The following is a 72,089-nucleotide window of genomic DNA, read 5'->3' as shown; positions in this document are numbered from 1 at the left end:
CAGAGACAAACCTAAACTATGTTCTATGTAATTAAACATTACAGTGTTATTGCCTGCTCTACTCTGAATAATTATTTACTGCTTCCAGGTCTGTTTGTGAAAACTGTACCAATATCATGAAAGATAAATGGGATATTTAATCTATCTTTTTATGAGCACTCAGTATGCACTCAGTATTCATTTTATAAATAAAAGTAATGAAAAGAAGCTTGTTCAATCATTTCTGCATTGGCATTTGGTATGGTCTCTATTGTTAGTATGATACAGGGAATGAAAATTCCTAGAAACAAGCTATATCTATAGAGAGTGTTTAAAACTGCAGTAATGTGTAGAAGTTGGAATGCTGTGGGTCTAGAGGCTAATTAACCTTATTTTGGACTAGCTGTAGCCCCCTTGTCCACCACTCTGTCTGAACTAACATCCCATGATTAATAGATATTAGCCTCCTAAAATCTATTAACTTAGTCGAAAATGTACTAGACTACTAGCTTCTACAAGCCAAAACTGAGAGTGTCATCATATAGCCTCTAAGTGCTAGAGAAAAGCTTGTCCACTTTACCTTTACTGTCTCTCTGATGTACCCACCAATGTACTTTAACCTTGCCTTGATTTATGACTTTCTTTGTTCTGTAGAACTGTAAAACTACATGAAACTGGTTCCACATTGGACCATGGAATCTTGGGTAAGCTAAATATGTGTTCCCAGACTATAGTCACACAAAATGACTCCAGAATAAATTAACTCTTACTGTCTTTATGATTAGAGTTGTGTTATTTGCCCTGACAATCAATGAGCTGCCTGACATGCCCTACCTGAATCTTTGAATATACTTTCAAGGAAATGTATTAAAATATAAAATTGGAAGAAACTGATTGGAGAAAATCTGTTTTTCATAATTTTAGATTTACATAACAGGTATTAAGGACTTTGACATACACAGTTTTCCCTATCAGTGATCTGCCACAGTATAGCCAGAAAATACCATAATTACTATATTATTGAATCTATTAAATATTTAATGGCTAAAGCATTGTGAGAGATGTCTTAAGGGATAAGAAATATTTAGTTTTAAATAAGACTTTCAGATATTTTTGTGATATGTTAGGCATCACAATTTAGCAAGCTGTGTCAGGTATAACTACAGAAGACTGAGGGCGACGCTGAACCACCACATGTACATACCATAAGATCTCAGGTTTTAGGGTCAAAAATACACTAACACAAATTATTCTTTTAAGAAATATTTATTAAAAATGTTGTTAATTGCCGGGCGGTGGTGGCACATGCCGTTAATCCCAGCATTTGGGAGGCAGAGGCTGGCGGATTTCTAAGTTCTAGGCCAGCCTGGTCTTCCAAGTGAGTTCCAGGACAGCCAGGGCTACACAGAGAAACCCTGTCTCGAAAAACAAACAAACAAACAAAAATGTTGTTAATGCCACAGATAGCAGGATGCTCATGTCCATGAGACAAAGTAGAGTTTTCATATTATTGTGTTCAGAAAGAGGATATCCAACTCTATGTGATTGAATAGTTCATAGTACATGCTTGCAACAGGTTTTTTTTATATTTTTTAATATTTTTAAAATAATTTTTATAGTTTTGTATAATTTTCTGGACAATAGAAGAACAGGCAGAGATTTTGTCCCTTCAGCTAATGTCTGTTGGCTATATAGTATGCCTCATTGGCTATAGGTCAGGCTCACAGAACCTTAATGGGTGCCTGCCACTTCTTTATGGCATATGTGAGGCATGAAAAAATGGCAGCCTCAATGGGCTCCAGCCCAACCTACACCAAATATTGTTTAAGTTGCCTCTAATTTTAGCACGAATAACTAGCTGACATTTGGTTAAACGTGTATAAGAATTAAAACTGATTCATTAGTGTTTTAAGGTAGAAAAGATATCTTGGGGAACTTGGGGTAGATTCAACTAAAAGGCCATAATTAAGATGCTAACACCAGGAAGTTGCTGAGTGTCAACCTAGCTCAAAAGTCATTTGTATCTGCAGAGGAATGTAGACTTATTTTGTTCTTTCTTCTTTTTTTTTCAAATAATCACTGTTTTTTTTTCTTCTTCCTGAAATTACCTAGAAAAATTGAGTAAAAATTATCTAATGAGAAATTACTGTTTTACTGTCCTCTGTTGTCAATAAATACAGCAGTCTCTGTGTTTTGCTTAGGGTATAAGTTACCATCTAATCATGTGGATACTTCAAAAATTATAAAAAGAATAGGGAAACAAATGAAAATCTCCAAGATTTTCATTTGGTATCCCAGGTACTGCTCCCATTTCGATGAAAGTTTTTCAAGAGCTATACACTCACTAGTACTCCCTAGAGAATGGAATCCCTCTTATATATTTACATGTACATTTCAATTTACATATACTCACATAAATAAATATGAAAAGGCATTTAAAATTTTGTATTATATTTTACATTTTGCTATTTGCTTCTCCATGTCAATGACACTTTTCAAAATCCTGTGATCATGAATCCCTAAAGTATTCAGTGGAAACAATCAGACCTCTACTACAACAGCTCAGCCCTGTCTGGCTAACATTTAACTCATTTATTCTTACCTTGGAGAAATATGTCTATCTACCAGTCTCCAAACTCCTAGCTTTGACTAGGAATACCTTGGATACCTTCTTGCAACATTTGTCTGTTCTGAATTCTAATATCTGTAAATCACTTTACCCAAAAGTATTATATCTAGATAAACTCAGATGCAGTCAGCTCTAACCATGAGATATCTGATGCTGTAGAAAGGTTACTTAGAAACCAAGTAAATCAACATCTGTGATTCTTTCCTTTCTTTTCCTAGTTGCTGATAAGAACTTTTAGAACACTAATTCCTTTTTGTGTAAAAAGGGCAAAGTAAATTAAAATACCTTACAATATTTATTTAAGACTTAATATTGTTCTTGAATTCTCACAAGCAACTTATATGATCTTTGACTGTCAGTGAGTGTAGGAAGAACGTCCCATATTGTAATCAGAAGCAGTCTGATTGCAGTCTGGCACATGGAAGGGAAAAACCAACAATGAATGAAGAATGCTTCTTTGCTATGGTGAAATATTTTGAAGCCAAATAGAAGGTGAAAACACATATTTTTTCAATGTGTAGCCTCCATTGAATTTTGTCCTGAAGATGGTCAATTCTACAGTGAGTGAATGTTACAGCAGTAAAGGGAATAAATGGAATTGATCCAATTGATTCTTGGTTCCAGATTCTTTTTTTATTGGATACTTTCTTTATTTACATTTCCAATTATCCCCTTTCTGGGGTTCCCTAACCTGGAAACCCTCTATCCCATCCATCCTCCCCTGCTTTAATAAGAGTGTCCCCCCTTCCACCGACCCATCCACTCCTGCCTCCTTATCCTCAAAATCTCCTACACTGGAGCACTGAGCTTTGACAAGACTAAGGGCCTCTCCTCCCATTGATGCCCAGCAAGGCCATTTTCTGCTACATATGCAGCTGGAGCCATGGATCCCTCCATGTGTACTTCAGGTTTCGTAGTTTAGTACCTGGGAGCTCTGGGGTGTCTGGTTTGTTGACATTGTTCTTCCTATGGGATTGCAAACCCCTTCAGCTCCTTCAAACCTTTCTCTAACTCTTCTATTGGAGATCCCAAGTCCGATGATTGTCTGCAAGCATCTGCCTCTCTATTTGTCAGGCTCTGGTGGAACCTCTCAAGAGACAGCTATATCAGGCTCCTGTCAGCATGCACTTCTTGGCATCCTCAATAGCATATGGATTAGGTGACTGTATATGAGGTGAATCCCCAGGTGGGGCAGTCTCTGTGTTTTCTAACGGCTAAGAATATGGTTTCCAACAATGAATATGTTTTCCATATTCTTAGCCATTAGAAAACACAGCCTATCATTTAGTTACTGATCCTATATTTTTAAAGATTCAGCATTACTAGAGTTTTACTACAGAAGACTTACATAATTTTGTATTATGGTAAGTAATATTTCTCATGCAATATTTTCTTTTTAAAATTTTTTTCATTGAATATTTTATTTATTTACATTTCAGATATCATCTCTTTTCCCCATCCCCTTCCCCCACCGACACGCCCTATCCAATCTCCCCTTCTCCTGATTCTATGAGGATGTGTCTCCATCCACACACCCACTGCCACCTCCCTGCCCTTGAATTCCACCACACTGGGTCATCCAGTCTTCACTGGACCAAGGACGTACTCTCTCACCTATGCCTGACATGGACATCCTCCCTTACATATACAGCTGGACCCATAAGTCCCTCCCTGTGTGCTTTCAAGCTGGTGATTTAGACAGGCTGAGAGCTCTGGTTGGTTGGTATTGTTGCTCTCCCCATGGGGCCACAACCCCCTTCAGCTCCTTCAATCTTCTCTTTAACTCCTCAATTGGGAACTCTTTGATCAGTTCAATAGTTAGCAGTGAGCGTCCTCCTTTGTATATGTCAGGATCTGGAAGGGTCTCTAAGGAGACAGCTATATCAGGTACCTGTCAGTATTCAATCACTGGCATCCACAACAGCATCTGCCTTTGGTGACTGCACAAAGGATGGATACCCAAGTGGGGCACTCTCCGGAAGGCCCCTCCTTCAGTTTTTGTCCCACACTTTGTTTCCATACTTGCTCCCATGAGTATTTTGTTACTCTTTCTAAGAACGAAGAACCCACATTTTGGTCTTCCTTCTTCATGAGCTTCATGAGGTCTGTGAGTTGTATCTTGGGAATTGCAAGCTTTTGGGTTAATATCCACTCATCAGTGAGTGCATACCATATGTGTCCTTTTGTGATTAGGTTACCTCACTCAGGATGATATTTTCTAGTTTCATCTATTTGTCTTTGTTTCTAATAGCTGAGTAGTACTCCACAGTGTAAATGAACCATAATTTCTGTATCCATTCTTCTGTTGAAGGGCATCTGGGTTTTTTTTTTCAGCTTCTAGCTATTATACAAAAGGCTGCTATGAACATAGTGGAGCTTGTGTCCTTGTTATATGTTGGAACATCTTTTAGGTATATGCCCAGGAGTGGTAAAGCTGGGTCCTCAGGTAATGCTATGTCCAATTTTCTGAGGAAGCACAGACTGATTTCCAGAGTGGTTGCACCATCTTGCAATCCCACCAACAATGGAGGAGTGTTCCTCTTTCTCAACATCCTCTCCAGCATCTACTATCACCTGAGGTTTTGATCTTAGCCATTCTGACTGGTGTGAGGTGGAATCTCAGGTTCGTTTTGATTTGCATTTCCCTGATGACAAAGGATGTTGAACATTTCTTTAGGTCCTTCTCACCATTGGAGTTTCCTCAGTTGAGAATTCTTTGTTTAAGCTGGGAGGTGGTGGCGCACGCCTTTAATCCCAGCACTTGGGAGGCAGAGGCAGGCAGATCTCTGAGTTTGAGAGTTCGAGGCTAGCCTGGTCTACAGAGTGAGTTCCAGGACAGCCAGGTCTACACAGAGAAACCCTGTCTCGAAAAACCAAACCAAAAAAAAAAAAAAAAAGAGAGAGAGAATTCTTTGTTTAGCTCTATACCCCATTTTTAATAGGGTTATTTGATTGTCTAGAGTTCAATTTCTTTGTGTATATTGAATATTAACCCTCTATCAGATGTAGGATTGGTAAAGATCTTTCCCCAATCTGTTGTTTGCCATTTTGTCCTATTGACAGTGTTCTTTGCTTTTCAGGAGCTTTGCAATTTTGTAAGGTCCCATTTGTCAACTCTTGATCTTAGAGCATAAGCCATTGGTGTTCTGATCAGGAACATTTCCCTTGTGACCAAGTATTCAAGGCTCTTCCCCACCTTCTCTTCTATTAGTTTCAGTGTATCTGGTTTTATGTTAAGGCCCTTTATCCACTTGGACTTGAGCTTTGTATCAGGGGATAAGAACGGATTAATTTGCATTCTTCTACATGCTGACCTCCAGTTGAACCAGTACCATTTGTTGAAAATGCTGTTCTTTTTCCACTGGACTGGTTTAGCTCTTTTGTCAAAGATCAAGTGACCTTAGGTAAGTGAGTTCATTCCTGGGTCTTCAATTCTATTCCATTGTTCTTCCTGCCTGTCTCTGTATCAATACCATGCAGATTTTATCACTATTGCTCTGTAGTACAGCTTTAGATCATCTATGGTGATTCCCCCAGTAGTTCTTTTATTGTTGAGAATAGTTTTTGCTACTCTGGGTTTTTTGTTATTCCAAATGAATTTGTAAATTTGCTATTTCTATCTATGAAGAATTGAGTTGGAATTTTGATGGGGATTGCATTGAATATGTAGATTGCTTTCAGCAAGATGGCCATTTTTACTACATTAATCCTGCCACTCAATGAGCATAGGAGACCTTTCCATCTTCTTAGATTTTCTTTGATTTCTTTCTTCAGAGACTCAAAGTTCCTGTCATACAGATATTTTACTTGCTTGATTAGATTAACCCCAAGATATTTTATAATACTTTTGACTATTGTGAAGGGTGTCATTTCCATAATTTCTTTCTCAGCCTGTTTATCTTTTGAATAGAGGAAGGCAACTGATTTGTTTGAATTAATTTTATACCCAGCCACTTTGCTGAAGTTGTTTGTCAAGTTTAGGAGTTCTTTTGTGGAAGTTTTGGGTTCACATAAGTATACTATCACATCATCTGCAAATAGTGACATTTTGACTCCTTCATTTCCTATTTCTATCCTGTTGCCTTTCATTTGTTGTCTAATTGCTTTGGCTAGAACTTTGAGTACTATATTAAATAGGTAGGGAGGGAGTGGGCAGCCTTGTCTAGTCCCTGATTTTAGTAGGATTGTTTCAAGTTTCTCTACATTTAGTTTAATGTCGGCTACTGGCTTGCTGTATATTGCTTTTACTATATTTAGGTATGGGTCTTGAAATCATGGTTTTCCAGAACTTTTACTATGAAGGGGTGTTGAATTTTGTCAAATGCTTTCTCACATCTAGTGAGATGACCATGTGGTTTTTTTTTCTTTGAGTTTATGTATATGGATTACACTGATGGATTTCCTTATATTGAACCATCCCTGCGTTTTTTTGGGATAAAGCCTACTTGATCATGATGGGTGACTGTTTTGATGTGTTCTTGGATTCAGTTTATCATATTCCTTTGACGAGTATAAAGTATCCTCCCTCATCTTTTTGATAACTTTTTGTTAAAAGTCAATTTTATTCGATATTAGAATGGCTATTCCAGCTTGTTTCTTTGTACCATTTACTTGAAAAATTTCCAGCCTTTTACTCTGATGTAGTGTCTGTCTTTGTCACTGAGATACGCTTCCTGTATGCAGCAAAATGCTGGGTGCTGTTTACTTATCCAGTCTGTTAGTCTATGTGTTTTTACTGGGGAATTGAGTCCATTGATATTAAGTGATATTAAGGGAAAGTGATTGTTGCTTCCTGTTATTTTTGTTATTAGAAATGGAATTATGTTTGTGTGGCTGTCTTCTTTTCGGTTTGTTGAAAGATTACTTTCTTGCTTTTTCTAGGTTGTAGTTTCCCTCCTTGTGTTTGGGATTTCCATCTATTATCCTTTGCAGGGATGAATTTGTGGAAAAATATTGTGTAAATTTGGTTTTATCATGGAATATATTGATTTCTCCACTTATAGTAATTGAGAGTTTTGTTGGGTATAGTAGTCCAGGCTGGTATTTGTGTTCTCTTAGGGTCTGTATGACATGAGTCCAGGATCTTCTGGCTTTTATAAGCTCTGGTGAGAAGTCTGGGGTAATTTTTATAGGTCTGCCTGTGCATGTTACTTGACCATTTTCCCTTACTGCTATTAATATTCTTTCTTTGTTTTCTGCATTTGATTTTTTGATTATTATTTAATCAAAAATTATTATTTCTTTTCTGTTCTAGTCTATTTGGAGTTCTGTAGGTTTCTTGTATGTTCATAGGCATCTCTTTCTTTAGGTTATGGAAGCTTTCTTCTATAATTTTGTTGAAGATATTTACTGGACCTTTAATTTGGGAATCTTCACTCTCATCTATACCTACTATCCTTAGGTTTAATCTTCTTATTGTGTCCTTGATTTCCTGCATGTTTTGGTTTAGGAGCTTTTTTGCATTTTGCATTTTCTTTGACTGTTATATCAATGTTTTCCGTGGTATCTTCTGCACATGAGATTCTCTATTCTATCTCTTGTATTCTGTTAGTGATGCTTGCATCTAAGACTCCTGATCTCTTTCCTAGGTTTTCTATCTCCAGGGTAGTCTCTCTTCATGATTTCTTTATTGTTTCTATTTCCATTTTTATATCATGGATGATTTTCTTTAATTCCTTCACCTGTTATGTTGTGTTTTCTTGTAATTCTTTAAGGGATGTTTGTGTTTCCTCTTTAAGGGCTTCTATGTGTATACCTGTGTTCTCCTGCATTTCTTTAAGAGAATTATTTATGTTCTTAAATTCTCCATTGTCAACATGAGAAGTGATTTTAAATCCCAATCTTGCTTTTCCAGTGTCCTAGGGTATCCAGGACTTGCTATGGTAGGAGACCTGAGTTCTGTTGATACCAGGTAACTTTGATTTCTGTTGCTTATGTTCTTGTGTTAACCTTTCACTATCTGGTTAACTCTAGTGCTACCTGCACTCACTGTCACTGACTGGAGCCTTGCTTTTCTGTTATCTTTGTTGTATCAGAACTCCTCAGTGTCCAGCTGTCTCTGTGATTGTGTGATCCTGAAATCCTGGGTGAAAGAACTTCTAGGACTCAGGCCCCATCTGGGATACTGCAATCCTATGATCCTGTGTGTTAGAGCCCCTGGGAGTTTGGCTTCCTCAACTGCTCTGAGTGCAGCTGATTCTCTGTTGCTCTGAGTACATTAATTCCTCTGGGATGGGTCAGGATATTTTGTCATTAGAGGAGCAGACCAGCTAGGAGTCTACCCCAGCAAAGACAACCAAGTGAGGGGAATATTTTCTATGCAATCATTTAAACTGGTGTGTGACTACAAGAATAGGCTTCATAAAAGTTCTTTAAGAAACCAGCATGAAAAAGAACATTTCTTACAGAATTATTATTAGATGCTATATTCAGTGTATCAAAATTACAAAGCACCACAATAATTCAAGTCCCACAAGAAAGATGGGCTTTGTTTACTTAGATTTCTTTAATGATAATTTCCTTAGCAATTGTCCCGAAAAGAAAATAAACAAACTGACAAAGGAAACTTTCATCTTTTAATGTGTTTGTGATACAATGTGATATTTACTCTTCATTTAAATTTTGTGCAAAAAATATTTCATGCAAATGGAAATTCTGCTATACACACATTAAACTCTTTAGATTTCATTATAAAAACCAAGTGGTAAGAGAATGTACTTTTGGCATGTGCAGCTTTAACAGCAGTTTCTAGGCTTACAATAGCTACTAGAAACATGATATATATCTGAAAGAATCATAGACTTTTTAATATATATTTTATGGCTTCATATTTCACCCACTTGTTTTTCTAGTACAAAAGACAATTTTAGAAAGAGTTTAAGTAGTTGAGAATTCAGAGCATAATTTGTTATAAAATCATTACCTTCTCCTTAGTCAAATAATGGATTATTGGACAAATTTTCTTCTTCCGTATCTAAAGTTAGTGATTATAATTTCATAGAAAGAATGGGTTTGAAATCAATAACACCATTTGTCTTATATGTATTTATCCATGTGCTTTATGATTCAGTTTTCTCATTTAACTGTGGATCTCACCACTTCCATCATAATTTCCTAAAGAGTACATAAGATAAACATGTTACAACACATCCCTCCAAAACCACATTGCCCACACTGCTCACTATAACTCCAGAACTGTCTCCCTGTCCTTCCAGCCCAAGGTTGGGGCTATTATGGAGCTTCATTCCTTTTTGCACAGTCTAGAGCCTGTTTGAAACCATTTCTTGGGCATTCTTACATAAGCTCTCCAAAATCTAACTATTGTAAGTTATAATTATAAGCAACGTGCTGGGCTTATGTTTGGATAAAGCCTACTCTGGTGTGTGAGAGTGAGCCCTGCTGGGAAATGTTCCCAGTTACCCACTGAATGCATCCCTAGTGCAGTCTAATGCCTTAATCTGCAATTTTAACTGCACAGTATTTACCTAAAGAGAAAACATGGCAAAAAAGTCATTCTTCTACTTAATGTATGTTGTTCAAAGTAATGGCAATATTATTCCCATACCTACTCATCACTTTCCTATGAAAAAAGCAGACCATCAATCTTACTTCTAGTCAGGTACTTTTTGGGGAATAAGGCTTGCAATTTTAAGACACTTATCTTGCTGAAAGCAATGTAAACACGTAGCTTCTCCTATGAAGTGTGACCTGTAGTTTCTGGAGAGAGAGAGAGAGTCGTGTGTGGGATGAAATGAATAGTCAAAGTCAATCCTTAGTCACATCCATTATGCCATGCTCTTTTCATTTAGTGAGATCACTAATGGTGCTCTCCATGCAAGTTTCCCCAAACCATGGTTGTGAGAGAGGTTACCTGCAGCACACACAGGAATCAGAGACAGAACAACCTTGACAAGTACCCACTGTCCTAGGTGCATAGGCACTTGCTAATAGGAGTTAGTAGGATGTTGATGTCCCTGGACTGTGCCTTAGCAAAGCCTAGACATTTATCATTAGAACGGGAGAGAGGATTTGAGAAGGTAATCATCCCCATTCCTATTCCATAGTCACTTCTCTGTCTCACTCCCCTTCATGTACCTAGAGCAACCAGAACAGAAAACAACTTGCAACTCACAGGGGACGCTTTCTGCATTAAGCATAACCAGAACTCCTTCTAAATAAAAATACACCAGTTTAGTAATTTTAAGTGATTCTTTAATTAATTAGATAGGATTAAGGTACCAAAGATATGACCCAGGTGGAAAGGAAATGGAATTGTCAGAGTATTAGAGTATGCTGTTTCATTAAAAACAAAGTATAATTCTTATGTTAAACCTTCAATATTCAAACTATTTAACAAAAAGTTTTGATGATCTTCACAGAAAACTTAATTTTCCAATCAATACATTCCTCTGTCTGTCTGTATTTTTTGTCAGACTTGACAGTCAGGTTGCTTACTCTTTTGTCTTTGTTGTTTTATTCCTAGCTGGACTCCCTGTGGTGCTTTAATATCAGTACATAATTCAGGCTGGATTTTGGTTCATCTGAATTGATACTGGATGCAAAACAAGAGAACTTTACAGTTGATGGGCACACACTGACTGACTCAGGCTCTGCTCTTCTCAGATTTTGTAGTTTTTGGCTCTCCTCTAGGATAATCTCACAACTCAGAAATTACAGTGCTGATGGAAGAAGAAATTGGAGTCCATGCTTCCTTCAATGAACTTCAGTGCTCTTGAATTGGATAGCTATAAATTGTGAGTGTAAACTCAGTCTGTGTTTGAAGACTCAGAGAAGTTGGTATTGGCAACTGTCAATGTTTTCCTGAGTGAAGAACTGGCAGTGGGTTTCCCCTATTAAGAAATCTGTATCTCAAGTTCCATGTGCCCCAGCATTTTCTCTTCTCCAGGCCACAGTATATTTAGGTTAAGCTCTTCCTGCCAAAAAATACTTTCTGCTTTACTCAACAGCAAACATCTCCTATCCTCAGATGTCCCAGAGAGGGGCACTTTTTCTGTCTGAACTTAATTCTCTTGAAGTCTTTAAGGAAGGAACTACTACTGATGATTTTATTTATTCTAATGAGTATGCTGGGCTATTGATAAGCCATCCTGCCTCCTTTCTCTACTACATCTCTCCCTCCCTCCCTTCCTCCCTCCCTCCCTCTCTCTCTCTCTCTCTCTCTCTCTCTCTCTCTCTCTCTCACTCTCCCACCCTCTCTCTCTCTCCCTCCCTCCCTCCCTCCCTCCACCCCCTCTCTCACACACACACGCACACACACATACACACACAAAGACACACACACACACACGAACTGCTCTTCTCAGTGAAAGTAATACATCCTAATGAAACCATAGTAACACTATTTAGTATTTATGATCTATTCATGTTGCAAAATGTAACCTTAAATTCTTATAAATATTCAAAGAAACATTTGTACAGGTAACTCCCAGGGACTGAACCACCAACCAAAGAGTACACATGAAGGGACTCATAGCTCCAGCTGCATATGTAGCAGAAGATGGTCTTGTCAGGCATCAATGAGAAGAGAGGCCATTGGTCCTGTGAAGGTTTGATGCTCCAGTCTATGGGAATGCCAGGGTGGGGATGCAGGAGTGCGTGGGTGGGTGGGGTAACACCCTCAAAAGCAGGAGAAGGAGGGATGGGATTGGGTTTTCTGGGGGTGGGAACCAGAAAAGGGGATAACATTTGAAATAAAAATAAAGAAAATATCCAATAAGAATAAAGAAAATTTTAATATCCCTGGAATTGGAGGCCTTTTAATGGACAAACTGTATCTAACACACACAGTGGAACACTTAACAAACACGAATAAACAAATAAAATGCATATAACACATTCATCAAACTGGAGAAATATCCAAAAACTTACACTAAGAGAAAAAAAAAGCCAATTCCTAAAGATTTAATTTATATATAATTTTGAAATTAAAAATTAATCAACAGTCCAGCAGTGGTGTGGGGGATTCAGAATCAGGGTGAAGACAGGTAACAGAAGTGGATGAGTTTGGTGTCAGGAGGACAGCACAGAGTATGTGGGAGTGTGGGATTTGTTAAAGCTGTTACTGCGCAGCAGCATGTGACTAACTGTATACAGGTCACATGGAAAAGCTTATCAAAAACAAGGAAAATCTGAACATACTAATGTTTGACCTATCTTAGCATCTTGGTGGTGATATGATAGCAAAGATTATAGAATGTTGCCATTGAGTAAAACCAGGCAGAATATATGTGAAGTATATTTTGTATAACTGCACATTAGTGTACAATTATCTCAATAAAATTTTTTCAATTACATTAAAAAATGAAAATGATTAGTATTGCCTTCCCAAATTGGTTTCTTTATTTACCTAGTATTTTTACATAAATAGAATAGAATTCCAGTTACCTAAGATAATACTGGGACTCATTCCATAATTTGCTCTTTCTTCTGTTTCTGTCTTGCTAAACACAGGTGCATTACTCTGCATCAACGGTGGTATGAACAGTGTATCAGGACCCAGGAGTACAGTATTCACAATTTTGGTACCTGAGGGTGTCAAAGACAAAAGGTATCCACATATTTCCTAAAGCGCTACGGCAAGGGTTCCATTCCCAGTGCTGTGGGACTCCCTTTCCTCATGGCCTTTAGGACTTTCTTCATGACTTTGTGTGCAGGTGATGTGACATGATGAGACTCAGTGCCATCCTCATGAAAGACCAACATGTGTGGGGCATCACATAGCTCTATTGTCCTGTGAAGCACCAAAAATACAACAGCTGGCTTTCCTTTTGCCCCACATCTATACTTTTAATTGAAATGGGCAGAACTCCTAATTCTAAAATATCATCCAAGCTTTGAAGTGATAATCTAGCAAATTCTTGGTAACTTTTAGAAACATATTTTCTCAATTTTTTGTAAGAAAAGAATAGGACAGAACTTTCATCTTTAAGTTCTGGAATTTTTTTTCTCAAAGACCCTACTTGACCAATAGAATAAGGTCTGAGAGGGCCTCAAACTATTGAAAGCTACTATAATGTCTTGAGATGTCTGACACAACTCAATCACAAGACTCTATCACTGAAAACATCATGTACCTGGGCTGTGGGACATTGAGAACCCATGCTGCATGAGAACTAGAAGTTTCCTGCCTACCAGTTAGTTTTCATCATGCCAGAAGCTGCCTTCCATACTGCTTGGAAAGGAACGTTATCAATTGCACTAGCAAGCTGTAGACTTCAGGAGCTATAATGACTATGATAACAATATAATTGACAAGTTATTCCCATTAATCAAATAGTGGCATCACTATTATGGGAGGAACCCTGTGTGAATTAATTACGATTTCAGAAAAAAAAAGATTAAAAACAATCAAATAAAATCCCTAAAAAAAAAGAGAAAGACATTTTAATACTTAAAAAAGAAGAATAAAGAAAGAAAGTCATTCCAAAACTATCAGGAATGAGTAACAGTAGAGAGTCCCAGCAAGTAGATTGAGTCTGGATTGTCATACACAAAACTGAATTCTTTGCATGTGTTAGTTGATGTGCTCCGTTTCAAATCTCATCCTAAAGCCTCTGTATGACTGAGATTTGTGTCTGAACCCATTCATTCATTTTTATAAAAATCTCTATTAAATTATTTACTTTCCAAAAATTGTACCCCTTCTTGGTCCTCCTCCCTGAGTTCTTCACCCCATTCCTCTCCCCACACACACCCAACTACCCCCACCTCACCACCACCACACTTACCTAACCCCTGCAATCATTCTTCTTCCCTGGGGAATCAAGTTTCCACAGAATTAAGCACATCCTCTCCCACTGAGGCCAGACAAGGCAGTCCTTTGCTACACATGTGCCCAGGACCACAAACCAGCCCATGTATATTTCTTGGAGACCACCTCCTGTAGATAGACATTTCCCCCAGTTGAGGCAGGGGCTACCCACTCATCTTCAAAAATTTTAACCCAGAATTGTTCCTGTCTAAAGGAAATGCAGGGAGAAAAATGAATCAAAGTCTGAAGGAAAGGCCACCCAGTGACTGGCCCAAACTGGTATCCATCCTATGTGCAGGTAATAAATCCTGACACTATTACTGAGACCATATTGTGCACACAGACAGGAGCCTGGCCTGGCTGGCACTGGAGAAGCTCTACCAGCAACTGACGGAGGCAAATGCAGATACTTAACAACCAACCATTGGATTGAGATCAGCGACCAATATGGAAGAGTTAGGAGAAGAACTGAAGGAGCTGAAAGGGATTGCAACCCCATAAGAACAACAGTATTAACTAACCCGGACCCTCAGAGCTCCCAGAACCCATTCATTCTTAACCTGGCATTGCCCATCAACTAGATTCATTTTAGACAGTACAAATTCAGATCAGTCTCTAAAAGTGAACTAAAAATGAATCAAAGGGGTAAAGAATACTTAAAATTTTAAATCTTAAGAAACTAGTCACATGCGCATTCACAGAATTTCACATTGTTTGTAGAAGAGAAAAAAGATGAATGTAGACAACACATTTTGAGTCAAATTAAATTACAGTGATCAGTTCATAATTGTATTTTCTCAAATTCTATGTTTGCATAAAAGACCAGACAAGCATCAATCATTACTGATGATAATACATAATCCACATTTCTTCCTATCTAGGAACCAATACCCAATTTTTCTTTTAAAGTAGAATTGCTTTAATAAGAATACTGTCTCAGCAACTCCCTTCTAGGGCTGAAGAGTTGTAGTGTACTCTGACAATTTAATAAAACTAGAAAGATACTGTGACTGGACCCCAAGTCTATTTGATATTTACTTAAGTCCAGGAAAAACAAAACAAAAAAAAAATCAACACTTCTTTTTATACCTTGTCCTCAAGTTCAATTAAACCTGTCCTAGCAGGCTGTAGTTTAAGTAAGTGTTCTCTTGCTATTTTAGTTGGGGAAAAGTACTGAGCCTTGATAGCCCTTGAGTGCAATACTCAGTTTTCAGTTTTCATGCCTCCCATCACTGTTCTGAAGTGCATGCTGGTACTGTTCTTCTCACTTAGGCATTCCTCTAAACACCATTCTATGTATCTCCATCTCAGCTCAGCTTCTATATCATAGTGGTTATCACATTCGCATCACATTTCTGTTTATAATTACCTAGCCTCATGACATTGGGACACGACACTGTCATCTATGATGCTCATGCTCAAAACCAGTCAAATTATGCACACACACACACACACACACACACACACACACATACACATATACACACACAATCTCATCATATTTTAAGTTTATTATTTTGAGTTTGGCCAAATTTTTGAGGAATAAGAGTTAGACTCACTCTTCTCTTAGGAATCAGGTGCTACATTTCAACTCTACTGGGTGGGTCTGTTTGCAGTAACATGTAAAGCGGTGTTAGCATTCCGATATGGAAGGACTAATTCCAGGAACTGGCTATGCAGTGCACCTAACCACTCTTGTAGTGATTATGTATCTCTTACTGAGCAGTGAGCTTGTGAGGATTCCTGAATGTGATAGCTTTCAAACTGATAGTTATTTCTAAATAATTTGTTCATTGAAAGCCAAGACACTTGTAAGCAATAAATTAGAGTACACATATTCTATTGTAAATAGCATATTTCTAAATTCATTATAGATCCATCTTTCCTGAACCCTTGAACAGTTTCATTGTCATAGTGAGAGGACATCAATGGCAAACAGTTTGCTAGACTCTATGGGACTTTGTTAGAGTTTGTGTGGATTAAGACTTTTGGTACACAGGCAATAGTTTTATCTGACAATTAGACTTCTGATTTTCTCATGCAAACATTTTGCAAGATGAGACAGAACATCGTATAAGATTTATGATCATAATGCTATATTTCTAACTGTGTATCATTAGCATAATTATCAAAAATATGCATTTGTGGCCAGAAAATGAGAATCATACACACCTTCATCCAAGGCACTTTCTGCTGTGGTCTCAGGACAGGAACCTAATAAAAGAAAAAAAAAGGTATAGATAAGAGATTGTTCAATACCAAGACATAAAACTAAAATATGATTTAAGACTCTATCCATGATTAAAGCGTGTATTACCTATCTATTAATTTTAAAAGATATACCAATTTTTGCCTTTTAATTTAAAGTGCAATAACTCTAAAAAGATAAGCCATGACTATGCTACACCATGTCTCAATCAATTTGAACCTCTAAGAAACTCTATTCTTTTGTGTCTAAGCCTTTTCTTTTTCTTTCTTTTTTCTTCAAGGATAACTCTAGGATCAGATTCTTATTCATCATTCTGTTAATTTTGTGCCACTAATCATGCTTAACACTTTTAAAAAATGCTACATAAGTTATCTTCAGAATAGCAGGAAGAAGAAACAGGTCAAACAGATTAGATCACATTAAAAGCCTGACAACATTTTCCCATTAAATGTAGCAGTGGGGACCAATTAAAGCTAACAGTCATTATAGTGTTAATAATGCATTAAAGTTTCTCAATGAATCTGGAATGAATGCACAGATAATAGACTTGAATGTGTTTAAATGAACTTGGACACTTTAGAAATCAAAAGATGAAATAGAACCAAATATCCTCATTTCAATTATATTGTTCTATTACATTTTTAATACCTAAATATTTTCAAATACATGCTCCATAAATGCACACATATAAATCTGATGACTTGCTTGTCACATGTATTGACTGCAATTCTTAGAACTTCAGAATCATGTATAAAGAAGAAAGAAAGGCTATTATTTATGCATGTTTTGGTGAGTTATCATTATACTATCTATGATGTTTTAAAAAAGAATCCAGCACCTTCACCCTTCAGGATGTAATATTCTTTGTTTTTTTTTTTTTTTTTGTATCAATGTGTTCAAGCGAAAATTTTGCACTGAATGATAAATAACAAACACACAAACAAATAAAAACAATTTTTGCATTTCATGGTTTAAAAGCATCCCACAAGACTTTGATCTTAAAGGTACCTATGTGCATAACCATGTCAGTTGAATTTAAACTGTTACTAGGGGATTTTAGTTGCAGTATAGAAATGATGCAGGTGTTTCTAACACTAAGAAATAACCAAGACAGCGAGCATTGTAGATTGAGGGCAATGTATTAAAGATAAAGATACAAAGATACATGTGTGTCCAGAGACATGAGTAGACAGATGTGCACACACATATATATATGTGTGTGTATATGTATATACACATATATATGTGTATACATATATGTGTGTATGTATGTATATGTATATATATATATATATATATATATATGTATATGTGTGTGTGTGTGTGTGTGTATACATGCATGCACATACACATAAACTGCTGTAGGAGTTTATCACTATGGGGGTGATAAGAGACTTAAAAGTTCCACTCTACATAGAGGCATAAACAGAAAAAATAGTGTAAATCAAATTCTATACTTTATTTAAAAGTAGAATTGGATGCTTCCAGGATTTGGATTTTTGTTCCTTATATCATTAAGCACTTTTAATTTAAACAACTTATTATACAACTTATTTCTCTTTCGCTGAGACTGAGCTTTCAGGATGCATTGTTTGTAAATGTTAAATTAATTGTCAAAAATAAATTGCTTCAGAATAATTAATTTTGTTCCATTTTTGTCCCTGGATTTCCTTTAAACAAGAAAAATTCTAAGTCAAAAACTTTCAAGATGGGCAGGAAGCCCCATGCCTCAAATGATGACCATGTCTGTCTACTGGAGGTGATCTCTTCAGGTTCCATCTTCCAAAACAGGATGAGGTGGAAATTGGAATACTCTCTTAAAAACAAAGGGGTGAGCAGATGGTGTAAAGAACTTGTGGACAGGGGACAAGAAAGGGCAATTTAAATAAATAAATAAATAAATAAATAAATAAATAAATAAATAGTGGGATACAAGAAGTGGCCGAAAATTGTGCCATCTCTTAAGAAGTGTTGATGATCTAAAATAATCTCCCACGACATTTCTGTAATTTAGATTTCCTGATGTACCTAAATCCCCATGTATCTACTCTGCTATTCCTTTTCAGTGTGGACTTTCTCTATATTACTCAGTTTCGGGAATGTACAAAATACCAGTGGAGCACATGCACAGGAAGAAAACTTCTGCTTTAGAGAAAGTAAAGTCATAAAATTGCAAAGCTTCTGTAAGGCAAAGAACACTGTCATTAGGATAAAACAGCAAAGAACAGATTGGGAAAAGATCTTTACCAATCCTACATCCAATAGAGGGCTAATATCCAATATATACAAAGAGCTCAAGAAATTAAACTTCAGACAACCATACAACCCTATTAAAAATGGAGTACAGAGCTAAACAAAGAATTCTCAACTGAGGAAACTCGAATGGCCAAGAAGCACCTAAAGAAATGTACAACATCCTTAGTCATCAGGGAAATGCAAATCAAAACAACCCTGAGATTCCACCTCACACCAGTCAGAATGGCTAAGATCACAAAGTCAGGTGATAGTAGATGGTGGCAAGGATGTAGAGAAAGAGGAACACTCCTCCATTGTTGGTGGGACTGCAAGATGGTACAACCACTCTGAAAATCAGTCTGGCAGTTCCTCAGAAAATTGGACATAGCATTACCTGAGGACTCAGCTATGCCACTCCTGGACATATACCCAGAAGATGCTCTAACATATAACAAGGACATATGCTCAACTATGTTCATAGCAGTCTTATTTATAATATCCAGAAGCTGGAAAGAACCCAGATGTCCTTCAACAGAAGAACGGATACAAAAAATATGGTACATATATACAGTGGAGTATTACTCGGCTACTAAAAGCAATGAATTCGAAAAATTCTTAGGTAAATGGATGGAGCTAGAAAATATCTTCGTGTATGTGGTAATACAATCAGAAAAGAACACACATGGTATTCACTCACTGATAATTGGATATTAGCCCAGAAGCTTGAAATACCCAAGAGTCAACTCACAGGCCACATGAAGCTCATGAAGAAGGAAGACCAAGTGTGGGTGCTTTGTTCCTTCTTAGAAGGAGTAACAAAATACTCATGGGAGCAAATATGGAGACAAAGTGTGAGACAGAAAATGAAGGAGGGACCATTTGGAAACCATTCCACCTGAGTATCCATCACATGTGCAGTCACCAAAGCTAGAAGCTGATGTGGATGTCAGGAAGTGCATGATGACAGGAGTCTAATATAGCTGTCTCCTTACAGGTCTGCAAGAGTCTGACATATTCAGAGGGGAATGTTCACAGCTAACCATTGAACTGATCAAGGGGCTCCCAATGGAGGAGTTAGAGAGAAGACTGTAGGAGCTGAAAGGGTTTGCGACCTCCTGAGGAGAGCAACAATACCAACCAACCAGAGCTCCCAGATCTAAACCACCACCCTGGGACCATATAGGGAGGGACCCCATAGGGAGAGACCCATGGTTGCAGCTGTATATGTAGGGAGAGGATGGCCTTATCGGGCATTGGTGGGAGAGGAGATCCTTGATCCCATGAAGGATGGACGACGCATATGGGGGAATTTGAGGGCAGGGAGGTGGGAGTAGTAGGGTAGGTAGGGGCACATCCTCAAAGAAGCAGGAGGAGGGTGGATGGGATAGGGAGTTCCTGGGTGGGGGCTATGGGGTAAGGGTATAACATCTGAAATGTAAATTTTAAAAATAAGAATGGCAGAGCTTTCCACTTACTTTGTTAGAATAAAGCTGTAAAATGAAACTCAATGAACATAATTCTAGGTTCAGTATAAATGTGGTCTGGCATGACTAGAGGAACATGAAATCTCTTTAAATTACAGAGATACACTTAATATTCTCCAATTTCATAAAATACACAAGATTCCCAAAGTCTAATGCCCATGACTTTGGGAGTGAGATAACAAGATTTTATAAAACTTCATGGTTAGCATCACTACCGGGTCAAATGAATTATCATGGAAATGCATGGCACCACAATGTCAGAGCTGAGCTTTGGAGGGAAGTATTGAGTTGGCCTCTAAACATTCCTGTTTGGTCCTAGTAAGAATCAGCACATAAAATAATTGTACTTAAGATGGTCAGTTGCTTAGAATGATTTGAATATGTCGATATTAATTGTATCTCTGCCATTTAAAGAGATTTTCTGTTTTTCTATATGAAATTGAGAAATGAATCGCTTTTTCCAAGTCTGTGAAGAACTTTCTAGAAACTTGATGGAGGTTGTGTTAAATCTGTAGATTGCTTTTGTTAGGATGGCCAATTTTACTATGTTAATCCTATCTATTCATGATCATGGGAGATCTTTCCATCTTTTGAGGTCTTTGAATTTTTTCAGAGATTTGAAGGCATACAAATCTTTCACTTGCTTGCTATGTGTTAGACCAAGATATTTTATATTATTTGTGGCTATTGTGAAGGGTGTTGTTTCCCTAATTTCTTTCTCAGCCTGTTTATCATTTGTATAAGGGAAGGTTATTGATTTGTTTGAGTTAATTTTATATCCAGCCACTTTCTGTAGTCGTTCATCAGCTGTAGAATTTCTCTGGTAGATTTTGATAGACTTTTTTTTTGTATACCATCATATCAACTGCAAATAGCTTGAATTCTTCTTTTTGAATTTCCATCTCCTTGATTTCATTTTGTTTTCTTATAGCTCTAGCTAGAACTTTGAATATTATTTTGAATAAATATTGGGAGAGTGGTTGGTGTTTGTTTGTTTTTTTTTAAGATAATTTAAATGGAACTGAAAACAAGCTAAAATTCAGTGAATAAAGGTCTTCCAAAATAAATGAGCAAAATAATGACAAAAAAAGAGAGGAAATACTGAATAGATGCATCCTAACCTCAATAAGAATAGGTCTATATGTCAATCCTGAAATGCTGACACTAGGAAACTTAATTGTTGCCGTTCTGGGAGTGGCTTAGTAGTTCTTCCACACAGTGACTCTCTTCTAAGCCTGATTTTGATTCTCCTCTCACCTTCAACATTTACCAACTTCTGGTGATTGTTTTGCTTTTCACTTAACTGAGGATAAGGTATAACGGTATGTAGTGTGGGTAGCAGGGGACCTATAAAAATGTCTATAATAAATTTTGTGACCAGGGAAAGGTATCTATTTCAAAGTATTTTGTGTCGTAGTTAAGAGGCCCTGGATCCTAAAGCCATGTGATGGAAGCTTCCTTTTCAGCTGGGTTTTGATAAACTCTTCAAAACCATTAGAGCCCTTCAGGTGCTTATACTGTGTCTTTCCTGAATGAGTATCTGGACAGAGGAGTTTCAGCTATTAATCTACTTTAGCATGAATTGTATAACGCTTCCTTGCCAGTTACCTTCCTAGTTCCCCTCTGCCTGCCCAAAACCCTGTAGGTAATTGTGTTCCTTTATCTTTTCCAGATGTTGGTCAATATCTGAAAATATTTTTACAATATTATATGGTTTCAATTTTGTTATTTGATATATATGATTAATATATAAACTATATTATATACAATATAATATATATTTAATATATATTTCCATTTCAGAAATATAATATACCTGAAATCAAATTCTGGGATAAGTGACAGAGGTGGCTATTTTGTATATCAAAATAAACCTGGCCCCATGTTCTCCCAGCATCCCTCAGCCCCTACTTGACATACCCTGACTCTAACTCTAAAATTTCCAGCCCATGGGTTGAACTGTCCTTCTCCAAAAGGCTTTGCCCTATATAATCAAGAGGTTTTGGGCTCCTCTTGCCTTCTCTTTCATCTTCTCCTTTTCTTCTCTCTCTGCATGAAGACCATTTCTCTTACCCCTCATCCCATGCTGACTTCTCTGGCCTAGGTCCTTGGGGATAGTGAACTTGTCTGAGAACAGCTTTTCAATAAACCTGCCTATATATTTTTATCTGGCTTGAACTGGCTTATTTCAAAGGCTGTGAAATAATTCAAAGACTGCCATTGCATTAAAAATAATAAGAAGCATGCTACTTTCTTTGTCATAATTAGAACTATTTTGTCCATCTGTGCATGTGTTTGTGTTTATATTCAAGGTCATATATGTCAAAGCATGTCTATGGAGGTCAGAGGTCATTCCGGGCTGTAGGTCTTTGATCTTGAGTGAATCTATTTTTTTTGATAACTAATAGAGTACACTAGTCTGCCTAGCTTGTGAACATCTTGGGATTCTCTTATAACAGCCACATATGATCACGGAAGCTTATCACTGAAGCTCTGGGATTACAGACACATGCTTCTGTATATAGCTTTAAATGAGTTCTGTAAATCTCAATTCATATCCTCAAGCTTGTCTAAGAAACTTTCTATCCACTGAACCACTCCTCCAGTACATAATTAGAACCTTCATAACATAAATCAATGGAAAATAATAAAAAAATTAAGGAAGGTAAAATAAGCTACAAATTGTTGCTCAAAACTGTAATCCCACTATTTGAAAGGTAGAGACAGAAAAAGAGCAAGTCCAAGATCAGTGTAGGCTACAAAGACCCACTTTCTCATTTTAGTTTGTTCGCTATTGAGAAATTAATTACAATTAGTAAGACTAATCTATACTTCCACTTGTATTCTTATAAATGCATGCTACATAGAAGCATTAAACTAAACTAATCCTTAAAACACTAGAACTGTTACTATTTCATGGAAACACAAGTACAATTTTTGCTCTATTCTTGTGCTTATTTGAAAATGTCTCAGTATTATCATAGAACTCAAAGAGCTTAGCATGTGAAGTATTACTGCTTTAATATTGATTTATGAATATTTCCCACTCTTAGAAAAAGCTGAAACCAAATATAAAATAAAATAAAATAAATAAAATAAAAAAATAAAATAGCAGCCTCTCCACAATGGAAATTGCTGATTGTTTTCAAGATTCTTCTCTGCAGAGGCTGGATATCTGAGAAGCACAGGGAAGTTCCTGACAACAGTTAATTAATTATAGATAAATTTCTACAGCTAAAACAATAAATAGGGAGAAGCAGGAGGGAATGGGCATTTGGGATATTTTAAGACAGATCTTTAAAAAGACCATTAAGGTGAACATGGCAGTTAGGTTGAAACAAAGTCAGATGTAACCAGTATCCTTAAAGAGGTTAGACCACAGAAACACAAGTGTGACAGGAAGGACTTCTATTGCTATTGCTCCTGTTGTTGGAAAGGAAGATGGCAGTAATGTTGAAAAGGGCAAGTATGGATAGCAAGCCCATAGGTCCCATAAACCTCTCCTACATCTGGACTAAAATGAGGCATTATGATAAAAAGATGAGTTATCAATTTTTCACCACATTAGACTCATGAGTTCACTGCAAAGTGCAATTTTATCATAATGATCAATGGTCCTGATTCCTAGCAAATGCCCTACAGATTTAGTCAAGACTGTTACTCTTATAGCTTTACTGTTAAATTCCATATATGTCATCGTGTTACACTAACATTTAATGTTGTTATTGAAGTGTCAGGATTTTGAATCAGTTAACCATGCATCCAGAAAGCCTGTGAGGGATTATATAGCCTCTGGGCATGCTGTGAGGGATTAAGTTAATGGAGTTAGGTGGAATTATTCTTTTACTTTGGTCTTAGATTGTATGGGAAGAAGGAAATGAGCTGAAAACTAGAGTTCATGACTTTCTGCTCCTGGATGTTTCATGCAATGTGAATGGCAGGCACCTTAAGCCCTGCTGCTGAGACCTCTGCACAAGCATGGACTGTAACCTTGAACTGTGAGCTAAAATGAATCCTTTCATCCTTAAGGCGTTCTTGCCATTACATCATTATTATATCATTGTATTTTATTACAATTCTTTAAAATGCATCAAGACAACATATCTATACAATCCCCTATGTTATACGTACATGCAATATGGAATTCTATATTGTCTGCTTTATTATCTGTTTCATTTATGTATTTTTTAACACACTGGCTGAATCACTTCTACAGTATGTGTAAGTTATTTAGCAGCTTTTTTAAAAAAGGAAATGTCTATTACCATATTTATTTTAAAATCTATAGACCAAAATGAATACCTGCATTTCCAAACTGTAATAGAACTATGTCATACAGGCACTTTTTTTTTTTAGCACAAACCACTGGGCCCCTTCAGGGAACTTTTTTCTAGGTCATACAGTATTTCCCTGCTAAAACTATGAGAAGACCATAAGGGCAGGCAGGAGAGTTCTATACCACATTATTTAAAACCCAAATCTTTAAAACAAGGAAGTTTCACTGTATCTTAGAGGAAATTGTACTCGATTTAATTCCCCTGTTGAATCGTGGCCCATTTTCAAGACTGAGCAAACATTTTTACTGACAGATTATCAGTTTGAGGAGATATGCTGCCCTTCAAAGAAGATGCCATACACACTGAATGATGTGAATTTAAGAGAGCACATGCATATATCTTATATAGCTTCTTTGTAAATGCTTGTGATAAAACCAGGTTTTTCATGAGTTTCATCTTTGTTTACAACAGTAAATACCTTTTAAAATTATTTTTCATTTTTTAAGATTTTATATCATTTTTCTCTTCTCTTTCCTCCCTCTGTAGTTTCTCATATATACTTCCTTGCTCTCTTTTAATCTCATCGCCTGTATATCTTGAACTGTTGGTGTATGTGTGTGCATGTGTGTATGCTTCTATGTTTATAAATACAACCTGGTCACTCCTAAATATATAACTACAATCAACTGAGTCCTATAATGTTGTTCTCTCTCTCTCTCTCTCTCTCTCTCTCTCTCTCTCTCTCTCTCTCTCTCTCTCTCTGTGTGTGTGTGTGTGTGTGTGTGTGTGTGCTTTCTTCTTCAATCTCTATCAACTTTATTTATGTAAGCTGGGTCTTTATCTGAACCCAGAGCTCAGTGAGTTCACTAGTCTAGCTAGTCAGCTTGCCCTGGGGATCCCAACATCTGGCTTTCAGTGAGTACTGGACTTCTAAACCCCAGCCTTCAGGTTTACAGGTCAAGGACTTTATGTACTGAACAATGTCCCAGTCCCCAACCTTCTCTTTCACACGTGAGAGAGTAAAGCATCTCATTTTCTATACAGACTGTTTCTATATACAAATGTTTTTCCATTTGTCTTGTCTTAAATTTTTGTTTTTGTTTTTTTCTTTTTTAAGAAGAATCCAAAAGGAGAAAAGGTTAGCTGTAGGTTCTTTTGTTTGTTTGATTATTTTAAATACAACCTGGTAACTTCTACATTTTTGAAGTGGTTTATCTCTCTGTATTTGTCCACAGTGATGAGCACTTATAGTGGCCAAAGGGCAGTCTTTAATTCCCTCACAGAGATACAGAGTATCTCATAATACAAGATATAAAGCTATGTCCTGTGTTCTACTAGATTGCTTGTTTTATGCTTTATATACTTTTTAAAAATTAGAACACACTAAACCTTAAATACCATGACATCCAAGTAAAACATTAGCAAGTTTATAGTTTTAGAAATAAAATTGTGCACACTACATATACTCACAAATGCCAACATATGTTTCTAGGGGTAGTCTGACACTAGAATGCTTAGAACATTCTGCCAAACACCTAGTTCTTTTCACGAATTGGCAATCACAGGGAAAGATACTTTTGATATTGCCTGAAAAATGTGTCTTCTTAAAAAGAAAGTTGAAAATAAATTATTTGATTATCTCTCACTAATATTAGTATTTATTATGTATCTAATAATTTATATGTTATTACACTGTATTTACTCTAAACTGGGATCACATATTGTTCTGGAAATTAGTAGTTACTGTATGTGGAGGACCAACCAAGACTGATTAATGAATTCTACCTAATTCTGTAAGGTCTGCTTTGTCCATATTTTAATGCTTAAAATTATTATAACAGCAATGTCATGGACATCAGTATAGGGAATGCCAGGCCATCATGTACCCTAAAAACAGCAGTATTGTACTCAGGTATTACTATGTTCAATAAAACCCTGAAGGGATTTATATTTTAAAATTAACTTTCCTGAACTAAGAATCTGTAGGGGTTGTGAACATTGCTATATAATATGCATCTCAAGAGATAGGACTCTTTTATGGATCACTTTAATAACAGTAATAATGGAAGAGTGACATGCAAAGGTGTTTTGAACTCTATTATGGTGATGATTGGGCTTGGTGTCCCAGGGCTTACAGACTACTATCTGTGTTCCTAAGAAAACTGTGTCTTCACAGGGTGTGAAAAATATCCCCCATATCCCATAGTGAAAGTATTGTCAATTTTCAATGCTAAGAAAAGGCAAGCAAATGAATAAATACTATACTTGCATTATTTTCTTATAAACTACTTGGATTTAATATGTAAATAGAATGCTGTGGGGCTGAAGAGATGATTCAGCAATTAAGAGCACTGTCTGCTTTACCAGAGGGCCAGAGTTCTATTCCTAACACCTACATGTTGGTTAACAATCTGTAACTCCAGTCATAAGGAATCTGGAACATTTTTATTCTGGTTTCTGTAGGTGCTATGTGACAAGGCACACACACATGCAGAGGGGAATACTCATATACATATATGATTTTTAAAAGATAAATATTCTTTAGATTAAAGGAGGTACATGTTTATGCATACTGCAAGTATTTATCTAAAGCTGAAGAATTCCTAACTATGTACAGAGTACCACAGCCTCTATGTAGTCCTCATGTTTTTAGTTTGTGAACACAATGAGGAAACTACAGTAGAAAGACAAGCTAATCATGATATTCTCTTCCTTGTCTCATAAATGCTGGATTGTCAAAAGTCTCAAAGCCTTGACAACAGAAAACAGAAGAAGAGTTGAATTGGTGCAGTGCTGCTAGCACTGTCACTGTGATAGATACACTGCGTAGGAGGCAGAATGGAGGGCACAGGCTCTTTGTTATTTCTGACTGCTGGACTTGGGTTCCAGCTCAGAAATCTGAATGTTCCATAATCATCAATCAATACTAGGCATTAATGAATCTGTCACCTCACAAGATTATCAACTAATTACATCAATAATCAGATCCCATTTTACTTTGTCTTTTTAATTTTAACCAGAGACTTACCCATGAAGGTCACTTGCTTTATGGTGCTGCTAACACAGGCACATCATTAATGTGCTAGTTAAAATATTTCTCTGAAGCTGAAGGGCTGGATCCTAGTGGAGTTTAAGGTATTTTTTAAAGGAAGGAGATTGGGCCTCAAATTCTAGTTTTGTCACAGAAGTTTTATGACTTTGGAAAAGTCATTTTCCTTCATTGGCTTTCATTTTCTTCCCCCCAGAATGGCATAATTCGAGATAAAAAACTAAGGATTCACTAATTTCTTAATTCCATTCTCATTCTACATCTAAGTTTTCATCTAGAGGGTAGTGTGATAGGCACAGTTTCACACAGAATCCACAGGCTAGATTATTTTTTCTGATTCAAATTTTATTCTCATCTCAGCTCATCTTCCGTTCCAATACAGGGAGATGACACAAAGGTTCAATCCACTCCACATTGTCCTCCCAGTGAAGACAAGCAAAATTTTTCTACATTCTATGTTACCATGTACACTGCTTGGTCTATACAATTCAGGAGTTGGTGGGTCCTACTCAGGTACACTGAAAATTCTAGTACACCCAAAAATTCTAGGTATTCCTCTGAATGCTGTAATCCACTTCTGTATTTTTTAAATTATTTCCTGTTTCTGCACTAAAGCCTCACTCAGCCTGATTGCTGGTACATTCACCTCAAAGCATACTCTCTCTGAGCCTTTGCCAGGTTTATGCCCTCATTATGAAGAATTCTGAAATGCGTTCCACTGTGTGATTACCCGGAAATACAACTGCTGCTTAATATTCTCTCTTTTGAAATACTTGGAAGCAGGTAGGCAGAAGGATTTTTGCTTTTCTGCCATATCTAGCAGCAAGCATAATGCCTAGCATACAAAAGACACCTAGAAAATTTCAAGTGACTGGGAGCATGAAGTAATAAACAATATGTTTCATGAACATAATTATAGTCTTTACCTATGTCCTAAATCCAAAATATGTTCTCCTAGTAACTTCTACCTCACAACAGAGAACCAAAAGTGAATCAAACAACGTCACTATCTGAAGCTTGTCTGGACCAAGACAGTGTTTTTCAACAGACATTTGACTTTTTTAAAATAACTTTTTCCTTCAAAATTTAAATTGAAATCAGATAGGAGATCAATATAGCCCTGTAAGGCACCATTTATATCTCCTTTCCAGCAACTGCTCATTTCCACTTCACAGCACAGCAGACAGCGGATCTCATTCGTTAACTAGATAATAGCCAGCTAATTTTAAGCACACATTTCCAAGTAGTCGGAAACGCATATTCTCTTATTTTCTGGGTTGAAAGGCATAAAATTGGGGGTTCAACTCTAAAAATACTTGTGATATTAAACATCTGTGTGAGGACGATCTAGGTACCACAGAAGGGAGCTTCATGAACATGTAGCCTGCTTATAACTATTCACATTTTGAAATCCTTGTGTTTTTCTGACTGACCTGTACTACCACAGGAAATACATGGAAACTAAAACCACTCTTACATCTGGACCTCAGATCGTTCACTGCAAAATGTTATGATCAATATAGAGTTTGTTTATACAAGTGGCAAGTGCTTACTTTCAAACATGAAATAATTCCTAAGAAATATCTCCTACAGCTTTTATCTGAAGTACTGCCCAAATACACAAGAACATGCACATGTGTATGGACAAACACACAAAGACCAAAAATTTATGCATTTCCTTGAGGCATATACTGTTCTTTCAGGAACATGGACTAAACCACTGTGCCCAGCAGGCCTTTCAGCACACTTGGCTGCTTTTTGTCTGGTCCCAAGTTGGATCCTTTTTTGCAGAAGAAACTTCTTTTTTTTTTATTGGATGTTTTATTTACATTTCATATGTTGTCCCCTTACCCTATCCCCCACCCACCCAGGAACCCCCTATCCCCTCACCCCTCCTCCTGGTTCTCAGTGGATGTACCCCTACCTACCCCCGACTCCCACCTCCCCACCCTCAAATTCCCACCCTCTGGGGTGTCCAGCCTTCATGAGTCCAAGGATCTCTTCTCCCACCTATGACCAGCAGGGCCCTCCACTCTTACATAAACAGCTGGAGCCATGGGTCCCTCCCTAAGTGCTCCCTGGCTGGTTGTTTAGACCCTGGGAGCTGTGGTTGGTTGGTATTGTTGCTCTCCTCATGGGGCCAGAAACCCTTTCAGCTACAATGGTATTCACTCTAACTCCTCCATTGGGAACCCATGATCAGTTCAATGTCTAGTTGTGAGCATCTGTCTCTGAACATGTCAGACTCTTGAAGACCTCTGAGAAGACATCTATATCAGGTTCTTATCAGCATGTACTTCCTGACTTCCACATCAGCATCTACCTTTGGTGACTGCACATGGGATGGATACTCAGGTGGAATGGTCTTCAGATGGCCCCTCCTTCAGTTTCTGTTCCTCACTTTGTCTCCATATTTGCTCTCTTGAGTATTTTGTTGCTCCTTCTAAGAAGGACCGAATCACCCCCCACTTGGTCTTCCTTCTTCATGAGCTTCATGTGGCCTGTGAGTTGAATCTTGGGCATTTCAAGGTTCTGAGCTAATATCCAATAATCAGTGAGTGTATACCATGTGTATTCTTTTGTGATTGGCTTACCTCACTCAGGATGATAATTTCTAGTTCCATCCATTTACCTAGGAAATTCTTGAATTCATTGTTTTTAATAGCTGAATAATACTCCATTGTGTAAATGTACCACATTTTTTGAATGAATTCCTCAGTTGAAGGATATCTGGGTTCTTTCCAGCTCCTGGCTATTTTAAATAAGGCTGCTATAAACATAGTTGAGCATGTCCTTGTTATATGTTCGAGCATCTTCTGGGTATATGCCTAGGAGTGGTATAGCTGAGTCCTCAGATAATGGTATGTCCAATTTTCTGAGGAACTGCCAGACTGCTTTCCAAAGTGGTTGCACCATCTTGCAGTCCCACCAACAATGGAGGAGTGTTCCTTCTTTCTCCACATCCTCGCCAGCATCTACCATCACCTGAGTTTTTAATCTTAGCCATTCTGACTGGTGTGAGGTGGAATCTCAGGGTTGTTTTGATTTGCATTTCCCTGACGACTAAGGATACTGAACATTTCTTTAGGTGCTTCTCAGCCATTCGAGTTTCTTAAGTTGAAAATTCTTTGTTAAGCTCTATATCCCATTTTTTATTAGGGTTATTTGGTTGTCTGGAGTCTAATTTTTTTTTTTTAGATTCTTTTTTTTTTATTTTTATTTTTTTTTATTGGATGATTTATTTACATTTCCTATGTTGTCCCCTTACCCCATCCCCCACCCCCCCTCGGAACCCCCAATCCCCTCGCCCCTCCTCCTTCTTCTCTGTGGATGTAACCTCTATCTACCCCCCCCACTCCCACCTCCCCACCCTCAAAATTCCCACCCCCTGGGGCATCCAGCCTTCATGAGGTCAAGGTTCTCTTCTTCCACCTATGCCCAGCAGGGTCCTCCACTTTTACATATTCAGCTGAAGCCCTGGATCCCCCCCTAAGTGCTCCCAGGCTGGTGGTTTAGACCCTGAGAGCTGTGGTTGGTTGGTATTGTTGCTCTCCTCATGGTGCCTTAAATCCTTTCAGCTCCTTCAGTCTTCACTCTAACTCCTCTATTGAGAACCCCATGATCAGTTCAATGGCTAGTTGTGAGCATCTGCCTCTGAATATGTCTGACTCTTGAAGGCCTCTGAGGAGATATCCATATCAGGCTCTTATCAGCATGCACTTCCTGTCTTCCACATCAGCATCTACCTTTGGTGATTGCACATGGGATAGATACTCATGTGGAGTGGTCTTGAGACGGCCCCTCCTTCAGTTTCTGTCCCTCACTTTGTCTCCATATTTGCTCCCTTGAGTATTTTGTTGCTCCTTCTAATTCTTTGTATATATTGGAGATTAGAAAAGGAAATTCTCAAATTCATTTTGAATAACAAAAAACCCAGGATAGCGGAAACTATTCTCAACCATAAAAGAACTTCTGGAGGAATCACCATCCCAGACCTCATGCTGTACTACAGAGCAATAGTGATAAAAACTTCATGGTATTGGTACAGAGACAGGCAGGAAGATCAATGGAATAGAATTGAAGACCCAGAAATGAACCCACACACCTATGGTTACTTGATCTTTGACAAAGGAGCTAAAACTGTCCAGTGGAAAAAGGACAGCATTTTCAACACATGGTGCTGGTCCAACTGGAGGACAACATGTAGAAGAATGAAAATTGATCCATTCTTATCTCCTTGTACAAAGCTCAAGTCTAAGTGGATAAAGGACCTCCACATAAATCCAGATACACTGAAACTAATAGAAGAGAAATTGGGAAAGACCCTCGAATACTTGGGCACAGGGGAAAAGTTCCTGAATAGAACACCAGTGGCATATGCTCTAAGAACAAGAATTGACAAATGGGACTTCATATAACTGCAAAGTTTCTGTAAGGCAAAGGACACTGTCAATAGGACAAAACGACAACCAACAAATTGGGAAAAGATCTTTACCAATCCTACATCTGTTAGAGGGCAGAAGAGACTTCTGACTCCCAGTGACTTCTTGAGGTTTTATTCTTTCAGTAATTTGACAATACAGTAGGTAATGCAGCCTAGTAGACATTTTTTATGTCATGCAAGTAGTGTTTAACGTGTATCTTGAGACCATTATTAAAGTTATAATTGACAGATTTATAAGATGAAGGTTTTCTTAGGGTCTCTGATGGTTAATCTTGGTTGTCAGCTTAATTGGAAATGGAATCAACCAAGTGACAAACCATTGTATATAGCTATGAGAAATTTTCTTAAACAGATTATTTGAAGTGAGAAGACTTAACCTAAATAGAGCTCACATCTTCAGGGGCAGTGAAGATATAAAGAGGTTGAACAAAATGTTTGGCTTTTGCCTGATTGCCTTCATTCTCATTGGCAAATTCACCTGCTTTATTACTGCAGCTGTCATGGCTTCTTTATTCACTCACTGATATAACAGCTAAGCTTCTTTTGGCTTCCAAGGTGGAATGAAGACCAGTGACTTCTCAATTATCTTCTAAGCCCTTACCATTAGACTGAGCAACTACCAACTTCTCTTCCTCTCTCAGGCAATCTTGCTGGACTACCCAGTTGGCATTATTTAACTCAATATAATAAATCTCTGTCAGTATCCCTAACTCCTTGAGACCACTTGATTGTAATTTGAACTGTGATGATTGCTTACTTACAGTTAATGGAAGGAATATAACTTAGTAAGTTAGGGCAAGGACTGAATGAGATATAGGGGTTTGCTACACCATAAGAAGAACAACAATATTAACCAACCAGACTCTCCCAAATCCCCAGGGACTAAACCACCAACCACAGAGTACATGTTGAAGGAACCCATGACTCCAAATAGACATGTAGCAGAGGATTGCCATATCTGGACTCAAAGGGATGGCAGCCCCTTTGTCCTGTGGAGGCTTGATGACCCATCATATAGGAATGCAAGGGCAGTGAGATGGGAGCTGGTGTGCAGGTGGTGGAGAACCTTCATAGAAGTAGGGGGATGGGGGAGATAGGGGGTTTATAGAGGGGAAAGTGAGAAGGGGGATGACATTTGAAATGTAAATAAATAAATGTGAAATAAAAAGAAAAATTATACATGCCAAAAAATAAATTAATCTTTAAAAGACTATTGAGAGTCTTAAAAATTTCAAAATGAAGGTAAATTACAAATGTGTTAATCAAGGAAGCAAAATCTGTACTATCTATGATTCTATGTAGGCACACATGGAAGCCTAGATTGGGAAAATTTAGGAAGCGTCAGGACTGTACAGACAATTAGTACAAACCTAAAAGTACACTATTCATCTCAGAAATTTGAGCCCAGTAACTTTTTCCTTAACTATGCTGCTGTCTGTTGGCAAAACGTATGTAGTGACTGAAAACAGTTCTCTGGATTATACACAAGTGCCATAAAGACAAAGAAGTTTGCCTCCAGAGCTTTAGTTCTTGATCTACAGTTTCCTATTATCTGAGTTGAAGTCATAAGCACTCATTATATAAGACATGATTCAGGCTTTGAAATAAAATGTCAGATCAGATGCTTAGGGAATCCTAAGAGTATGAGGCTATTTTGTTGGGCTGGTGTCCCACATTTCTATTGCCTTAGAAGTTCTCTAGTTTAATACTATTTGCCAAGTAAATAATTCATAAATATCTGTTGACTGAATTACATTATGCATGAGTCTTAAATATGAGGACAAATAATTTAAGTGCATCAAGATAAACAACCAAATTACCACAAGACTTACTTATCCCATGTCTGTAGTCATGTTTAAATGCTTTGTTTAAATTCTTCCCAGGTTTACAGTGTTGATGTTCATTTTTAAAAAAAGAACTTTTAAAAAGGGATGATATTAAATGTATTATCCTGGCAGCAGCAGTTCTTACAAGTTCTTTGTGGAAGCCTAGCTGTTTCTTCATTTTAGAATGTGCATATGTTACATTTCCGAATGATGCTTTTCCCATTACAGGAGATGTGCACCCTGCATATTTCCTTTTATTGATTTCAATGCAAGCACATTGCACAGTGCAGTGAGAAACAATTCTAACTTCTTTCTTGCATACAATTTCAGAGCTAATAATTTAACAAGAAGAAATAGAATCTTCCTTTTTTTCATTATACTTTCCCTTCCAACAAAAGCTTTGTTAGCCCACCGAGTCATGACGAGTAATCCTTTACATGCTGGGTACACCGTTCTCCCCAAGGCCCGAAAAATTAAAATATAATGTGCACTGATGGCACTGGGAATGCTCAGAAATGGGCACCAGTGTGGGAAACAATCTATAATTAAACTAAAACGCACAGTTTAATTATAATTTCATTAAACAGATAGCATACAATAAAATGCAGTTGAAAGAAGGCAAAGAATCCCTAGTAATGAGTGCATACTGTCTCACAGCTAGTTCATGTCTCTGATTTCTGCTGCAGGCCCTCCTGCAAGATCTCAAGGTTTTGTGTCTTTCCAAGGATTTGGAGGTGCTGTAATAGTATCTTTAGCCATCTCATTCAAATCTAAGGTAATTATTTGTCTTTTGTATTAAATTTTGTTTGCTCAAGAATAAAACTGCCCACAGCACTTATCCAGTCACTGAATATACAAGGGGGTGCTGAAGGCAAATGAGCTGTCACCACTAGTAAATCCATGAGTAATTACAAATAATGGAGAAAAATTCATTCTATGTCTGTTGTACAGAAAAACTATAACCTTAGAAGTCATAAAATAAGTCAAAGTAATTTGCATTAGTTTGTCACCAAACATTCACAGCAAGTCAAAATGAGTCTATAAACTGTAAATATAATACAATTTAAGAAAGCATCTATCTAAAAGTAAAATTTCATCTTCTTTGACACAAAATGCATTCAATTTTAAGGGTGTTATTCTAGATATAACTGTCTAGAGCAGGAAGCCAATAGATTTAGAAAGTTTTCTGTTCAGCTACAAAGTACAGATAAACCAGAGAAACAATTGGAATTCACAGATTATGTTACAGACAATATGAAATGATAAGCAATGGTGACACTGTATTATATAAGCTACTTGGAGTTTTATGGTTTCTATGGTGTCTATAAACTTTCAATTGGAGGATTCACAACTAACTATATTGACAGCATCATGAAAATTTTAATTCTAACCTTCAATGTTAGACTGTAGTTTATTTTCAGACCTTCTTTTGTCTTACCTGACCCACTTCTTTATACCTTCATCGAAAGCTTTTCTAAGGAATCTTTAACATGAGACTATCAAACTATCCTGGTGAATCTTCTTTCAAGAACTTTTAATTATTAGATCAGTGACCTATATACCAGATGCCTCAGAGCAAAATACTAGTTTGTTAACAAAGCTCTGTTACCTTAAAACATAAAGAAAATTTCATGCCAAGTGCATGGTTCATGAATACTTCTAGTATTTAAAGTTGAACCATATACATGCATATACATACAGAAGCTTTTATTGCATTAATTTTATTAAGAAAATTTTCTTGGTTTGAGTAGCACTTCGCTTGGACAGAGTTGAGATGGATGGACCTGTGTTAATGATCACTATTTAATGACAAGTATGTTTGATGAAAATTACTAGAAAGCTCTAGTTTCAGTTTTTGTGAAGCATGGGAAGATGTTCCGAGATCAGTAGTTCTCAGCTTCCCAGTGATGTGGCCTTTTAGAATAGATTCTCATGTTGTAGTGATCCCAACCATAAAATTATTTCACTGCTACTTCATAAATGGAAGTATGATTATACGTATATTGCTTCCATCGAGGCAGCATTGAAATGTCTACAGGTAAGATGTCACAATAAGCAGTAAAATTACTGGGTGAACTATGAACTCAAAGTTCTCCAAATCTATTTATGAGTTACAAAGTAAAATTAGTAATCTACAATGGGAAATCTTGATACAGTCAATGTAGCAATATCACATACCCCAATATCACATCCAGTGATAAAGTAATTTCCTTCCTTCCTTCCTTCCTTCCTTCCTTCCTTCCTTCCTTCCTTCCTTCCTTCCTTCCCTCCTTTCTTCCCTCCTTTCTTTCTACTTTTTTTCTGTCTTTTTTTCTTTCTTTTTGGTGTTTGTGACAACTCGCATTTCCACTTAATGGAAAATACCTCAAACTCCAAATAAGGGATTTTTATTCTTCAAATGGAAAGAAGGACAAGCATCAAGTGTTTCCAGGAAATAAAGGTATACATTTCTATAGAGTTTGTGTCTTCCATATCAATGTCCTAAATGGTAAATCATAGCCAAAATCATATCTTTAGTACAGAGATATGAAACATTGGAACAACAATATTTAGTAATTTTCAGACATTACTGAAATTATACCTGATTTTCTATGGCTATTCTTTTCTTTTTCCAACACCCACACAGTTTTCCAGTCTTAATTTCTACATATCATTAGTTTTTGTTAATTTCAGTTAACTAAGTTTTCTATGGAGTCTTAACTATTCATACTTTAAATGTCATTATCATAAAGTCTAAATCAGGTAGTGATAATAATGAAACCAACACATTCCAAATCCTACCCTGAAGCTGCCAAGTATTTCCAGTGTCAACATTACAGGAATTTTACAATCACTCACTAGCCTATCTTTTTCCCTTCAGAAAAATTATGTTTGTCTATTTCATTATCAATTTGTCAAATTATAAACAACTATTTACTGATTGCTACTGCACACCTTGGGATTATCATTGCAGCTACCTGAGAAGACAAAGGAAATACAGAAAAATATTTGTGTAATTTATAACACACATGCTCTTTCCAAGCTAATAAAAGTTAACTATATTTTGCAATTAATATATGTGAATACATTTCATAGTTGCATTCATGGTTGAGATAAAAGACAGATAACCTGAAGAATTTCTTCAGAAAGATAGATAAAATAAATTATCACATATAAGCAAGCTTCTGCTGTTTGAAGTATGTTTTGTTGTTTTGTCTTCTTCGGCATGGTTCACTGTGTAGCATCAGGTGACTTTTAATGATATTCCCATCTTCACCTACCAAGTGAGAGGATTACCATTGTATACAGTCAGGATTAACAATCACAAGCATTTTCCAGCTATGAACTTTAAAAGAAAGGAAGACATGCCAGAAGCCCACAAACTGTTACTAAGTCAGACGCAAAGCCCAGTAGAAACCTAAGCCTTAGAGAAGCAATTAGATTGCTTGTCCTAATATCATTGTTTTGGCAGCAGACCAAGAGAGTCCAATTTTAATATTAATTTTATTAATGTTTTAGTCACAAAATGTTATGGTATTCTTGTTTATCTAAATAGATTCTTCTATAAAACATTTTATTTCAATAAGAGAATAAATGTTATTATATCTTGAACACTAATTTGAATAAAGTAGGTGGTGGTAGACAGACAGGACCTCTCACATACTTAAAACACTTCTGTCCTCATTACTAAGTGGAAGTCCACTGTGGATATGATATACAGAAGTGAAATAATGACTGTTACTTTAGTTTGTACTTAATTGCAACTTACTATGTAGTGGTGTTTCTGTATTTTGGATGAGTGGCTAAGGATAATGACAGACACATTTAGAAATAAATGATGAAGTCTAGAATTTAAAGAGTTGGCACACTAATTTTCTATGTCAATTTTGTCACATTTCATTTTAAATTATTTTCCCTAAATATATACCTTTCATGAAGATCAGTGTTTTAGTCAAAATTTCAGAGAAAAAATACAAGAAGAGTGATTTTTAAATTATCAATTTAACAGAATTGGGGCAAACAGTAGGTAGGCAGAGAACAGTTAAAAGAATGCTATTTCAAAGGCCAAGACAGATCAAAGATGAAAAATAAAGTTCAGGAAATCTTTTATTTGAACACTGTATATCACTTTGCATGAACAATTTTCTACAACTGGGATTAAAATGAAATCAGAAAATTATCAGCTTTGAAAAATATCTCATTCCTTTTTATTATTCTATGTTCATTTCAAAGGCCATAAGAATAGAAGTGTGAAAGTTAGTCTTAGTTTCAATTATAAAGTGGTAGCACTAAAATGTTATAAAATAACTCATTAAGTAACATTAAGATATTGTATTTTAGCCTCGTAGATAAAATGTACCATATTAATTATGACAATATGTGCATTCAGTTGAATGTAGAGAAGTTAAAAATAATAGCTGAATAGCAAAGGGTGGGTGCTTCTTTATTTATAGCATTTTAAGCTGAGTAATAACCAAATTTGTCCACATTTAAAATAATTAATCTTTTCCCACTCCAATCTAGTATGCAATAATGAGCAGGGTGTTTCAGCAAACACCCTTGCCTCCTTTCATGTTCTTTACTGGAGTCAACATTCCATTCACTATAAAGAGAAAACCTGGAGCAAAACCTACACTTGGATAACAGCTTCACTCAAAATTTACAGTGTATCCCTAATGCTTCTGTGGACTGATTCACTTCCGGCCTGAATTTATTAACATTCTGAGCATTCCTCCCAACATTCTGAATAGACTTGACATGGAATAGGAGCCCAGTGAACATTGTTTCTGTTTCTGTTGCCTAGACCCAATCATTTTCTCAATTTTACATATATCTATCCTCTAATCTGACAAGTCTGTGTTGTTTAGAGTTTCATGGCAACAGTTTTTCTGTTTGACAAGAAAATGTGTGTCAATATTGCAGGCCCAGTCCTTTATCCCCAGTGAGAAAAGAACTCACACAAAACCAAGGTCAGACTCAGAGCAGAATGGCACCTGTACACACAGAGGAAAACACTTGTGGCTCTTCTAACCAAGCACAGAAAAATGTACTGGGCACACATGCTAACAAACCTGTTCACATCAAACCATTTCTTTGAATCCATGAGTCTGAGATTCTGTTTGTGAAGCATGATTTGTTTTCTCTCAAAACCTTAAAACCAAACAGAACCCTTGCTGCCCACTACAGGGCAATAGGGTCTTGAATAAGCTCCCCAGGCTGCTTGTCATTAGTGACTTTTCTCTCTAGGGATGTGTGATATTTATTCTGTTGTTATTTGAAGATACCAACTTATGGAAATTTACATTTTGTAAATTCATTCTAATTTACTATATGTGATTTTGATGAACTATTCAATTTACAATAGAAAATTAAATTGCTTATGTATATCATTTTGGTTAGATATTAGGACTATATAGAAATACATATAACGATTTGTCTATCCAATTAGGATCTATCTCCTGTTATTTTCCTATAATTGTTTAATGAATCTGTTCAAATGCTCAGTGTGTTTCAGTTTGGCCTACAGTGTTAGTGCATGTTACATTATGTGATGAATGAATTTTAGAAGAACATTAAGTAATCCAATAGTTTCTCCTACATATGGACAACCACTGCTTACAAGAGACACCTCCTTCATTCTCAATGGATCATTTTATTCCCAGGAGACTGAGGGGTTACTGAACACCATGCATTTAGAAATGCTCCTAAATGTGCCTGATGGTTTTTTTGTTTGTTTGTTTTGTCTTGTTCGTTTTTTAACAAAACTGTGTTACAAAATTTTCTACAGAATTTCTACTATAAAATATTATTATATATTTTTGGGGGATTGTTTTTCTTTTTTTCTTTCCTTCTAGATTTATTAACACTATGTTGCCAAGTCATTAATTTATTGTTATAAAAATACCTGTAGTTAATTGTGATAGCTGTGAACCGGGGTCACAAATGACCAGAGTAGACGAGAGTTCTTGCAAAATGCATGTTTGTTCTATGTGAGATTCATAAGATCATAGAACCAGAGGCTTTGCGCTTTTTTTTTTAAAGCCCAAATGGACTTTAAAGATGATAAATGTGAGGAGTTTGTTTTGAACCTGTGCAATTACAATAATGACCTTTAATTTTTTCCTAATGGCCTAGATGGAATTAATTGGTTATTTCAATACCAGAGCTCATCTTCTCTGGAATTTTAAAAGATTCTCTAATGGGTTCCATCAGGCTTATTTAAAGCAGTCAGAAAGCAGCATGTTAAGAGCCCCACTGTCTGCCATCCGCTTCTCCTTTCATCTTTCTTCCACATTATTTGGAGAAAAGAGCCCAATTTCATATCTTTGCAATTCTGCTCTGGTCAAGCTGTCATTTAGATCTTACTGACAGTCTCTTAACTATGTTTCCTTTAAGGAAAAAACTGTATGGTTACGAATTCGATATAGTTCCAAAAGACGAAGAAACTGATTTTCATTTACTGGAAGTTAGAAGTCTCCATTTTCTACATTACTGCCATGCTGCCACCTCCTGGATAACTTGAAAGATTTTCTTTTTCTTTTCTTCTTAAAAAAAAAAAAGAATGATTACAAACTTAAAAATATACATTGTGATGGATTTTGAGGTACAGACAACTGCTTGTGATTAGTTGCACCAAATCTAGCCCTCAGCTGGTCTGAATCCCAAGGCAGATGACTATATAACTATATAATGAGAACTGGTCAAGATACACAAAAATTGCTTTGCATCTCAGGGTTTGTTAAACTAGAGCACAGTGGAAAATTTTCTAGCATCTTTCTATCATATTTCTGTTTACATGATTTTTCTCATACTTTTTTTTAGTGAAACTGCAAGATGGTAATTATATTCTCAAGAAGTGGAAGCTTCTAAAATCACATCCCTGATCACACTACTATGAGATTGAATTCTGCTTCATACAGCACTGAACTACTTACCATTTTACCAGCTCATGTGCACTTTACAACTCTGCAAGCATTCCTAGGGGTAGCATAGATTAAAAGTTCACAAAATAGGGGTATCAGGAAGGAGGATATCATTTCAAAGTGTCATTAAGTCTTCCCTATTTTTCATGCCACTGTAATCTAATGACGTTCTGTTTGAAAACATTCACTTAGTTCACAGCTGTTCTACTCCCAGTATGCGGCAGACAAAGCAGAACAGTCTTTACATTACATAAATTGATATCTTACAATAAAAACTGATTCTAAATGTGAGATATATACATTGGTTCAACTTCAAATGCTGAAGAACAGTCAATGGCATCAAGCCCTATGCAATTGTCCTTCAATGATTATGCAGGGTTATAAATCATAATAGCTCATTGAGACTCAGAATGCAAATGGCCTCAGTAAATGTTTAGCAACAGAGAATTTTCTTAACTATTTATTAAGTGCAATCTAAAATGGAAAGCAGTTGAGACAGGTGCTAATTTCACTCCTATTATTAGTAATTAGTGGTGAAATTTAATGGTGTTTGTAAGTAGGTCTGAAGCATTTGCCATATTAACAGGGTGTAGATATAAGGGGCCATTAAAATGTAGTTTTAGAGCTTAATAGACTTGGACAAACAGGTATTTTGAATAATCAACACCTCTGAAAGCTTATGCCAAATTTAAATGGCAAAATTGGCCCATTTACTGTGGGTACATGGATGACCTTATAAGTGCTGGATGAGTGTAGGTTTGTGTGTATTGTGCAACAATATCCAGATGGCTACTAGATGTTTACTAAGCTGGAATAAACTGGAATTCCCGTCATCATTTTGCCAATAGATTAAGTATACCCTTCAAATGTGTACACATAGAATGTGTAGAAAAAGTGATCTATAATATTGCATTGTTGATATATCAAATACTTTAAGAAGCCTAATGAAGAGTGATTCATCAATTGGAGATTTCCCTTGACTTTCTTTCTTATCATATAATCTGTTCATTCTTCTCCATCAAATTCCTATGACTCAGATAGCAAACTCTCATTAAGATACTAACACCAGGCTGCTTAAATTATCTGATCATCAAAACAAACATCTGTATTTCCTCACATTATAGATAATACAACTAAGGTTTTGGAAGACAAATATGGTGACCGGATTCCAATAGATGTAGTGACAAGATTAGAGCTGTCTCCACTGTTCATTCTCATTTACTAAGCTAAACTGTATTGGAATTGGACAGGAGTACAAAAAGTATATTTTATCTGCAGTGCTAATAAAAACAAATTAGACAAAAAAAGCCTAAAAAGTAATGATAATAGTTTAGATGTTGAAACACTGTCAAATATGGGTATCTCTTGTCTGAATAGTAAGAAAGTGGAAGGAACCAATAATCTCAATGGCTCAGAGTTCACTACAAGGATGTTGGGAGAAACAGTGAGCAGAGCTCAAACTCATACATGTCTAGAGAACAAGCTCATACTCAGAGTAAAATGGCAAAGTGTCCAGATTTTCTTACTGTCTTTCTAAGTCTTCCATGGGTTTTGGAGAGTCCAAATGTCCTTGGAGATACAATTGTACTGATGTTTCAGTTCCATCTTTAGTTTGAAACAATATTAACTACTTATGTGACATATACAATGTCACAGCATAAGATATATCATGCATTATCATTGTAGAAAAAGTATCAGAAATGCCCTCTCCTCACCTGCATGGCAACACACTCAAGTATAAGGTAGCAGATTGTAGAGCTGGAGATCTGATCAAACTGTGCAAGCCATTGCCAACAATCACAAGGGATAAATAACAAGTGCTGGTCTAAAGGCATATCCTACTCACAGCTCACAGGATGCAGGCCAAGAGAGCTGTGAATGCAGCCTGTCAAAATGCTATAAACATAAAATGGTATAAGGGAGTTTATTTTATTTTTGTTGTTGTTGTTATTGATGATGATGATGATGATGGTGATGATGTTGCTTTAATTGTAATTTAACTACATGGTTGTTGAGCATCAAGTCTGTGATATAAAATCTCATAAAATATCATGCACAAAGGTAACACAAAATAAATGCATCTGTTCTTGCTACTGCAGATGTGTAGAGATTAAGTTTTACAGTGACAAACTGATTCTAGTGTGTTATCTTCCAGGTAAAGACATTTGAATTGGCAGCACCAGTTGTTACATGTTACTTGGCAGGTCAATGTCAGGGTTAACCGAAGATTTCATCTATCATTACTAACAATAGTTATTTGATGTTATGTAGAAAACAATTAAGTCTTCCATTTGATTACTAAGGGTTTGTCTGTACCTCAGATGTGTCATATACCTCATCCACCATTTATACTATTTATATTCGTTTTCACATAGCTGAAATATGTAAGGGCCATGTTACCTCTTCTATTTTCCTGTTAGCTAGATTGTATAATAAAAATAAATATAGTTCCTTTAATATTGTTATTATTTAATACCAGAATGGCTAAAACAGAAGCATTATGGATGAAGGAAGATAATTCAATAGAAATGAGCAGATGACTACATTTACTGAGGCGAGTAAGTGAGACAATGTTGCCAAATTCCATACACAAGAAAGTCTGTGTTGTCCAAAATAATACAAATGAATCACAGTTTGCCTTCTTGAAAGTCTTCTGTATGAGTAACAATTCAGATTCTGTTATAAACATATTTTAAATAGTAACATATGTTATAATAAGTTGTCAAAGCCATTTAATTATGGACTGTTTATTAAATATTGGGTGGGAAGTATGGGATGACGGAGAAGTTTCTAAAATCAGCTTCATTTGTTTGACTATAGCCAAACAACTCAAAGAAATTGATTAAAAATTATCTATCAGAAGAAGTTTATAGCTAGAGTCAGTAATTTTATATTTCATGCTTTGGTGAGTAATAAGAGCATTGATGCTGAAGATATGGCTCCATTTTCCATTTCTATTAAAGATCCTGGTTAATAATGTAGTGTTCAGAAGGAATGAGTCTGTAGTGTCATTGAAGGACACGATTAAATCAAGAGATTTATATGAAGCTGTAAGAGACATAGAAAGGTGATATTCTTTGCTAACTGTAAACAAATATGGAGTAGTTCTTAATGGTCTTACCAATGATAGGTAAGAGAGAAGGACTTGCAACAGCAATTCAAAATAATGAAGTTGCCACATAACTCTCATATGTAAAGAAGTGCCATTGCATAATACATCACAAAAATTAATGTACAAAACAGGAAAAGTGGGTAATATCATGTGACCTGTCATCAGGGCTATGAATTTTCTAAGAGTCAAGGGATTAAGTCATCTCCAAACGTAAGAATTCTTTTAAGATCCTGATACCGATTATAGCAAAACCATTTAGTTTTCTGAAATAAGATGGCTAGGCTGAAGCCAGCTGTTGAAAAGATTTTATGATTTGTGACATGTTATCAAGTTGTTTATACTTTGAAAAAGAAAATTTGTTCCAGAGTTTGAAAGTAAAAATTGACAAGAGATTCAAATACTTTTAACAGATTTAAGTGCTCATTTAACTGAGAAAGCAAGCATGTTCGAAGTAAAAACCAACACATCAATACATTTGAGTCATGGCAGTGTTGGAAATGAGATAAAAATTATGGCAAGCACAATTTAATCCTTGTGATTTCATGCCCTTTTACATGTTAGCTAGGCATAGTCCTGTAAACATGCATCACTGCTTTGTGATTTGATACATGAATTTGAAAACAGTGTCAAGGCTTTAAAGCATAGTCAATAATTCAGCTTAGGACTCAGTCTTTAGGTGACATAAATCAGCTATCCATACATTTTCAAATGGACTATTTCCTGTATCCAACTTAAAGAAAACATTGGCTACCTCATTTTTACCAGGATTGTATAGGTCTTATCTTCTAATCATGCTATTTTCATATCATAGCTGTTGCAGCATCCATGGGTGTAAGAAACCTTTTCAGAAGTAAGCATGCTGGGTGTAAATGTAGAAACAAAATTCCTACTAAGTACTATAACAAAAGAACTCACTGAGAACTATAAGTGCATTCACTGAACCAGACAGAGATGAGTATAATATAGTACAGTACAGTATAGTATAACTTCTTAAATATAAAGTTAACTGCCCTACTCTTTTTGGTTTTATAATAATATATGTTTTAAAAATCAGTGAAGTTTTAATACTAAAACATATTCATATTATTTTAATGATAACAAATATTGGATCTGCTGAACTATTTTTAAGGATTCTTCAAAAGGGCAATGGTTAACTGAGATTATGTTGTGACGGATTGGAAAGTTGATTTTGCAGCTAAGAGCACTTGATTTTTCAGTAGACCTAGTTTTGATTCCTAGCACCTACATGGTGTTTCATAACCATCTGTACTTCCAGTCCCAGATGGACCTGACATTTTCTTCTGGCCTCTGCTAGCAGAAGGCATGTATTGAACAGGCATGAATGCAGGCAAAAAAACTTCTATGATAAAATAATAAAATAATGTAATCTAAAATAAAAATTAGTTACACAATAACTATTTTGATTATTTGTAATGATAGATATTATAAAAATTATGCACAAATATTTATTCATCTGTGTTTATTATTGAAGGTGTGGCAAAAAAATTCTTTACCTAATATTACTTAGAGAAGCCATAGGCTAGACATCTTTATATAGTCTAGATACATTTCTCAGTTTACATAAAAGATAACAAAGATAAAATGATCCTGAGATATCTCAGCTAATGTCATAAAGTAAACATGCTAACACACATTAAATCAATGGCATGTGGCAGCAGATAAAACTCTATGGTGTCTAGCATGAGGATGTGGATAGAATACTGGAGAGATTTCAAGATTTACATAGGACACACTCATGCTTAAGTACTCAGAGATGTATATGGAAATATATATACAAAGGGAATAATGAAATAATGACACTGACTTTTAAAGAGAATTGAAAGTAGTAACAAAAGATTAGAGGAGCCTGGCAGTGGTGGCGCACACCTTTACTCCCAGCACTTGGGAGGCAGAGGCAGGCAGATTTCTGAGTTCAAGGCCAGCCTGGTCTACAGAGTGAGTGCCAGGACAGCCAGGGCTACACAGAGAGAAACCCTGTCTTGAACCCCCCCCCCCCAAAAAAAAAGAAGATTAGAAGAAATAGGTTTTTGATAGTTCAAGGTAAAATGTGGATGTTAAAATGCACTATCAAATGTTACTTAATTGGAAGGAATGAAAAGATAGTACAAACAATGAAGAGTGTTAAATATGAGATGAGAAAGAAGATCCCAAAGAACAATCAATATGAGGCAACATAACTCAGAACTTATCAGTAGGTGATTGAGTATTGAGGCTGAAACTATACAGTTCATCATAACTTTCTTAATGACAAGGTCTTCAAGGTACAAATGCAGTTAAAACTGAGAGAATCACTGTTTATCAACTCTATAAACAGTTGACACCCTGACAGCATCATTACCTCACATTCTCCATAGCTATGTAAAGAGGTAAAAAAGTACCTTAGTTTTTTCTCAAGCAACAGTGCCGGAATTTAGAATGCAATGAGTGGAGGGATGAATGGGCACACTGTTAGGCTTATTCAAACTCAATTATACAATAAATATACAACATATTTATACAATATTTATATTCTAAATATACTGCTATTATGATGGTTTAATTGTCATTCTGGGTATGTTTTATGCAAGTTTTCTTTGATATAATAAAATAACTTTCTTTTATTATAAGAAAATAATTTTCCTTTGCTGAGCCTGGCAGTGGTGGTGCCCTTTAATCACAGCACTCCAGAGGCAGAGGCACACAGATATCTGTAAGCTTGAAGGCAGTCTGGTCTAAAGAGTGAACTCCAGGACAGCCCAGGCTACACAGTGATACTCCCCTTATCTTCAAAAGCAAAAATAATAAATATTGTAAATATGTATGTATAATTTTTTAAAAACGAACTTTAAATGTCAAAATAAGTCAGTTAGTTTATGTTTAAATATGAGGCTGATTTTAAAATAGTTTAAACTGAAGAGAAAAATGTGAGAAAAAGAAAATTTTAAAAATCAAAAATGAATGAAAATGGGAAATGAAGAAGCCAAACTTCAGATATACAGGATCTGAAGGATGAGCAGATAATCCAAAGCATTGGCTGTGCTTCAGAGAAGGGAAAATCTCCTGTTACACAATTGGGATGGAGTTACAGAATTAAAAACAATATATTTATGATGAAATTACAATAAATTTAAAACTTAACTATTTTTTCTGATAATTAATTGACTGATAATAATTAAGTGATGCTCGTTTTCAGCAAAATCAAAGAAAGCCATAGCTGGGTTGGAATCTCATGAAATATTCACAGGAGAACAGTAAAGAAAAGTTGATCAAGTGAAGATGAGTGCCCAAATTGAGTTTGATAATCAAATTATTTTATTAACACACTATTTTATTTTTTCTGAAATCTTGGTACGACAGAAATATTTCTTCACCCACTGCTATGTTCATAGATAAAGCAACTAAACCAATAAAATATTAACATGAATAAAACTTACACATTTATTTGAGCTTCATATATTGTAGAAAGCACGGGAATGAAGGCACAAGGCATGCATGCTTTGTGATGAATTTGATAAGTAAGTAACTATGGAGTACATGGATGGACCGAAAGGCACCGTATTCAGATGTCTATTACTCACTGGAAAGAACCAATGAAGTCTGTACCTGTATGTCTCCATAATAAAAGATATTCCTTTCCTCTAGGTATTGAGTGGGTGCATATTATTTTTCTTGAATGAAACTATTATAAACTTTGGTGAAGTGAAAAACAGGTCAAAGAATGACATTCCAGACTCTGATATTTTCTCATGTTTGGATAAAATACCCTAAATTGTATCACAATGCTATAGCTTACAAATCAAAATTGGAAGGGAAACAAAAAGGTTTGGAATGAAACCCACAGAGAGAAGGTTCAAGGAGCTAAGCTGTGTCAAGTACTTGTCAAGAGTATGGGCAAAGTCATTGATTTAGGAGCAAGGAGGAGGTAAAATCAAGGAAAGCAATGTCTCTCAAAGCATCAAGATGTACACTCAAACTAGTCCTAGAAATACTGGAAACATTCTGGAACCAAATACAGTTAGAAGGTTTTTTCACATTAGACTAATTTCCAGGCAATTAACAAAGCATAACAGAAAAGTAAAATATATGTAAATTACTGAAGTTTTGAAAAGTACATACATGCAATGTTTGAGTGGTCTAACATTGTAGTTCTATTATATATACAATGTTTAACCAATAGCAGTTACTTTCTGTCTAGGAAATAAATGTAGAAGGCTCTTGAATTTGAATACTTTGTTAAACAGTAAATTTGGTTGAGTTATAGATTTCGAACTAGAAGTTCAGTGAAAAAAATTAAAGATTTTTCACAAACACTCATTATCTAATGTAATTCTCTAAATGAAATAATCAATAGAATGAAAATGAAGACCATTCATGTTTAAAACTGTTATGTCATGGAGTGGGTCAGTGAGGGGGGATGGTTGGTTCCCATATAATTCTGATGGTGTTAGAGAGGGATAAAATACTGGTAAGCCAGTACCATGACCTGCAAGAAAAAAGAAACTATTTAAAGAGTCAGTGACTATAAATGGTGAAAGAATTACAACACTGACTTCACAGTAGGTACATATTAAAGATGTGGTTGCCTTAATCACCCATGAGTACTAATTTGAATCAACTAATTAGAGACAACTGTTGGCAATGACAAAATCACAGAATATTACTCAGTTTATTTACACAAAACTCACTACAAAAAGAAAGTGGGCCTGTATGAGATGAAGGCAAGGATTAGACAGAGGAAACATATTGAAGTATGTGTAGAAAGTGTGGGTCAGAAGGATTCCGTGTTTTACTGTAGAGATACTTGCTTATCCAAGCTCATGACAACTTTATTCATAATATCAAGGGAATGGAATTCAACTAGATGGCTATCAGCCAATGAGCTGATTAGGAAAATGTAGTTTATACACACAGTGAAATTTTATTCAGCTGACAAGTAAGATAAAATTATAAAATTTGAAAGAATATGTTGAGATTGAACATATTATGTTATGTGAGGTAACTGAAATACTGAAAGATAAATAGCATGTCAGCTTCCAGATACAGACTCTACCTTCTTCCCTGTATATAAGTCTCTTTATTTGGGAGTGAGTGTATATAAATGCCAGGAAATTTGGAAGGAACTCAAGAAAGGGAAAGAAAGCATTAAGTAAAAGAGTGTAAGTAACGTTAAGATGGAAGGGTATAAAGCCCTGGATGGAGGGCTTTGATCAGAGAATAGGGCCAGGAAGGTAGGGGAAGTAGCAGGACAATCAGCCCAATCTAGGAATGTATGAAAATACCATAAGGGAGTTTTCTACTTTATAAGGTAAAAAATGAAAGAGAAAATTAAAGGCTCTTTGGGGGGATGAAATGATGATGTTCTAATAACCAAGAAATATTAAGAAGGAGAACAAAGAGGACCCCTAACCAAAGATAGAACTGATGTAAAAGAAGAAACTAAAATGAGATCAAATGTAGAAAAAATAAGTTGACAGATTTTACTTTGAAAATCAATTGCTCACAATCAGAACAGAAAAACAAAAGGTACTTAGACACTTAAGGAGAATGGACTAACCCACCTCAAAGTCTGGAAATTTCCATTGTAAAGAGAGATTAAGAACTTGATATCCCAGAGCTATGGAGATGGCTGAGGAATATTTGGATGTGAAGTGCCTAGTGCCTTAGATGAAAACTTGAACTTGGATTTCCTAGTACTCATGCAAAACCCAGGAATTGTGTAAGTCTATAAAGATAGCATTGGGTGGGTAGAGACAGGCAGGTGAACTTGGGAGATGATTGGCCAGTCAGTCTTACCTATACGGTAGGTAGCAGGTTCATTGACAGATGCTGTCTCAAAAGCTAAGGTGCAGTGCAATTAAAGAAGATGCCTAAGGCTGATATCTGGCTTCCACTAGGCATTGTCTCCCCATCTGCCCACACCTACATAAACATCAATACAACATATACAATACACACATACACAGATACACACACACACATACACACATACATATACACAGAGAGAGGTGGGGAGGGGCAGGGGGGAAGGGGAGGAGGAGGAGAAGGGGGAGGGGGAGGGGGAGAGAGAGAGGGAGAGGGAGAGGGAGAGGGAGAGGGAGAGGGAGAGGGAGAGGGAGAGAGAGTCTGAAATGATAAAATAATTTAGAAAGTCAAAAGCATAAAATAGTGACTCCAGAAGAATAATTCTATGACATTGTCAAAGTAAAATATATTTTAAAGATACTGAATATCCCCCCTACACTTTATTGGGGGTTGAATTAATGCTTTTTTGTATCATTAAATATCTATGAGCCCAATCTATGATTTTTAGTGGAAAAAGTTCAGTTACACTTTACTTAACAATTCTAAAACTTCTGTAAAGTCCAAACAATTTGGTGCAAAAAGGATAGGCTAGAGTGATCATAGCAGTTTCTTAAAGAAAAAATCAACAGTGTTAACAAAAAGAAAACTGATTAAATGATTATGTAAGTATCTTGACGTTGTTTATAGTTGTAAACTATGAGTGAATACCAGAAACTAGGTAAGTAAACATGGAAAGCCCCATTGTCTATATTCTATGAGGTATAAGAAAGAATGTTACACTTGTTTAATCGGTACAGCCTAAGCAGCACATAGAGATTTTTGTAAACACATTTTGATTGAGTAATTAATAACGTCATCTAATTGCACCATGCCTAGTGTATATAATGACAAAAGGGCCACGCATACATTGTAAATGTGGTGTTCACAGTTAAAATGCCACTTAATGAGCTCTTTTATTTGAGTAAAGTTTAAAGACTGCAAAGCAACAGTAACTAAAAATGCAATGAGAACACCTTTAGGAGTCTGTAGTTTCAACATTTCCATTTCTAATGTGCAATGAATGAGTTTTATCTTTACAACTACTGGAGCATTAATCTCCTAGTTCTGCAATAGGAACTCAGGTTACATTTGAAAGAGAAAGGTTCAGTAAATAAAAGAGCCACCTCTCTGAGTTTTTTCTTTAATAAAGTACCAGGAACTTAGTCACATTTATCAAGAGTAAGTAGTAAGCGTTTCCATGATCTACCAGTGTTGAGTTTAGGTATATTTAGTGACAAATAAAAAAGGAATGCTGTAAAAGGTGAGTAACCAGAATACAACCAGGGACACTGAAATGCTTTAATCAATGCCAGTTGTTTTCGAGAAGAAAACCTATATAATTTAAGGTACCTAAACAGTTTTACAGAAGGTATGGAAGATTAATAAAAGAAAAATAACCTTCATTCTAATGACAATGGCAAATAGAATTACATTGTTCTTGGTACCCTTGTCAGAAGCTGTGTTTTCATAATCTATTTGAAAGCAAGCTAACCTCACTGAAGTATTCATTACATTTCCTTAGTTATAATTTGAAAGACTGGGGAAGGGCATGTTTATAAAGTAAATAAAGTTTCTTGTGGATGTTGGAAAGCCATTCAACAAAACTATTCTTAGATGAAGAAAAGAAACTTCCTGTGGGACTCTGAGCATGCAGTGTCAGCTTATTAATTTCCTGGTCAGGAGTAAGCCAATAATTTCATGAGTGGAAGATGCATTTCAACTTAAAGGTTAAACTCATCAAATAGAAGTGAATACTACAGAAATTGGCTGGATCACCTTTATACATTCCTTACAAACCAAATGGATGCCTTCGTTGGCATTTACAGCAGAACAATGTTGGTTCACAGCTTCCTGAGCCTGCCCACATCAGAACTTCAAGGTGAGTTATAAGAATTCATGAGAGTAGATTCTTGTTGCTAACTGTCACAATATAAGAACAGGGTTGCTGGGCATTAGAGTAAAAATTTATGTTGGGTTTTGTTTATCTTTTGCATTTTAAATTGAATTTATATAATATGAAGGAGGTAATTGCTCTTCAAGTTTTCTAAGTATGATGCCATTTTATGAATGCCGTGTTCCTTACCTCCTCTGTTAGTGTAGGTCTGAAAAATAGAGATATTAATAACCTGAACTCACGTTTTCACTGCTTTTATTTTATCTTTGAAAGAAAAATTAAGTTGAGGAAAGCCTTAAACAAGAATAGGGGAGTGTATAGCCCCATTGTCTTCCTCTGTTTTCATCAAAATATGTCTCAATTCCGTTGGTTTTGTTTTTGTTTTTTTTGTTTTTTTGTTTTTTTGTTTTTTTTGTTTTTGTTTGTTTGTTTTTGTTTTGTTTTTTGTTTTTTGTCTTTTTGCAATGCTGTAGACCCAAGGCATCTACTTCTGCCTGACTCTTCATAGCATGTTAAGTTATGCCAAATCACATTAAATTCTAGAGAATTGTTGAGGGAGCAAATAAGGAAAACATAATTTTATTGTCACCCTCAATTTACTGGGTTGATGACAAGGCAAGACAGTAAAATATAGAGTGATGCTCTGCATTACTTTTTTTAAAAAATGTATAAGTTATACATGTTAACAAATATTTAAAAGAAAGACAAATCTTTTTCTCACTCTCAGGTGTATTGCAGAAATGAGGATATACTATTTCCAGTGGACTGGCTTTTAACATTTACAATTCAGAAACAATTATTTTCTCAAATTAATGAGACATTACCTCCAACAATGGACAACAATTGTCTTTCTGAAATTCTCATTCAAAATATATTTTTCTCATTCTAATGATCTCATTCTAATACATGATATCATAACTATCCAGTTATCTACTACTTTAAAATTAAGTATATTAAAACTCAATATAACTGGTATATTTTTTTATTAATCATATTGTTTACATTTCAATTGTCATCCCCCTTTCTCGTCTCCCCTCCATGAACTCCCCACTCCGTCCTCCTCCCCTTCACTCTTAACAGGGTACTCCCCCCCACCCGCCCACTCCCACCTCACTAGTATGTTTGTAATGTCACAGTTTTCTGCCTAATATGCCAGTAACGTCTGTGAAGGGAAAGTGGGATTTTTAATTAATAAATTAAAACTAACCTGTTTTAAAATCTTTGCTGGAAGTGAAAGATCATATTCTTCTGTTATTAGGTAGTGTGGTGTAACATTAACAATGAAAATATAAGAAGTTTTCAAAAGAAGCAAATTTACAATTTAACAATATGTATGAGGGACAGAGTTACAGATTGGAAGTAGAGATGGACAATGGGCTTATAATTGATTGGAAATCACAACAAATCTAGTTTTCTTGCCTGCAAGGATTGTAGATACCTGTTTTAACTAAGTTATTTAGGCTGAGCAATGAAACTAGGGGTTTTGAGTAAAATGCCTGGTGTTCTCAGTTTTCAAAATTCATATCACAAATGTAGCATGGAAGTTATTTTGTCAAAAAGCAAATGTCATTTTAGTAAGATCTTGCTACTTTTGGTCTGCTTTATTTGATGAGACTATACGTCCAGTTTCAATCCTAAGGATTTTTTACTTGCATGGACCAATTTCAGCTGTCTATAGTTGTGCTAAAGGGGCAAGATGAGGTAATTTAATGACTATGTACATTTTAAATCGTGACTGTAATCACACTGGGTTATCTACTTCTAAAACCACCAGGAGGAATATGAATTTACATTTCCACAGCCACCAAATCCAGTATTAATCAGCTATTTCTGTCAGGTACATTAATCAAAGTTCTATAAATAGAAAATTTGATGTCAACTGTTGTCCTGAATTCATAAGAATATTCTAAAATTTCAGTAATAAATACAATTTAAAATCAAATAACTTCAAAATGACATTGCATTATTTCAACCTCAGAGTTACAATGACCTTCTTTTGACTTTTTTTTTAAAATAGTCTCTTATAGTTTTTTGGTGTACAATAAATGTGTAAGTGGAGAGGGGAGATAATTACATTAAGAAATTTGAAAAAAAAAGGAGATTGTTATGGCTCAAATGTTAAATATCTGTCCCAAAATTGATGCTGTAAACTAATGCTTGTTTGTTTCTCAGGGTGGTACTATGGAAAATGCTGTGGACAAGGCAAGAAATTTGTAAAAAAAAAAAAAAAAAAAGAAAAGAAAAGAAGAAAAGAAAAAAATTTTATATGTAACACAGAGCACTGAAGAAGACCTGGAGATCCAAGTCTATCACATCAGTCTTTCGCTTCCACCTGAGGAAGAAAGCACTTTTCCCCACCATCCACTGCTGGTAGAAAGTAGTATGTCCTTGCCATATGTAAAACTGCAAGCCACAGTAAATGTATTTTTATGTTGACTAAGTACTTTACAGTAACAGATCACTAATTAAATATTCACATATAAAAAAGTTAGAGAATCTAATTTAATTAAAACTAACACTTTTAGCTAATTAAAATTTTAGGTTACTGATTTGGAGTTGAAAGCCTAGAAGTCAATCTGCTCCTGCAAGGCAGACAGGAAAGGAAATGAAGCTCTAGGTAAAATAATGTACTTTTCAAGTAAGCATTAAACATGGCAAATTTCCTCATATTTCCTGAATCTTCCCCTTTCTCTTTGTGCTGTTTAACCAGTCCATCAAAGTGTAAAGTTGAGCTCTCTACAAAAGGGAAAGATTTGGTCACTAGCCACTGTCAGAAGATGGCAGCTATCTTTGCCTTTATTTTCTTCCTAACCTTGTTTCTTCTTTGCATTTGTTTTTGTACTGCCAAACCCTTGGTGCTCTTGTTTTATATAAACCTTCTAGCTACAATGACATATGCAAGCTTAAGAAATGAATATGGTGGTATTATCATCCCTTTCTTCTTGGTTCTTTGATATGAATGTTATTTCCTTGTGTGTTCAATATTCTACCCATTAGGACTATTATCAAATAAAAAAATAAAAATATAAAAGAATCATTGACAGTAGTTCTTTGGAAAGAACATTTTGCTAAAAAGAAAACAAAACAAAACTAACAATCAAATATCCCTTATGTTAATAATTCCAGCCTTGTAGTTTTAACATGGCTTCCTTAGCTAAGTTTTGCAGGATGTGCTAAACATCAATTTGAAGATATTTTATTGTATATTTTTGCTTTTCTCTATCTGCTACTTTCACTCATTCAAATCTTACATGGTAGTGGTAGATGGTTCTCTGGTAGATCATTACACGAGAACTTAAAATGCCCTACAGTTTAACAGTCTATACAAGTAATTTTTATTACATCATCTTCTGTATGTAGTTTTGATTCAGAGATCTTCTGTGAAGGTGATTTTTGCACAGTGCTACCCTAGAGGCCCCAAACCTACCATCTTCATTGGATCAAGTATGCCTGCTTGTAAAACCTCATGACTGTTGGGCTTGTTGATTGTTGATATTCTTCAGAGAAGGATGGGATAGCATGTGTAATTGAATCCTCATTGTTATTAGGCCACTTTTTTCAGCCATCTGCATGATATTTTACCTTAATTGCAAATGGCCTTTTGGTATTGACTAGAAACGAGAGGATAAAAGTTGGGGAAGAGTTAGGAGAGGGTACTCTAGCTGTACAGTTATGAAGACGCCCTCATACAGATTGGATGAAGAGTTTCTGGTATGGTGCTGATAGAGAGGTAGAGGGATGGAGGTTCCTAAAAATGTGAAAGTATACTCCCACAGATGTTCCTAGAAGTCATTGCAAAGAGAAATGGCAGGAAGGCATAGAGGCAGATAGTGACAGTGAGTCAATAGGGGATAGGGGAGGCCTAGAGACCCTTTGAAATACAGACTATTGAATGGAATTCTTCCATTTATCAGACTTAGTAGTCCTTGCCATACAAAAGAGCTATAGTTGTTACTTTTCCTTTTTTTGACATGTGATCTTCTGTCTTTCTATTCTATTCAATATATGGGCAGTGAAAGTTCTTGATGATCCCCAGATGAACACTAGAACCCTTGTTAAAACTGCTCTGGGGTTACTCACACTTAGATCGCTTACTTCTTAGCCATGCACTGTAAGTAAGAACAATAAACCCATTGGTCCTCCAGGGTGAAGTGCAACTTTGGGTTGTTTCTGGAACCTTATGAAAGGGTAGACATTCCTTAGTCTCTGTCATGCCCAGGTAGGAAGAAGACTTCACAACAAATAATAAGTGTACTTGTAAAATTATGTCTCCTGATATTAAAAAAAAATATTTAAGTTAAGAAGGATATAAACATGGAAAATTTTTAACAAAGAAATTATGATGAAGATTAAGATGCCTGGATATTTCTAGAATGGAAAAAATCTTAAAGTTTTTACAAGAAGGGAAGATCTGAAGAAATTATTTAAGGTATGTAAAAGATTAGAGTTCATAGGGATACACATGATTTTTAAATTACTAAGGCCAAAGTTCATATATTGATATCAACTCTCTGCTTAAATAAATGGAGTTTAACTGCTCTGCTCTTCACAAAAATTACAGAGGATGGCTTAAAATAAACAACATATATCTAATAAAAACTTATTTTAAAATTTTGTTTTAACTCAATCTTTATCTAAATATTATCATGGATAATCAATTTGGGGGTTCACTAACTGTATGTGGAGTCTATACCAGTGTAATCAGAGATATTAAAAAAGGAATATTTTTTCTTTTGTTCTTTAAGGCCAAGTAGGCCACAAGGTACTGTGAGGCACCTCTTGAAATGTTCTATAGCTGTGGGGAATCACCTCTACTCTTGTTCAGGGAGGATGTGGAGAAACAATCTTGTACATTGTGACTAGTGTCATCTACAAGAAAGACCCTAAACCCAGAGGGAACTATTTCTTAGTACTTCCAAGAGAAAACATGTTCAAGCAAGCACTATGAAGACAGAAAAACTGGTAAGAACGTCAGCAGCCAAAGGTTCCTGTCATGCCACAGTGCTGGTCAGCATTCCAACTGGCCTTGACAATTAACATAAAACAATAAAACAGTATCAAAATCAAAAACTTTTCAGAGAGAGAGAGAGAGAGGGAGAGAGAGAGAGAGAGAGAGAGAGGGAGAGAGAGAGAGAGAGAGAGAGGAAGGAAGAAAGAAAGAGAGAGAAAGGGAAAACCACCCAGTAAAAAAAAAGCCAGTGGTAATATTTTACTACAAGCATGGTTTTCAACACCTAGAAAGAAATAATAATGATCAAATAAATAAACAAACCTCTAAACACCAGCACACCTATAAAATAATATTAACTATTGGTTTGTTCCAGAGTTCTCAGTGACTCCTTTAAACTTCATTTAAATCCACAAGATACAGATAACATTAATATCCACTGATGACTTTTTTTCTGATAAGAATATGCTGAATAGTATACTTTGTATGCATGTAGAAAATTTTCATTGTCCTTTCATCTGCAGACGGACTAGGTTGATTGGTTCAATTCAACTCTAAAAAGATGAAGTCATAAAATTTGCAAAAAAAAAAAAAAGCTGACTATAGATTACATAATATTAACTGAGGACACACAATCCTAGAAAGAACAAAGAAAAAACTATTCTTTGTCTTATGTGGATCCTAGCTTTATTACACTTGTACACACACACACACACACACACACACACACACACACAAAAGTTTAATTGTTTGTTTTTTGTAGGTTCATTAAAATAAAGTTTAACACTAAAGATCTTTTGAAAATGCACATGGAAACCATATACATATATGAAAGAAATTTAAATGGAGTCACTAACTATGGAGTAGGGGAGATAATGCCCTAACCGGATATCTTATGCTACTAATTAAAACCTCATGTTTCAGAAATGGGTTACATCTTTTGAATCATGATCAAAAGAGTACCATGGGCCACTGCTTCTCAAACATCATATGCTATTGTCAAGGCTATTGGTTATTCTCTACAACCTGATGGTAAGTCTCTATTGCTGAAATCACAACTTATATCATCAATCATGGAGAAATAATCTTGGATATAAAGGATACAAAGAAATGCAACAATATTCTTTTGTTGCTAAAACAACAAAAAAAGAATGTCTTTTGGTTTCTTGCCAACCACATCCTTGCCAAATACCATATATGTCAAAAGGGTTTTGTGGACTCTCATCTGGTTCCTATACAATTCTTGGGTTAGCTCTTCAGAGAGAATAATAAAATAGCAGCAAACACCTGATAAGACAAGCCAAAAAACAAAATTTTGGTCATAGTTAAAATCTCACACTGCATTCAATCATGTCAGTTGCTCAGTAACACTGCAACTCTTAAGAGGGCTCACTTTAAGCCATGTGTCACTAATTTATCTTATCTAGAGACTTCAAATAGTCAACATAAGCTGCATACGTTTGAAAAATGGGGTGGTGGGAGAGAAATGTGAAGCTTTTTTCCTATCAAAGGTCAAAACTAGCAGGGGCTTGTGTCCTCAACCTTCCACTTCCTCTTTGTGCCAATTAGCCTGTTTTATCAAATTGTGAAGGAAAGCTTCCAACAATAAGAATAAATGAAATCATCACCTGTGTCAGCGATAAAAGATGCTATCATGGCCCTTCTGTGCTGGCCAGCTCAGTTTTCTTGTTTGCTAGCCAGGGTTTGATTCTAAGGAACCCTTTTACCAAAAGGAATTGCCTTATAGAGCTACTTTTTCTTTGTCTCTGTGTTTCCTTTGTGTAACACTGAGAATATTCTATCTTGCTAACACCAATAAGAATATGAGATCGGGAGTCGAGGCTGGGAGTGTAGTCCAGTTCTAATGGATATCATAAGCCCTATATGCTTTACCTTTACAAGGAAGATAACTGGGTTGAGAGTTCAACTGACGTTTCTACATCTTTGTTTCTTTTTAGAATTATTGACCTCATTAATTAAAGCAATTCTCTAAGCCTTCACTGGCTTTGAAAGTTTTTCAGCTCATGTCTCATTCTTTATTCAAAAACAAATAACAATTTTAATTTATATCATTTTTCTTTTGTCCTTTCTCTCATGTATCAACAACCTGAAAGGAAGAATAGAGTATACTTTCAATATATATCTTTTATGATTATAGTATGTTAATTCAAAATGGAATTCTAACCTTTCATTTAATTTTTACAATGTTTTACCAAACATTTGCAGTAGTAACCATATTGAAAAAAAACTTGGACAATAATTATCCAAATTTTACTTTGTTGTTCTAAATATAAAGTGATAACCAGGCATAAATTATGCTTTACTTATATAATAGTGATATTTTATATTTATTTTTTAAATACTCTTCTTTAAATACATTATCATAATGCACCATCTAATATTGAAATTACTCAACATAAAGACAGTTAAATTAAAATGCTCCAAGTTTAGTAAGGAAAAATAAATGTCACAGTCCTTTGAAACATTTTAATTCTATCCTTTGTGACAATACAGAATTAAATATCTAAATGTCTCCAATGATAAAATGACTAATCTTAGCCCTGCAGTATACCTGCAATATTGTGTGTTTAGTCCTCTGTTCCAGAACATGCTTTATGGCAAGAGACTACATTCTATCAAATAGACATTGAAATAAATGAATGAAAGAAGCCATTTGGTTCAAAGACTGGGAACATCTCCCAAAGGAGCTCCTGGATTACAATAAAGTCTGCAAGAGAACCAGGATCCCCGAAGGTCAGACAAAGCGACAAAGCGGGTTGTATGTAATGACCTGAGGCATAGGACAACTGAGCCTCACACTTCTCAGGGCTCTTCTGAAACCCAGTCATATTTTTCTAGAGAGCTTTTCCTTTCTCAAAAAAGTGTGTCTACATGTGCCTTTTGAAGAAATGCAACTGGAACTGTATAATACAATCCTATAAAGTATGTTTCTATAAATACCAATACTCAAAAATAAAGTTTTCCTTTTGAAGAAATGCAACAGGAACTGTATAATAAAATTCTATAAAGTATGTTTCTATACATATCAATGCTCAAAAATAAAGTTTTGACCTAGAGTCTCATATATCTCTAGCTGACCAAGTTTTCAATAAGGAGACAAAGGTGACCTCAGACTTCTGATTTTCTTGAATCTACCTAATGAGCACTTGAATGACAGGCCTGTGCCTCTATACTTAGTTTATATGGTGATAGATATAGAACTCAGAGCTTTGTACTTACTAGGCATGTAGACTATCAAGAGCTACCCAAAATATATCTGTTCTCATTTAAGTATTTTTGAAGTATACATCACAACACAGAATATCTGTAGACAAAGCTATGGTATGTTTTCAGGAATTGGGTATATTTTATATACCAAGAATTCACAGTAGGTGGAGAGTATCGTCAAGGGCAGATGTGATTAAGGTTAGTTAGGGTTAGCGTAAGGGTAATATTTTGATATAAACATTGTATATTTATATCAAATTGCCAAAGGATGAAAATATTCTTTAAAATGAAAAAATATATCCACTATTATTTTGTATTTTTCTGTTTGTACATTTTTTGTCTTATTGGCAATTTACTTATAATTATGGTTTTTGATGTTGTGAGGTTTGTTGTGTTTTTGGTGTGTTCCTCCATTTTCCCTATTTTTTTTTCCTTTTCCAGTTGTTTTTGTTGTTTTGTTGTTGTTGTTGTTGTTGTTGTTGTTTGTAAGTTGGATTTCTAATGAGTAAATGGGTTCAATGGTTAAGGAGGATTTGGGAGGGTTTGGGAGAGGAAAAAAATGATCAGATATATGGAAAAGCATGTTTTCAATCAAATGTCTATTTTTATCATTGACTAAGTACCCTGTGCCTAGTTCTTTGTTCTGAAACTCAGGATTCTAGAGGGTCCTTTGGTTTCACTGCCATACCTATAACAGCATGATAAAAGACCTTGTAATAGTGCTGTTCTTACTGAGGATAGATTGGATACCAATCCTCTGGTTTGTTAGCACAGAGTTAGGCAGTGTGGCTTCATTTCAGGGCCATAGCAACTCATTTAAATAAAAATTAAGTCATATGTAAGTAAAACTTTGCCATCTGAAGGAGACTTTCAGATTAATTTTTATAAAACAGAAAAGTAAATTTACATATTTTAAAAGCCTTTTCATCTATTCTGAGTCAGGATTTGTACATGTTGAAACCTCTTTAAGTATAATTCCACACTTTCATTATTTGTGATAAAAAGGCCATTCTTCAGTGAAAACAAGATGCAACTTTTCAGCTTAAAAAGCAATCTAGTTACAATGGTGCCCAATTACTCCATTCACAGAGGAAGAATGACCTTTAAATACATGTTTATCAGCTTCCTGCTCATGAACATTAATGTTACTCTTGAACTCAAGAATTCTCTTTTATTGAGTGGAAACAGTTTAGGAGCACCAGTGTCAACAACTTACCATGAAGGAAAAATGAAGAGTAAAAGACATAAAGTAAGAGAGAAGCTTGGAGAAAAAACAAATGGAATGGAATTTATGTATTCACTCAGAAAATTACAGGCAAATGTGTACACAAAATCAACCCTTAAAGGCGACTGGTTCTGAGCTCTGAAAAAGACCAAAATGTATCAACTATTGCATAAAGCATGCCAATAGGGGCGAGTATAAAAGGAGACACAAAAATGGAGGGGTATGGGGAATTTGTGTAAACATTGTCAGGAATCACCAGAGGTTCAGTGCAATCTCTATGGTGTGGAACAAATATTATCTGTCCACACTAACTTTTACATGACGTATTCTTGTCCTGCCAGCATAAAGGCATCACCTCTAACAAATATCTCCTCCCAGGAACTGGTTGGTAGAGGCTTTAGATTTCATTATTCAAGCAAGATGAGAAGGTTGCCAGGAAGCTTATGGGAGGTTCTCAAAGAAAGGTGTTATGGTGCAATACAGCCACCGTACACCCACTTTTCACCTCACTAAACCAATCCTGTCAATGCTCAAGCTTCATATTTTCACATGAAAACAAACCTCGCCTTGTTACAGCTTCTGTTGATTGGATTTTCTCTTATGCTCAAAACTGCTCAAACTTTTACATAAGCTACAAGTCCGTGGTTTAGAGATTTAACAGTAGTAGTTTAACGGGGTTAAATGATTTCACAGTGGTGAGTGCAGAGGAAAACATAATTAATTTGCCATCTACTGTGTACCTCTGTATGTCAACCTATTGATCACTCAAGAAATGTATATTTAAGAACCAGTACATAACCTTTCCATGCCTTTATAAGGCTGGAGGAACATAAATGAGAAAAACTGAGACATCTTACTGTTAAATTTTTAATAACATTCTGTTCTTATGCTCCACCCCCAAGTATTTACAGGTCACTATACATTTTCTTAAACCTATGATTACATCAGTTTAGAGAAATGGAAGAACCTGGTTAGAGAGGTTATTAGATATACATGAAAGGCATCATGAGCATGTGTGACAATGTCCTGAGAACCAGTTTTCACATCAAGCTGTAATGACCTTGCCCTAAAAGGCTCATAATAAAGCAGAGTAAGGAGAAAAGAAATAGAAATTTGCACACTCACCAGTAATAAATGAATGTTTCCCTTGCTCTACATCCTCACCAGAATATTCTTTCACTTGAGTTTTTGATCTATTCTATTCTGATAGGTGTAAGCTGAAATCTCACAGTAATTTTGATTTGCAAATGCCTCACGACTAAGGAGTTTGAATGTTTCTGTAAAAGCTTCTCAGCCATCAGAGAATCTTCTGTTGACAATTCTTCATTTATCTTTGTACCTCAGTTTAAAATTGGGCTATTTAGTTTGTTGATGTTTCTTGAGTTCTTTAGGTTTTTAGAGTATTAGTCCTTTGTCAGGATAATATTGGGGGCTATCTTTTTCCATTCTGGGGCTGCTATTTTGTCCTATTGATGTTGTCCTTAGCCTGGTAAAAGATTTTCAGTTTCATATGGTCCCATTTACTATTTGTTGATACTAGTACCTAAACTATTGTTGTTCCGTTCAGGAATTTGTCACCTGTGCTAATGAGGCAGTTCTCCACTTTCCCTTCTATTAGATTTATTGTGTAGTTTTATGTTGAGGTCTTTATTCCACTTAGATAACCATACTACAAACCTAAAGAACCGAAGTAATAAGAAAGGCCAGAGGGAGAATGTATGAATATCACTCAGAAAGGGAAAGAAAGAATCATCAGAGGTGGGTGGAGAGAGGAAATTGAGTGGGAAAAAGGGAGATGGTGAAGAAAGGTATGGGGATGGTAATCAGGTGTGAGGAGGTAGAAGAAGGTTGGGTGTAATAATGGAGATTGTTGGAAGGTATCTCTGGGACATTTGGAAACTTGAGACTGGGGAAGCTCTGGGAAATCCATCAGCATTAAATAGCTGAGATTTCTTCCAACGGGGGATATATAGACTGAAGTACTTTGTGATATAGCTAGACTTAGTAGTGTAGGAATGAACCAGGTAGTACTGGACTTGATGGCATGTAGGGGTCATGGAGAGCAGCTGAGGTTTGGCACTGTGAGAGGCCAGGTAAGACCACTGGTGAAGGTTTAGCCTAATTTGTATTTGATGGCCCAGGACTAAAAGAGTCTTATAAAGAAGTTGAGGCTTGGCACCATGAAAAGCACATACGAGGGGCTATTGGTGAAGCACAGTTGCAGTAAAAACCCCTGGCATGTTAGCAATGTTAGTACCATAGAAGGACCACCCCACCAGAATAGCAGCAGCAGTGGAATGTAGTCAGTCAGAGCCTAGAGGGCTACAAGGGCTGGAGAAGTGTTGAAAGCCCTTTGGAGGATCCCAGACATTTGAAAAAGAAGCAATATTGTTAGTGTTGCCTTGGAGACCTGAAGATGCCATAGCTGTGAGATACAAGATGGGAAAGCTGCTAACAGGGAGTGGAACCAGCCAAAGAAATGTGCTGTAGTCAACCAAGGAGAAAGGAGTTGGACATCAGACATGGAGGTGCAGAAATTCCAGCAGGCTTTTTGTCTTGTTTTTGTCCAGAATTTCCTCACTATATTCTTTTGGAATGGTAATGTATATCCTAAGATGTTGAAGGTATGTGATCTGTATTTTGATTTTGATTTTATAGGGGATAATAATTAAGCAACTAGATGAATCTCAGTCAAGACTTTGCACTTTGGACTTTTAAACATTTATGAGACTGTGATACACTATGTTGACTTTTGAAGTTGAACGAAATGTGATTTGCATTATGCTATGGCTAGGTATGGCCCTCATAGACTCATGTGTTTGAATAAGCCTATGGGAGGCACGAAATGGAATGTGGTTTAAATGTGGCACTATTAAGACTGGTAGACTTGTTGGAGGATGTGTTTCACTATGGGGAAGGGCTTTATGAGACATTCCTCCTAGCTGCCTGAAACTCAGTCTTCTCCAAGCAGCCTTCAGACAAACTCTCAACTCTTCCTTCACCACGCCTGCCTGGACACTGCCATGCTCCCACCTTGGTGCTAATGGGCTGAACCTCATTATCTGTAAGCCAGCCCCAATTAAATGTTCTTTATAAGAGTTGCTTTGATCATGGTGTCTCTTCACAGTAACGAAAACCCTAACTAAGACAGAGGGGATTCCAACTCATCCATAACACCTTCAAACCAAAATTCATACTGCATCCAAGATATGAAGGGATAAAGATAGAACAGAGACTGAGAGGAATAGTCAACTAATGACTAACCCAACTGGAGAACCATCCCATGTGAGAAAGCCAACACATGACACAATTAATGATTCTCTGCTATGTTTGCAGACAGAAATCTTGAATACCTGTCTTCTGAGAGGCTTTATCCAGCACCAGGTGAAGCACATGCAGAGACTCACAGCCAAACATCAGGTAGAGGTGAGGGAATCTTGAGGAAGAGTAATGGATGAAATTAAGAGAGCTGGAAGGGGTCAAGGACACTACAACAAGACCTACAAGGTCAAGAAACCTGGGCTCATGGCATCACAGAGACTGAACTGTCAATTGAAGAACATGCATGTACTGGACCTAGTGAACCTAGAAGTTCCTAACATATTAGTAGCATGTGTGAAACTTGGTCTTCATGTGGATCCCCTAACAAGTGGAGCAGGACCTGTCTCTGATTCTGTTGCCTGCCATTGGAACCCCTTCCCCTGCCTAGACTGTCTGGTTGAATTTCAGTGGGAAAGGATATGCTTAGCCCTTCTGGGACTAGATGTCCCACAGTGGGGTGGTACCTAAGAAGAGCTTCCCCTTCCCTGAAGAAAGGTGAGGAGGGATTTGTAATGACAAGACTGGGAGGAGAGGAGATGGGTATGATGTAAAGTGAATAACAAAAATAATATCTGGAGAAAAATCATCAATAAAAAAAATAGATATAGAAAGAAATAAAAAGGTAAAGCTGCCTCTGGGGTTGAGAATACATTTTCTGAACTACTGTGTTCTTCTGCAAATAATTATTCTGATGTTACATGAAGACTACGGCTGTTACACTGTTTAGACATTTATGATTATAAAATTGCTAGAAATTAATGGATATGTTTTGTAGAATGTTAGGAGAAATTTGAAAGAGATTGAGATTATATAACTCTATATAAGGAAAAGGAAAGAGTGAGGGTCTTGGGATCCTCAAAGAGGTGATAAATGGAGAACTTCACTAGAAAACTGTATGGCATGGCGATTGGGCTGCAAAAGTAGAAATTGTACACCCAGAATTTTAGGGATCTAACATTCAAAAATAAAGAAGTAAATAAAGGAGAATACGTACTTATTCTATATTACTGATTAGTTAAAAATAAACAAAGAAGGAAGAAAGCAAGCTGCAACATTAAGATACACACCCAGTTCTAAGTACTATTTAAGTTATAAACAATGAAAACAAATGAAAAGGGTTTTTTTTTAAAGAAAAAAAGTATGAGAGGTTCGTGTGTGTGTGTGTGTGTGTGTGTGTGTGTGTGTGTGTATGTGTATGTGTATGTGTGTGTGTGCACGCACCTGAATGTGTTCATGTATGCACCAGCCATGTGTGCAAGTGCCTGCAAAATTCAGAAGAAAGGGTTAGATCCTCTCTAGTTGCACTAGATTGTGGGCTGTTTGACACAGGTACTAAGTAACAACCTTCAGTCCTCTGGAAGAGTGACAAAATGCCAAGCTCTCTTAAGTACTGAGCTAGCTCTTCACTCTCTGCCCATCCCAAAGCATGCTTCAAGAGAAGAGCTTAAAGCTATTAGAGAAGTATAAAGTATTTTATTAGCAAAATATAAGGAGTGTACACAGAACTCTGAGTGCAGATAAGAAATTTGGGGCAAAGGACAGTAGCCCAGTGAGCTGAAAAAATGAAAACAAATTTTAGAGTAGCTACAGATACGGGATCCTGTAATATATATTCACTTAATATTAAAGCTTCCAGGGAGATCTTGTGTTATCTGGATTGTTCCCATTAGTAAAATTCTCTATCGTTTATTGATTATTAAAGTGGTTAAAGGACAGATAAAAATATAAAAATCATAAAATTGGATTTAATGCAAGTAGGAAATGCTTTTTAACTGGAAAATTAGGACTGAGCCATGACAAGAATATGGAATATTGGGAGCCAGTGCTGATGCTATGCAGTAATAGAGTTGTTAATAGAAGCCAGCCTGGAGGAGAGGGCAATGGAATTCAGTTAACATAGGTAACTGAAAAATATGCTAATAGTTAGTGATAAGCAAAAAGATAGATGGCAACTTGATTGAAAAAGTACAATGTTTATAGTTAAATTTATAAGCAAAAGCTGCAACAGAAAGAGCGAGACTGAATATTCAACGAGGGAGATCCACCAATTCTTTCTACGCATTTCACTATTCAGTAGTTATAGGAAGAATGTGGAGAACAAGTCACAGACCCAAGAGTAGTAGATACAAACAGGGAATGAATGAAAGAACAAGAACAGCCTGCTATCTGGACAAAAGGAGGCTGAGACATCCTAAAGGCCGTGACAAAGCTCATGAGCAGGTGGTTGATTTTGTAAAGGCATCTAGAAGTGGTTGAGAGACACTGAAAAATCCCCCAAAAGCCAAAATATGTACCAATAATGATGGCGACAGTTTCCAAAGAAGAGTGTTGAACATGTCAGCTATAGCTACAAGAGAGCTAATAGAAAGCTAATTAGAGCTGGAAAACAGTGAAGGTCAGTGAGAGATAAAGTTGAAAACTTTTGGAACAACTGGATGTGCAGCATCTCAGAACTTATGGTGACAGAAAACAGAACAGATGTAGTGAAAAGAGCCCCTGTTCCTGTGTAAGTAGAGGAGTAAACAGGTATACATAGATGAGTAAACAGTGAATAGAATTAAGTTCTCAGACATTTTAATCCTATAACAGTGATGCATAAAATACTGTGAATTCTAATATGAAAGATATAGAAGAATATATTGAAATAATGTAGCTACAATAATTTGTTAATGCTTCTCAAGCCTCAGTGGGAGAAGATGCACCTCATCCTTGAGAGCCTTGAGATCCCAGGGAGGGGGTTAGACTGGTACTGTGGGATCATTCTCTCAGAGACAGGGGGAGGAGGAATTGGATGAGGAACTGTGGAAGGGAGGACCAGGATTCAGGGTAATGGCTGGATTGTAATGAAAGAAAGGAAGGGAGGGAGAGAGGGAAGGAAGGAGAGAGAAAGAAAAGTAAGTATAAAGGGTAACAAGTACAGTATAACATATTACTGGATAGACAAATGTATTGAATTTTTTATTTGGCTGAAATATGTTGGTATGTATTTAATGTTAAATATAAGTATCCACAAGTATAAGTATCTTCTAGAATACAGGCAAAAGATAGAAATGAAAGAAAGCAATATGAATAATTATAAAATAACGAAAAACATAGTAAGAGGCAAAAATATATATAAAGAAACCACAAGAGAGTCAGGAAGATCGATGTATTTTAGCCTATTCTTCACCTATTGCTGGTAGTTTTAATGAAAACAGATAAAATTATTCAGTGAAAATTAAGTTGATATAGCAAACTCAAAATTGAAAAATAAATAGATAAAATTGAAAAATATGTTCACTACATAACTCGGCCTTTACCTTTAAGAACAAAGAGGCTGAAAAGAGGCAATGAGAAAGATATTCCATAGGACTACTAACTAAAAGGAATCAGGGGTCCAAAGGGCAAGGTAGGCTTTCAAACCAAGTCTATCATGATGTAAAATAGGTTTAATCAAAAGAATATAACTATCATAAGTACTTATTTAGTAGACTTCGGAGCACATTAATGTATAGAGCATTATATACTAATACAAGTAAAATACACAGATATATAACAATAGTGTGGCTTTTAAATACCACTGACTCAGAACTGAATCTCTCATGTAGACATCAAATCAGTGAGGAAATGAAGGGCTTGCAAAGTACTAAACATCAAATACACTAAAGAGAAATCAGAACACCCCATCCAATTAGAGCAAAAGATGCTTCTCAAATTCACATATAACATCCTCCAAGCAGAACCATCTGTTAAGAAACAAACAAACAAAAAAATTAACACAGTATTTTAAAAACTGAGATAATCTTCAGAATCTTTTTCTGACTATAACAAAACATCATATTTGAAGATTTTGAGTAGTCTCAAATATGAAAAAACCTTACCATGTTCTAAAAGAAGCAGTGGGACACAGAAGGAGAGCAAAGGGAACTCAGTCAGTGTCTTGAGACAAAGACATGAAAACAACACACCAGATGCCTAGGTTGCAGCAGAAGCAGGGTTAAGAGAAAACCTTGTAGAAATAAATACTTACACTCTTAAACTCATAGAAGATAAAAAGAAAATAATCCAAGAATGAAACCTCAAGGAGCTTGGAAAAGAACAAAGTAACACAATGTTTACAGAAAGAAGGAAATGATTAGCACAGAAATAAATAAAACAGACTGAAAAGGCAGTGGAAAAGATTAAAACAAATGTTAGTTTTTTTGAAAGACAAACACTGAACAAATGTTAGCTGAAGTAATCAAAAGAAGGAAGGGGCCAAAGGAATACAGACAAAGAAAGAGAGGGCTTAAACATAAGAAATCAGACATGGCTCCAGCAGCATATATAGCAGAAGATGGCCATGTTGGGCATTAGTGGGAGGAGAGGTCCTTGGTCCTGTGAAGGCTCGATGACCCAGTGTAGGGGAATTCGAGGGCAGAGAGGTGGGATGTGGGATGGGATAAGTGGTTTGGGGGGCCAACCAGGGAAGGGGATAACATTTGAAATATAAATAAAGAAAATATCCAATAGAAAGAAAAAAAGAAATCAGACACAGAAAAGGAGGCATTACAAATGAAAACAGAGTCATAAAGGAATCATTAAACCCTATATGAACAAATATATCATGTTGGATAGCTTGACTGTAGTCAAAGGTATGCTCTTATAAGTATATCATCTACCAAGAGTATCATAAATAATGTAAATCGAAACAGGCCATAGTCAATAGATATTAAGACAGTAACAAACAAATGTTACCATCAGAAGGCTTTTTACACATTTCTGGAAATAAAAAAAAATACTTTTAATTTCACTTCACAAAGAGAGTAGTGACCTATATCAAAGTAAAACAAGGACACTTTAAAAAAAAAAAGAAAAAGAGAAAGAAAATTATAGGCTACTGCCTATGATCAACGGATATCCAAAACTCCATAACAAAATATACTACTAATTCCATAGCACTCGGAAAAGTAAATTTATAAAACCAAAGTGGAAAAATAAACAAATTTATAAATGTAACATATTGCATTAATTAAATGAAGACTAAGAACAACACGGTTCTCTTAAAAATACAGGAAAATCATCTGAAAAAGTCTGCACCAAGATACACCAATGATTTGTGGTGGAGACAGCACAGCATTTGGGATGGTGAGACAGGAGGACTGTGTGTTCAAGGAAAGACAGCCCTTGTAAACAATCTGCACACACTTATTTAAAAACATAAGCAATAAAAAATATAATTTGGTATATAAGACACATATCTGAACTCAAAAATAGTTGTGTGTGGAGAAACTCACAGATAAGACCAAATATGATGGAGAAAGTTTCTCCTGGTATCAGGAACACAAGACTGTCTCCAGAATTTTTACTTAAGTAATACCAGGTGCCCTAAGGAGAGCAAATTAAGAAAGAAAGAGAAATATAAGGTATCTAAAACATAAAAGAGACAGTTAATCCCTTTAATGGCTCCTCCACTACCAATAAAAGGATAGCTAAAATCTCCATTAAAACTAAAAAAAAAATTGAGTAAATTTTCAGAACAACAAAACCAAAAAAAAAAAACTGAACATAAATTGACAGGTGCCTGGAGGATTATTATAATATTCATTTCATATTGAATACATGTTTCAATCATATTATATACTTTAAGTGGAATGTGGTTAAATCTTTGTCAGTCATACAATTAATAATGTATTTGTTTATCCAGCCAGTCTGAAGTTTAATAAAATAACCCAGCCTATTTTATTCCAAACAAATTTTCTGTTAAAATATCTAAATCAATATATTTATATTTAGGAAAACAGTTATTATCAAGATCTGCTAATGTTATGTTATTACAACATTAAAACAAACAAAATTTATCTTTCATTGGAGACATCTTTATTTGAACCAACATTTTACATATTTAATAGAGACCCTACATCTTATGACAGCTGAGCTGTCTAATGTATCGTAATTGCTGAAGTGCCTTGATGCATTCATATAAGCAGCACTATTTGAAAAACATAATGTCTTCCTGTTAACATACTTGAAGTAATTCTTTCCCTGAAAGTTCACTGTAAGACGAAGAAGGGTAGAGGTAGAGACCAAAAATGGGCTTTGCTAAGAAGCTCTCCACCCACGACGTATTAATTATAGTGAACAGAAAAATCCTTTTCTTTTATTTTTATCATGATCTCAAATGTTATTATAATGCTATAATAATCAAAAAATTGTTGCCATGGCATAAAATCAGACATATAATCAAACAACTCAAAATAGAAAGCAAAGAAATAAATCTAACCATTGACAATCAAATAATTTTTTTCACAAGACTACCAAAGCCACACAGTAAGTGAGTCTTCTCAATAAATCATATTGGAGAAACTGGATATTCACATGCAAAACAAGTACATTGGATTTTCTCACACACTGTATGCATGCATGAATGAATGAATGAATGAGTTGTAGTAGAACAGAAATATTTTGTGGCCCCCACACATAATGAAGCTCTTTATTGAACACCAATGGAAATCATTCAGCTCAAGTTTAGACTTAGGGAACATCACAGTATATGCAGCCTTTCATTAACTAACATGGTTTCATTGATTAACATTGGGTTATTTTTGCTCATTTCTTTTGGTCCCTGGGCCTTAAATAGCCTGACTAACTTTGTGAAACAACAAATAGATAATTTGATAGCAAAACCTATTCAGATACATTATCATAAGTTAGCTATGGAGGACCACGAGACTCAAGATGAGGTTGTTACTCTATCCAAAGTATTCCCATAACCCATCTCCACCCAACCTAAAAGGGAAAAATACCTTTCTAATAGGTGCTGAACAGGAAATAAAACTGAAGCCATAAGAGGCAGAGCACTACTGCCTACTCAAGTGCTGATCATCACTACCCTCAAAGATCCAAAAGTATCTTGGGGCAGGGCATGTGGCATGTGGCATGTACCAGCCTCAACCTTTATCCATTTGAAGAAATGTGTCACAAGACTTAAAGGAAAATAACAGGTGGGAATTAAAAACTGTTCAGTGATGCTGGATGGGAAATAGGGATTCTAAAATTACTTAACTGTAAATTATTATTTTATGTGAGTAACTACAGCATTAGAGACCTAATCAGGAAACTGTAAATAAACAAATTACCAGCTGTCAAAAAATCATAACTATCAAATTAAATGAACCTCCCTCAGGCAAGCTAACATTGCTTTTGCCTGAAGCAGAATGAAAAACGAATCATGAGGGAGACACATCATATAAATATAACAGACTTTTAATTAACTCTGACTGCACAGAATGACAAGATTTAAGTCTTAAAACAGTACTTGCAACAACTTAGTGATTATAATGATGGCCAACTACTTTAGGCCAGGCTAAATATTCTTCACTGGACTCTGATCTCTAGTTTTTTAGATGAATATAAGTGTACAATGTCAAATAAGGCAGCATGCATGGGTAAATAAATCTAACTGAAATGTGAACTTCAGTATGAAAAGTAGAAAGATAAATGCATGGTGGTGAGTGAATATTTTTACTAAATTGTAAACTTGGATAGCTGCTGAAGAGACTCTGATTCACCAATCTCTTCTTGACTATGGAAGTACTGGTAGAATGCATGCCTGGTTCACATAGGTAATGTGTATGATATCCTTTACAGCCCATGTCTATAATAGGTGTTTCCCCTTATTCAGTCACATACTTTTGATGTCTGTTTACCCAGATGATTCAGGAACCAAACAAAATGCTAACAATATTTCATCATGTT

This window comes from Grammomys surdaster, unplaced genomic scaffold, assembly GCF_004785775.1.
Source record: "Grammomys surdaster isolate TR1022 unplaced genomic scaffold, NIH_TR_1.0 125708, whole genome shotgun sequence".
Lineage (NCBI taxonomy): Eukaryota > Metazoa > Chordata > Mammalia > Rodentia > Muridae > Grammomys > Grammomys surdaster.
The sequence above is the reverse complement of the archived record's forward strand: the minus strand, read 5'-3'. Positions refer to the sequence as shown.